General features: G+C 38.6%; 7 protein-coding genes across 7 annotated transcripts in view; 4 read left to right on the top strand and 3 right to left on the bottom strand.

The window, feature by feature from the left end:
- The first annotated feature begins 4262 nt into the window (after positions 1–4262).
- LOC103506835 (meiotic recombination protein DMC1/LIM15 homolog) lies at positions 4263–10345 on the top strand. Its single transcript, XM_017443035.2, has 6 exons — positions 4263–4521; positions 5753–5905; positions 7886–8115; positions 8764–8980; positions 9393–9502; positions 10225–10345. Exons 1-6 carry the CDS (start codon positions 4393–4395, stop codon positions 10292–10294), a joined length of 909 nt encoding a protein of 302 aa, XP_017298524.2. The 5' UTR covers positions 4263–4392; the 3' UTR covers positions 10295–10345.
- Positions 10346–14982: 4637 nt separating this feature from the next.
- Positions 14983–21163, top strand: LOC103506818. Its single transcript, XM_008471231.3, has 3 exons — positions 14983–15364; positions 19411–20467; positions 20674–21163. Exons 2-3 carry the CDS (start codon positions 19412–19414, stop codon positions 20842–20844), a joined length of 1227 nt encoding a protein of 408 aa, XP_008469453.1. The 5' UTR covers positions 14983–15364; position 19411; the 3' UTR covers positions 20845–21163.
- A 1010-nt stretch (positions 21164–22173) lies between these two features.
- Positions 22174–32111, bottom strand: LOC103506834 (protein deltex). Its single transcript, XM_026821793.1, has 9 exons — positions 31873–32111; positions 31210–31461; positions 30694–30842; positions 29714–29996; positions 29234–29311; positions 24671–25062; positions 23379–23442; positions 22276–22470; positions 22174–22190 (listed from the first exon to the last, which is right to left on the bottom strand). Exons 2-9 carry the CDS (start codon positions 31406–31408, stop codon positions 22174–22176), a joined length of 1377 nt encoding a protein of 458 aa, XP_026677594.1. The 5' UTR covers positions 31409–31461; positions 31873–32111.
- A 9989-nt stretch (positions 32112–42100) lies between these two features.
- On the top strand, positions 42101–49950 carry LOC103506815. The gene is made up of 9 exons (XM_026821792.1): positions 42101–42117; positions 43032–43128; positions 43383–43476; positions 43533–43646; positions 46642–46835; positions 47301–47770; positions 47885–48948; positions 49099–49382; positions 49454–49950. Exons 1-9 carry the CDS (start codon positions 42101–42103, stop codon positions 49526–49528), a joined length of 2409 nt encoding a protein of 802 aa, XP_026677593.1. The 3' UTR covers positions 49529–49950.
- Positions 49951–51446: 1496 nt separating this feature from the next.
- On the bottom strand, positions 51447–57188 carry LOC103506833 (choline transporter-like protein 1). Its single transcript, XM_026821791.1, has 3 exons — positions 57046–57188; positions 52377–52592; positions 51447–51476 (listed from the first exon to the last, which is right to left on the bottom strand). The coding sequence occupies exons 1-3, from the start codon at positions 57154–57156 to the stop codon at positions 51447–51449; spliced, it is 357 nt and encodes a 118-aa protein (XP_026677592.1). The 5' UTR covers positions 57157–57188.
- On the bottom strand, positions 54073–55314 carry LOC103506813 (choline transporter-like protein 3). Its single transcript, XM_008471222.2, has 3 exons — positions 55172–55314; positions 54714–54862; positions 54073–54330 (listed from the first exon to the last, which is right to left on the bottom strand). The coding sequence occupies exons 1-3, from the start codon at positions 55310–55312 to the stop codon at positions 54102–54104; spliced, it is 519 nt and encodes a 172-aa protein (XP_008469444.1). The 5' UTR covers positions 55313–55314; the 3' UTR covers positions 54073–54101.
- A 498-nt stretch (positions 57189–57686) lies between the features above and the next one.
- Positions 57687–64677, top strand: part of LOC103506832 (choline transporter-like protein 1) — an 8162-nt gene continuing 1171 nt past the window's right edge. Inside the window, exons 1-14 of the mRNA XM_026821790.1 lie at positions 57687–57716; positions 58212–58313; positions 59049–59112; positions 59549–59764; positions 60341–60571; positions 60973–61226; positions 61840–62021; positions 62066–62134; positions 62179–62247; positions 62292–62360; positions 62405–62473; positions 62877–63079; positions 63560–63792; positions 64410–64677. The exon at positions 64410–64677 is cut by the window's right edge and continues 1171 nt beyond it. Coding sequence (XP_026677591.1) covers positions 57687–57716; positions 58212–58313; positions 59049–59112; positions 59549–59764; positions 60341–60571; positions 60973–61226; positions 61840–62021; positions 62066–62134; positions 62179–62247; positions 62292–62360; positions 62405–62473; positions 62877–63079; positions 63560–63792; positions 64410–64562 — 1944 coding nt within the window. The 3' untranslated portion in view covers positions 64563–64677. The remainder of the gene's footprint in view (positions 57717–58211; positions 58314–59048; positions 59113–59548; positions 59765–60340; positions 60572–60972; positions 61227–61839; positions 62022–62065; positions 62135–62178; positions 62248–62291; positions 62361–62404; positions 62474–62876; positions 63080–63559; positions 63793–64409) is intronic.

Genomic DNA, 64677 nt, shown 5'->3' with positions numbered 1-64677 from the left:
ATGGGAGGCGTGCTGTGACGAGGACCTTTCTTTTCTTCTGTGAAAAACAAAAATTATGGGTTTTCTTTAAATGAAATACCTAAATACTAGCTACCTCGGTGGTGTAGTGGTCAAGAAGCTCACCTAATAAACAGGAGGGCGTGGGTTCAATCCCAGCCGAGGTATGGAAGTTTATCCTCAATATAATTTGAGAAATTGACCACATAATAGTAGTAACCTACTGTTGAAATAAAGGGAGTTTTCAGTAATATGCGAGCAGTATAAATAAGCACTATTACACTAGCTTCTTGTCCTATGTTTCGCTATGGAGAAAAACACTTTCGGGAATCGAACCCGGTAGATTTGTAGAAGCTTAACCCATCCTTTAGGTCTGTTTGCTCCGACACCTAAGCCTTGAAGTGGGCTTTTTCTGTATCGAGTTCCGGTATCTTGGAATGCATTACTGTGACTTGAGTCTGAATAACATTGAAAGTTTCTTTACACGTCTCAACTGAACATTAAGTAAAGCTCCAAGAGCCTAGGCAAGGGTTAACTCACCTCCTGTTGAGAGAAGGGAGCTCAATTTTTTGGGCATAATTTTCGGCTGCTTGGTTGGGGGTTCAGGAGGCCTTTTGAACTGAGGATCCTCTGGTGGCCTTTTAGGTGGAGGAGGTGCTAAGATTTGTGTACTTGGGAACCCGAGGGGCCCTGGTTCTACTCGCTTATACTGAGCATCTTCTATTGGTTGAGAAGTAGGGGGGTAGAAATTGTAGTATGAAGGCATGTGGCTGGGAGAAGACAAGAACTGAAATCGAGAGCGAGAGATTTGATTGAATTCTAAATCTAATTTGAATCACTTGTATCAGTAGTTTTTGGAGTTAATTGTAGGTAACATTATTCAGCTTCTGCAATTACTTGTTCACTTTGCTGCAGCTTTATATATCGACATAATAGTGGCCTTTTTAAATTCCAGAAAAATAGCACATGGCCAAACGTCTCACAGGACCTCATTATTAGCTTAAAATCTGTTGTAAAGTCTGAACGTTTAGAAATTGGTAATAAGACTAATAAGCAATAATAATATAAGTTTAGTCTAGAAATAAGTTTAATTACCTGTGAACTGGAATGGTTCTAAGAGCTTTACTTCAAACACTCACATACAATAACTGTTGTGTTCTACTCATACAATACATATGTTCAATTGTTCATACACTCATTGATTAAAAAAAAAAAAAAAAAATCTATAACCTACCTACTTTTGATTTTCTAATGATGAATTACAATAGAAACTAATACCTATGTGAATTTTGCCTACCCAATTTAGATACACAGAAGAAGATTTCAGAAGACTCTTCAGGTAATAATAATAATTGGTCAAGATAGAAATAACCAAGTTCTTCATTCTGTAGGTATGTTGTAATTTAAGTACCTATACAAAATTGAGAAAAAAGGGGTGGGAGGGAGGGAGAGAGAAACTACCTTCAAACAGTCTTTTGTTCTCTTTCTTCAGTCTCAGAAATAAGACTGTCACATCTTTCACATCCTCATCCACTGCTTGAGACCAGTATTGTATTATTTGCTCTCTTAAATCATGGGTAGATGATGTGGGGTTCTCTGTTGATAGGCCTGAGCTGGGATTGTCCTCCATGTATTCTTCCATCAAATGAGAATACTCATCTGTAAAATGGCAAAGATTTTAAATATAGTTTTAAATTACAACATATAACCAGTGCCCTAAATCACCAAAGTATGGAAAAGTATTTACAATTCCATATTTCAATATGATTCGTCCAAATTCAAAATTCTGCTTTTCCATTGGCTATTACACTTGTAAGATACTTTTCCATACTTTGGTGATTTAGGGCACTGGATGGTGGCAACATATATATTGTCTTTTGAAACCAGAAGGGGTACCTATATATTAAAAAATATATTCAGCACTGTACATTCAATATTATATTCTAATGGGGAAGTTACGCTGAAGAGGGATTTCCTGTCAAAATTTAAGTTCTTTGAAGGAATTTCAGGGTTCATGTAGCTTAAAACTCAAACCAAAGTACTCAAATTAACTCAATTTCCAAAAACCAAAGTTTAGCACTCACAGATTGAAAAAAAAAAGATAGCTTAAAACTCAAACCAAAGTACTCAAATTAACTCAATTTCCAAAAACCAAAGTTTAGCACTCACAGATTGAAAAAAAAAAGATAAAAATAAAAATGACTTACCATCTGATGAGGTATCCATGATTTGAGATCTTCACAAGAAATAAAATAAAAAAGGTAGGTAATAAAAAAAAATATTATTTTTTTTTTTTTAATTAAGAGGTTTGACAGAGGGAACTGTATAACTTCTATGGTCTTATCGTCCCGAAATCGAAGAGAGAAGGAAGACAGGATAGGAGAAAGCCAGCCGTTCCGAGAACGAACATTATCCCATCAGGATAAAATCCGCCCCGGGCGGGAATCGAACCCGCGGCCTAGCGCTTACAAGGCAGACGCACTACCAACTAAGCTAACTAGGCTGGCATAAAAAAAAAAAAATGAATAAAAAGTATTAATATCAATGACGATTCAAATTCGAACTCAAAACTCAAATCTCAAATGATAAGATTGATAGATGAATAAAAAGTATTAATATCAATGACGATTCAAATTCGAACTCAAAACTCAAATCTCAAATGATAAGATTGATAGGATTTGTTCCAGCAATGGAGAAACTTGATAGTGATGCCATTTTGCAAATCTTATTGGATGGTAACACCTCAGACTTTGATCCTGCCGAGCCTGAGGGGGAACTTGATTTGTATGAGGATTTCTACTGCAGGGACGTACCACAAAGGATATTTTGCTCTTTTTGTATTGAAAAAAAAACTACTCTTTAGAGTACCTTGTCAAAAATGAAGGGACCACGATTTTTTCCTCTTTATCCAGTTTTGCTCTTTATCCGAGTCTTCTTTATCCAGGTTTGACTGTATTCCCAATTAATTAATTAGTGATCTCAATGTTTAGTAAAATAACTACAGAAAGGGTTCCTCTAGGCCTCTAGGGTGTTCCAGAAGCTGTGACCCTTATTTTATTTTTTATGTGATTATTTTTTTGTTATAAATGTTAAGTACCTACATTAATACAAACATTTTACAATAAAATTATCATGTTTTCATTTTCAATAATTTTCATGTAGTGTAGGAAGAACTTTGTAGTCATAAACGCCCGATGTCCACAGGCGAGGACATTTTTCAAGGGCTTATTACTAGGTGAAGGACATAAAATTTAGTAAGGCAAATTCTCTCAGACACTTTCAAAACATGTCTATTTTCTGGAAATATGTGAGTTTTTTTAAAATGAACACCAAAAATTGTCGGGTTTTTACTACTACAGAGGCTATGTCCACGGGTGTGGACATCGGGCGTTTGAGACTACAAGCAGTAATTTTTTCTCGGGCTTCTACGACTACATTGAATATGTCCACACGTGTGGACATCGGGCGTCAGGAGGATAAGGTGTTTCATGCATCAAAAGAAAGTCAAAATCAGACTTTCAGTGTACACCCAGGTGTAACTCAAATAATCAATCTGTTTGATCTATCCAGTACAAAAAGCACTGTGGTGGGGATAAAAAAAGAGACCACAGTGGAATATTTTGGATTAGGAAAAATTTCCATTTCACATAAATAAAATACCCCTTTTCTTAGCATGAATCATGGTACCAACATGCAGACCCAGGAACTGTACTAATGAAATCAAGCAAACTGGACATGGCAGTGGATAAATAAAGGACATCTGTCTTGAGATAGAACGTACAATAAGTTCCTAAAACAAGAAAATCTACCGAGTACAGCAGCAGTGGAAACAAGTGTTTCCAATGCTGCTGTTTTGCAAGTGCAAGCAAAGACTGCCAAGGAGTACATCTATTGAACTTACCATTGTGGTATAATTTTAAACGCTCAAGAACAACAAAAAACTCTGAAGATGTGTTGAAATACACACAATAAAATGAAAATGAAGAGTTTCTTTTTGTAGCAAAAGATTCAAAACTTTGAAAACTTTTCAAAATCAAAATCCGGATTTCAATTTTCAAAGTACCTACACAAAACGCACGTGAGACGTTTGTTTTTGTTTACATTTGGAGTTTCATTTCCACGATTCCCCCTACCCTTCAGAATGAGCGTGTTTTTTCACGTGATCGATCGGTGATCGTACAAAAAAAATACGCTTATCCAAAGAGGTAGGAATGGATATCGTGTTTATTTCTCTTTGGGTAACCGTTGAGATATTTGTGCCGAGTCCCGCGAATTTAAAATTTTCCTTCAACGTATCCTGGCAACGTGTAGGTACCTAGTTGAATGTTGTACCTTCTTCACTTATTTTATAATTATTTTCTTTACCAAAACCAATAAAACAGTAAGAAGAATACAATGTCGCAGATCATGATGCAGAAAAAGATGTCCCAAATAGTGGATGAAAATAACAATAACTTATCCCAGATGTCCTTGGTTCAGCAGCAACCATCACAAGTGAGGGTAAACTCACAGCAATCAATTCAGGTCAGAATTTTCTTGTTTTAAAAAATCATAGCCGGCCTCGATAGCTTGAAATGTAGCTCTTTGGGTAAACTCACAGCAATCAATTCAGGTCAGAATTTTCTTGTTTTAAAAAATCATAGCCGGCCTCGATAGCTTGAAATGTAGCTCTTTGCACCAACAGAAGGGTCAGACAGACCATGATATACGTCTAGGGGTCCAAATAATACCTGAAACTACATTTAAAAATAATAATAATAGTGCTTATTTATACTGCTCGCATAGGACTGATAAGTCCCTTTACTCCAGCAGTAGGCTACTACTATTATTGTGGTTAGCTCTTTGTAAGCCGCTAGATCTTTGATTCCCGCCTGAGTCAAACTCTATCCTAAACAGATAAGTAGGGTTTTGGTTTTCGGCTGGATTTTTCCTTTCCTATCAGTCTCCAATCTCCTCGATTTCGGGACAATGTGACCTCCGTTGTCACAGTTTCCTTCTATCGCACATCATCGAGAAAGGAGGAGAAGATTTCTTTTTTTTTTCTAAGAGGTTTCCAAGAGGAAACTGTGACTGCTAAGGTCCTATCGTCTTGAAAGCGAAGAGAGAAGACAGCCGTTCAGGACAGGCGAGAGCCCAGTCGCTTCCAGAACGAGCCTTATCTGTTTAAAATTAAATCCGCCCGGGGCGATAATCGAACCCGCGACTTTGCGCTTACAAGGCAGACCGCTTTTAGAAACGAAGTTGTAGTTGTTTTGGCAGGAACGCGAACGCAGCCCAGGTCACTGGTTATATTTTTCTCCTGTGGTTGAAGGCGGTCAAACGTACCTACAGGGAATTTCAGGGGATTTTAATTGAACCATGATTTAGGATTTAGGGTCACATAGGTACCGAAGCTTTTGGCGAAGAGAAACCTTTGTTACTAATTTTTCAAATCCAATTTTCCTGCCAGCCTAGTTAGAGGGATCGATTCCCGCCCGGGTCGGATTGGATAATGTTCGTTCTCGGAACGGCTGGCTTTCTCCTATCCTGTCTTCCTTCTCTCTTCGATTTCGGGACGATAAGAGACCTTAGCAGTTACAGTTCCCTTTGTCAAACCTCTTAAAAAAAGTCTAATTTTTCTGGACTACCTATACATACATGATGGAAGTTAAAGTCTAGTTTTCCTGGACTATACATACAGGATGGAAGTAAAAGACTAATTTTCCTGGACTATACAGGGTGGAAGTAAAAGTCCAATATTCTCCTGTGGTTACAGGGTCGTGCATCGTCTCAGCAATCAGTTCATCAGGCGCGTAGTTCGTCACAACAGTCGACAGGAAGTGTAAGGACAGCAGCAGTGGAGGAGGAAGATGAAGAGGATGGGGAGGAGTTCTTCCAGGATGTGGACATCTTGCAGAACTATAATATTGTAAGTCACCGTATTGGTCACCATGCTCGCCTTGCACGCGGGAGACCCGGGCTCGATCCCCGGCGGGGTCAAAAATTTGTATAATGAAATCGCCACTAATATGTGCAATGAGCACTTACAACAATATGAGCGAGAGACCAGACCTCCTCTGATCTCTCGCTCAAGACTGTAACGCCAAAACAACTGTCAAGTGTTGCCCTATGACAAACCCTTATTTCATATCCCCAATATACCGAACATTAACACCCTTATGAAATCGTCACTAATATGTGCAATGAGCACTTACAACAATATGAGCGAGAGACCAGACCTCCTGTGATCTCTCGCTCAAGACTGTAACGCCAAAACAACTGTCAAGTGTTGCCCTACTTGAAAAGTAATTTTTAAGTGGTGTGTAGACGGTGGCATTAAAATAATAATAATAATAATAATAATAATAATAATAATAATAATAATAATAATAATAATAATAATAATAATAATAATAATAATAATAATAATAATGGAAATGATTGATGTGCGAATCCAGGTCAGGTCGGAAATTTTCTAACCCAACGTTCTTGGATAGACATGGATGTAAAAGACTGTGCCTTGAAGTAATTATTTTAATTTATTTAATTTAATTTAATTTAATTTATTGTTTATTATGCGGTTTTAAAACATTAGGCACAATTTACAAATGTAGTATGATACAAAGTGAACAAAAAATACAATAACCTATCTAAACTAGTTTATAATAAATTCTATGATAATCTATCTTAGGGGAAAAAGTTGATCTAACATTTTTGAGAATTGTACAAAGGGGACATGAAGATCAAGGCGACTGTAGTACTGATTATAAAGATTTTTAGCTTTGAAAACGGGGGATAGATCAGCAAAGGTTGAAATAGGTGTACTGAAGTAAGTTGTTGTATTAGAATTTCTAGTACGAAGCGTCGGAACTCGGTAGGATATGCAATTAGTAAGCTCAATGCAATCTATTTTATTGTTTAGAATTTTAAATAGGAATTGTAGGATGGAGATGTTAAGCCTGGAAGATACTGGTAATATACATAATTGCTCTCTTAGGTCTTTGTACGAAATAGCTTCCGGATAGGTCGGGTAAAACCCGTTCACCCTATGGAAAAGACGTCTACAAAATAGTGCTTGTACAGATTCAAGTTTAGATATTTTATAGTTAGTACTAGGCATCCAAACAACAGAAGCATACAGTAGTTTGGATAGGACAAGAGAAGTGAAGAGGAGAAGGAAAGGATTAGGATCATCTATTGGACGAAGAGTTCTCATGATGAAACCAAGGATTTTAAGACAGGATTGAACAGTGTTGTCAATATGTGTGTTGAAACATAGGTTACGGGAAAAGGTAACACCCAAGTCCTTTTTAAGACATACATTCTTGATAGGTATGTTGTTGATATAGTATGATGTAGGTAGTAAGGTCTGTCTCCTACTAAATTGTACGTATTCACATTTCTCAGCAGAAAAAGAAAGATTATTTTGTTCCAGCCAAATTTGAACTCTATCAAGATCTTCTTGAAGCAGTTTTGCATCTGATAAATTTGATATAGATTTATAGAGTTTTAAATCGTCTGCATAGAGTTGAAATGAGGAATGTTTAATTGCTTTAGTTATATCATCAATCATGACAAGAAAAAAGAGGTTTCCCAGCAAGCTACCTTGGCGGTATTTTGACCCGCTTTTGGACAGATTCGCCGTTTTTTTGGCGGTTTTCAGCTATAGCATCAAAACGGTTAGAGGATATTTGTCAAATTAGGGTAAAAGAAACACTCAAAATAAGCATCCATTCAATAGGATAAGGAAGTCGTGTGATGTTCACACCAGAATTTTTTTTAAGAGAGAGAGAGAGAGAGAGAGAGAGAGAGAGAGAGAGAGAGAGAGAGAGAGAGAGAGAGAGAGAGAGAGAGAGAGGACTAGGTTGTAGGTACCACTTCTATAGTTTCTCCCCTCCCCCCTCTCTAGAACGTGGCAGACATCAAGAAGCTGAAGAGTGTGGGTCTATGTACAATCAAAGGTGTTCAGATGACCACCCGACGCAAGATGTCCCAGATCAAGGGCTTCTCGGAGGCCAAGGTGGATAAAATCAAGGAGGCCTGCATGAAAATATGCGACAACTCATTCCTGACGGCGGCCCAGGTGGTGGAGAAGAGGAAACAAGTGTTTAAGATTACCACGGGGAGTACAGAGCTCGAGTAAGATGAATAAAATTAGCCTCCTTTGTTTGTTTGTTTTTTTTTCTATCTTTTTTTACTTCTATTATTTTTTTCAATGGGTTAAGACTTAAGGTGTTAAGGAGGAACTGGTTCGCGTGAGATTGGGACTACGAGGGGTTAATTTTTATTGCATTTTTAATTTTATTTTTTAAGAGGCTTGATAGAGGGAACTGTAACTGCTAGGGTCTTATTGTCCCGAAAGCAAAGAGAGAAGGAAGACAGGATAGGAGAAAGCCAGCCGTTCCGACAACGAACATTATCCCATCAGGATAAAATCCGCCCCGGGCGGGAATCGAACCCGCGACCTAGCGCTTACAAGACAGACGCACTACCCATCAAGCTAACTAGACTGGACTTTTTTATCCTAAACATTCATAGCGATGGCAAGCAGGGCTGTATTTAGGGGGGAACTGAGGGGGCCCCTCGAGCTCAATTTTTCTCCTTCAGAAATTTTGGCGCATCGACCCCGGTACATCACTGAACTCTCCCCACGACAAAATCCTGGATACGGCCCTGATTGCATGGATTAGGTGTAGGGGCGAACAGCCCTAAAGGATGGGTTAAGCTACTAGGAATCTACGAATGCATGGATCGATTAGTAACTTCCTATTTGTTTTATTCCTCCAGTAAAATTCTCGGCGGGGGTATCGAGTCAATGGCCATCACGGAAGCGTTTGGCGAGTTTCGTACCGGCAAGACACAGCTGTCCCATACTCTATCTATCACGGCGCAGTTACCTGATGAGACACGAGGCTATACGGGAGGCAAGGTCATCTATGTAGACTCCGAGAACACCTTGTATCCTTTATTAAACATCATCGCCATCGCCAGCCTAGTTACCTTGGTTGGTTCGCGCCTTCCTATGTAAGCGCTAGGTCGCGGGTTCGATTCCCACCCGGGGCGGATTTTATCCTGATGGGATAATGTTCGTTCTCGGAACGGCTGGCTTTCAGATTCGATGGATTCAAGTACGTAGGTATCCGGATTCGATGGATTCAAGTACGTAGGTATCCGGATTCGATGGATTCAAGTACGTAGGTATCTGGATTCCATGGATTCTGAAATCCATTCTCGCAAGTTGTGCGTTCACAAATCTTTATAAATGAATAGCTATATTTGTGTATGTTTGTATCTTTGTAGTTTTTTTTTTTAGGAGCTTTCATATTACCAGAGAAGATCTTATTGTATTTTTTCCCCTCAATGTAAATAAACCAAATAAATCCAAATGAATATTTTGTGTTATGTTTGTATGTCAGGCAGATCCCAAGAAGCCAGTAGGCGGTAACATCATGGCTCATGCGTCTACCACGAGAATATCTCTGCGTAAAGGTCGAGGTGAAACCCGGATTGCCAAAATCTATGACAGGTAAACGGGATTGCCAAAATCTACGACAGGTAAAGTTGTATTTTCCTTTCAGAATGTCCCCTCTCATGAAGCTCCGTGTTTCCCAGAGTCGATTTTTTCGGCTCGGTATTTGGAATACTGTGTGCACTCGGCCAATTAGCCACTTTTAGCTTAAAAAAAGGGGGAAAGAGAGAAAGAGAGAGAGAGAGAGAGAGAGAGAGAGAGAGAGAGAGAGAGAGAGAGAGAGAGAGATGTTTGATAGAGGGAGCTGTAACTGTTAAAATCTCATTGTCTCGAAATGGAAGAGAGAAGGAAGACAGTGTGGGAGAAAGCCAGCCGTTCCGAGAACGAACATTATCCTTTCAGGATAAAATCCGTCCCGGACGGGAATCGAACCGGCGCCCTAGCGCTTACAAGGCAGACGCGCTACCAACTAAGCTAACTAGGCTGGTCTTTTAGCTTCATTACAAATGATTCAGCCAGTCTAGTTTGCTTGGAGGGTAGCGCTCCTTCCTTTTAAGGTATACATTTTACTAGATAAGGGATATCCTAAATAACGTTCGTTCTTGGAACGGCTGGCTTTCTTCTATCTTGTCCTCTTTTCGCTTTTGGAACGATATGACCTCAGTAGCTACATTTTGCTCTATCAAACCTCTGAAAAAAAAAAAAATCTTGAAAAACCTTTAAAAAAATAAAAACAAATAATAAAATTAATTTTATCCAATTGGATTTTCCATTTCCAGCCCTGACATGCCAGAAGCAGAGGCAATGTTCGCAATCACCAATGGAGGAATAGCAGATGCCAAGGACTAAATTTAATCACCCACGCTAGAGTTAGCCGGTTAGCCCGTATGTTTGCATTGTAGAAGGAGGTCTCTGATTCTCTGGTTCCGATCCAAAGGTCTCTGGCTCGATCTCCAACATCGACAAAAATTTACACTCGTTTTTTTTTTTTTTTTTTTTTTTTTTTTTTTTTTTAAAAACCCTCCCCACAAGGTTTAACCCTACCTCATATACCTCATGAGATTTTATCCTCATATACCTACAGAGGTAGGATGTGTCTGTTTTTGGAAAGACAAACTTTCCAGTTGTGTGGTCTCATTCACACAAAAATCCAGCTTTATTTCATTACACTGTAACAAACGCTAGAGGTCAAGAGAGCCATGGACCATAAAACAGAAAATAGAAAAGTCAACAGGACAATAAATTTATTACAAATCTTGTCAAAAAGGCAAAAAAAAAGGGAGGGAGAGATAGTGAGAGAAAGGGAAGGAGAGAGATAGCAGATAGTGAGAGAAAGCGAGGGAGAGAGAGAAAGTTAGGACAGAGATTGTGAGAGAAAGAGAGAGAAGGAAGAGAAGGGAGACCGAGAGAGGGAGGGAGGGAGAAAGAGAAAGAAAAAGGACAGAGGGAGAGAGAGATTTTTCATTAGGAACACATATTTTTTATGTTGTTTACTCTTTTTGTCTCCAAAGTTTCCTCTCAATTTAATGCTACCCTGTTTTCTACCTCCCAATCTATAGGGTGACCCATCAACTTGAACTTAAAACTTAAAATCAACTAGACCTCAAAAGCCTAATAATATTGCTTAATTATAATGGTCGCATAGGACTGGAAAGTCCCTTTACTTCAGCAATAGGCTACCACTATTATTGTGGTCAAAATTTCAAATCGTATTGAGGATAAATTCCATACCTCAAGTGGAATTGAACCCACGCTCTTACGCCCTCCGCCCTTAGCATCTTGACCACTACACCACCGAGGCACCAAGACTGCCTAGTTCATTTCATTAATGAAACAGAGAGAGCGGACGATTTAGGAAGGCCATAAAAGCATAAAACTCATTTAGTGGGAAATGCCGGAATGGAGGGTATGGGGGTGAAGCATTAGTGTCATAAATCATTAAATGGATGGGTGACCGACAGGCTGTCGCTATGGCCTTTGGTCAAATATACACCGTGTTTAAACATCGGGATATGAAAACAACTTTGCCATCAGTTTATGAACTTTTTTTATTTATGTATGTGTTAGGACCACAATATTACAGCTAACGAAAAAGTTACTCTAGAGTCTAGATTTCAAAAAGTTTAGGGACACTACATTTTTCAGTTCAGCAGGATAAACAAGGTATATTCTATTCCTATTATAATACAAAACAACAAGGATATAATATTGGGAAAAAGGGGGATTGAGAGGGAAAGAGAAAAGAGCGTTAGGTAGCTTACAAAAAGGTGAGGTGTATAGGTAGATCAGGGATAAGGCTAATAGAGATGTGTTGGAATTAAAATAATTTTCCAATACATACAAGGAAACAAGGATAATTGGGAAAAAGGGATCGGGAGGGAAAAAAGTATTTTTCTCCTCTCTCCCTTTTATTTCCTATAGGAAGGAAAGTAATGTAATCGGGTCAAATTTTCGATGGTCAGTTTTTAGTGCCAAAACACGTTTTGAGGTCCCTAGAGCCTAAATCCAAAGTTTCAGCCATTGGTCCGTGTGTCTGTCTGTCTGTGTGTAAACCAAATATCTCGAGAACGGTAAGAGCTAGAGACTTGAAATTTGGTATGTATCTTTCAAATGTGACAAAGATGCGACACGAACGTTTGGTTAAAATAGGTGCTGCGGTTGGCGGTATTTTGACCGCTTTTGGACAGATTTCGACCGCTTTTTCAGCTATACTGACTAAACGGTTAGAGATATTGTAAATGTTACAACAGAACACCCAAATAAGCACCATTCAATAGGATAAGGAAAGTCGTGTGATGTTCACACCAGATTTTTAAATTACATTAACCTACAGGGACACTCGGAAAAAATCGGATGATACTGATGAAGTCATGAATCATGAAACTCACTTCGCTTTTGAATAATAAAAGAGTTGTAGAATCAATAATATCAATATGGTGATTTATTTATGCTAAAGCTGAGAGCTTCTTCACAATTTTGTGGATATCACAGCATGACTACTACTATTTCTGACATATGTATCTATAATTTTTCTTTTTACTCTGGTAATGCCGCCACTGGTCGCTACTCGATTAAAGTAGCTACTCACTCAATTGTCCTCACGCTCACGAGGTTGAGTGCCCCCCGATATCCAAGCACAGAGCCGAAAAAATTTCGACCCCACCGGGAATCGAACCCGGGACCTCCGGAGTGTAAGCCCACTCGGCCACGGAGGTTGCCGTGGTTGCCCAATAATATCGATTTAGTAGCGAAGAAAAAAAAGAAAAAAAAGAGGAGGAGAAGAAGAAGAAGAAGAAGAAGAAGAAGAAGAAGAAGAAGAAGAAGAAGAAGAAGAAGAAGAAGAAGAAGAAGAAGCAAGAAGAAGAAGAAGAAGAAGAAGAAGAAGAAGAAGAAGAAGAAGAAGAAGAAGAAGAAGAAGAAGAAGAAGAAGAAGTACTCACGAAGTTACGAAGTACAGTCCACGTCAACTGGGAAGTCCGATGGAAGCGCATGGAGGGGAACCGCAACTTCTCAACTGTAAGTCGGACAGTTCTAAAAGTTTCACCATTCGATTCGGCGTGAAAAATCCCATGGGATCAACTATTCACATGCTTACTTGTTAATCAACGAGCTATAATTTTTTGACGAGTGCGCACCCAAAGGTCATCGGACTTCCCAGTTGAAGTGGACTGTACCTAGAAGGAAAATAAAATTATCCTCTCGTCCTTTCAGTCTGGTTAAAAGTTGGATCTCGTTTCACGGCGGGAAAGGCGTGTATTTTTTATCAGCTTATTTGATCCCGGACCATAACGTTTAGAAGAGGTTATGCCCGGACCAAAGGATTGAAGAGTCTGCGATTCCAGGAACAAAGAAGAAATAATGCGACAGGATGTAGGAACTGCACTTTTCTCTCTCTCTCTCTCTTTTTTAGATGTACAGTACTGTGCATCTAAAACTTTACAGTACTGTATACGTGTAATGCTAGCCACTCAAGCTCAGACAGTCTGACAGATCTCTGTCAGGCCGTCGGAAAAAGCTTCAGACCCAGGTCTGACAGAACTGATGCTATCAGACCTGCATCTGAGAGTCTGAAGCTTTTTCCGCCCCACACGTTTTGCTTTGGATTGAGTGAGTAGCTTTAAACTGCTAATTAATGGGTCGCGGTCTAAAACTGTACTGTATACGTGTAATGCTAGCCACTCAAGCTCAGACAGTCTGACAGATCTCTGTCAGGCTGTCGGAAAAAGCTTCAGACCCAGGTCTGACAGAACTGATGCTATCAGACCATCTGAGAGTCTGAAGCTTTTTCCGCCCCACACGTTTTGCTTTGGATTGAGTGAGTAGCTTTAAACTGCTAATTAATGGGTCGCGGTTGCCAGCCTAGTTAGCTTGGTTGGTAAAAGGCGTCTGCCTTGTAAGCGCTAGGCCGCGGGTTCGATTCCTGGACGGAAAATGTTCGTTCTCGGAACGGCTGGTTTTCTCCTATCAATTTCGGAAGGATAAGAACTTAGCAGTTACAGTTCCCTCTGTCAAAACTCTTTTAGTTTAATAGACTGTAGAGTATAGACCAACTGTTGGCATAATGGAACAACTTGTTCTAAGCTGACAGTCTAAATAAAGCACTAGGTACTTATTATACAAATCAAAATCAATCAAATCCAATCATGGTATCTTTGTGGTAAAGCAGGGAGCTTTCTCACAACTTTGTGGGTATCACAGTATTACAATCATCATATTTATTATCGCTCGACTTTTCGACTCATACAAATCAAAATCAATCAAATCAAATCATGGTATTTTTGTGGTAAAGCAGGGAGCTTTCTCACAACTTTGTGGGTATCACAGTATTACAATCATCATATTTATTATCGCTCGACTTTTCGACTTGTAATGCCGCCACTGGTCGCTACTCGATTAAAGTAGCTGCTCGATTGTTCTCACGAGGCTGAGTGCACCCCGAACTCCAAGCACAGAGCCGAAAAAAACCTCGGCTCCGCCGAGAATCGAACCCGGACCTCCTGCGTGCAAGTCTAGTGTGACTACTTATTATACTCACTACTTATTATACTTATACCTGATCAGGTGTACCTGTCAGGTCTACCTGATAGGTGTATCTGTCAGGTCTACCTGGTACTGGTAATGATGCTTCATCTTTAATGCCTCGTTCTGCGGTGACAGGGAGAGGGAGGAAAAACTAAAAAGAAACAACGCTTCTTCTTCTGCTTATCGAGGTTTTGAGGAAACAAATTCAGAAAAAATCAAATGATGCTTGCTTCATCTTTAATACTTTAATGCCTCGTTCTGCGGTAACAGGGAGAGGGAGGAAAAACTAAAAAGAAACAACGCTTCTTCTTCTGCTTATCGAGGTTTTGAGGAAACAAATTCAGAAAAAATCAAAATCAAAGCCAGAGCCAGCGCCCAGCCGCCCAGCCAGCGCCAGCGCCAGCCAGTCGGTTGTCGGTAGTGAAAGTGAACACACACGTGTTTATTTTTATTTTTCAGTTTTCTTCATTGCTTCATTCTTCTTATCTTTCTTCTTTAGTTTTTAGACTTTTTAGTTTTAGTTCTTTAATTCAGCTTTCACTCTTTCAGTTGAAGATTGAAGAGTTGAACTGAAGTCTGAAGTTCTGAATTTAAAATCAGTTTTAAACTTTTAACCAGTATTATTCCATTATTTTTACTTATTAAGTTTTCTGACTTTTCTGTAAGGACAAAGAGCTAGAAGTGCAAGTCCAAAGTTGACAAAGTGTCCCCCGGTTTTTATTATTATTATTTTTTGTTTGAATTCTGCTAAGTTGTGTGAGCTGTGTAATTTTTGCTGTTTTGTGTTAGTTTCCCAAATATCCTCATTCTAAAAGTGGTTCAATCAAAGGGCCTGGAACTAAATTTGGGCGAAATAGCGTGATTATATCTGGAATTTTGGACTACGCAAACCTTCAGGTAAGTGTTCAAAAGCCAGCCTAGTAACCTAGTTTACTAGTTAGCAAGTTAGCTTGGAGCGCAGTGCGTGTAGGGCTGTAGGGTTTCCAGACGTCCGGGACGTCCGGGTTTTTACATGTTTGTCCGGCGTCCGGGGGATTTTTGAAAATTTGGGAAATGTCCGGGTTTTTGATGAGGTTCATAAATCACAGTATTTATTGAATAATTTATTAATTTGTCTCTTTTATTCAGTGAATTCAGTTCAGAAGAAGTAAATAGGTACCTCTACTTCATGTTTTACCTAGAAATGCCTACAATTTATACATAGCTATGTTAAGCTACGCCGAGGAAGGCCAATAAATGGATGGGTGACTTGAACATTATATTGGGAATAAAGGGAGAACGGGCTCTAGTCTTGATTTTAAATCATTACATAAAAGTAAAATCAAAAAATCAAATCAAGAATAATAATAAACTGAATAAATATTAAACAAATTAGGTAGGTACATAGGTACTGATTTTCTCTAATCACTACGGGCTAAAAAATTCCCGGAGGGACGGACCCTGCTTGTTTTATTTAGTATATTTACTGTTATTTCTCATTTCCGTTCATTTTTTTTAGGCGGGCCTTCGCGGGCCGCAAAAATGAGCTCGCGGGCCGCATGTTGGACAAGCCTGTACTAAGAGAATTGATCTTTTGATAGGTCTAGGAATTATTTCTCTACGACTTACGAGTTCCGGAGATAGCGATGGTGAAAAAGCGTCAAACTTTCAATTGCAATTTTCCTAAAGTTGGTGTTTTCAACATAACACCATATAATTCTGAGGGTACGATATATAATAGTTCGGGACGTGTAGACACCAAAATTAATGAAATTTTGAATATTTAATTGTTCTTATCATTGTGTGGTGATTGTTGTTTTGGAACGCGTGAAATATTTTAAAATTTCAATGTGAAATATAACCAATATTTACTCTTAAATTTCAAGATAATGATCAATCCCGAAAATCCCGATAGTCCCGGCATTCGGCATTGGAAACACTCAACACTCATCTTAAAATAAATAAAAAAATCCGCCCCCGGGCGGGTATCGAACCCGCGGCCTAGCGCTTACGAGGCACACGCACTTAGGGTCTCCAGATCAAATTTTTAAAAAGTAGGACATTTGGTTCCAAAAACCCGGACATTCCATCAAAAACCCGGACATTTCCCAAATTTCAAAATGTATAGTTTGCACCAGTGCCCAGGGTGCAGAGAACACTGCATTTGCCTTACTTAAGTTACACACGATCGTTCTTCTTCACATTCCGATGAAAGCAAACATTTTTACTGATTTTGTTGATGTTTCATGAATACGAATGTCCATAATGTAAAGACAATCATTAGTCATGTAAAATACACATGACGAATTGTCAACCTATTATGAAATTGTAGGCATTTCTAGGTAAAACATGAAGTAGGGGTACCTATTTACTTCTTCTGAACTGAATTCACTGAATAAAAGAGACAAATTAATAAATTATTCAATAAATACTGTGATTTATGAATCTCATCAGTCGGTTTTATTCCTCATTTCAGCTGAGTTAGAGTAATTTTCATCAAGAATTATTATTATAATACGTGATTAATCTTTACTGTGTCAGCAGAAAAGAAAAACTAGTCAGGAGTCAGGCGATTATATCGTCAGGAGAAACGTTTACGAGTGGGTGTGATAGGTACCGATTGCAGTGGGTGTGTTAATATGTATGTACCTACCGACTGCCAACTTTTTTTTCTTTTTTTTTTTACTAAATCCCTTGTATTTTTTACTGCCGTTTTCATCTTGTAGCAATGAAACAACTGCTATAGTAGACGCATGTGGTCTGTGTCGTAGCATGCCCATCCCGTAGAATGTCTGTATGTCCCTTATCAGATGGGCGATAAGAGACACGATATTTCCCATTTCGCTGTTGGATCAATACGAAAACACCAGAAAAGTAACCCGTTGAACTCTGTAGGTAGGTATTTGCAAAAAAAAAAAAAAAAAAAAAAAAAAAAAAAAAAAAAGGGAAAAATTTTCCCAAAAAAAGGGTTTGCACCACCATTTTCGTGTTCCTGGTAAAAAGACCTTTAATTTGATATATAGGTCGACCAGGTTTGGATAAGTCCCTTCTACGGGGACAGACCGACAGACTGACAGACCGACAGAGTGACAGACACCGAAGCGAATACAATAGTCCGTCCCTTATACCTTTTTATTACTACCTATTGTAATAATAAAGGAAGGACAGACTAAAAAACAATGCATGAGAATTTTCAAATTTCTAAAAATTATCCCAGTTTACCTTACAAATTTCATAGTTTTCATAATAAAATAAAATTATATTATAATTACATTACACCAGGCCATCCCCCCCCCGTGAGTTGAGTTTTTGCGGCCCCCGCCAGCGCCAACTCTCTACCTTGGTCCTTGGTCTCTTGCGGCCCTCGGGTGCCCTAAGGTTGGACAACCCTGTCTTAGTAAGATAAGGTAATAAAACGAAAATCAAGTTTTTCGACATATTATAGGTAGGTACCCATTAGTCTCATTACAAATGATCAAACTACCATTGTTCAAGACCTTTGCTAGCAGACACGTGAATGGCGTGAGTATCTGATAATTCATTTTAAAACAAGCTGGGTCCGTCCCTCCGGGAATTTTTCAGGCCGTAGTTTATTCGATCGTGGTTAAAGAATACCTATGTACCTACCTAATTCGTTTAATATTCAGTTTATTATCATTCTTGATTTGATTTTTTGATTTTACTTTCATGTAATGATTTAAAATCAAGACTACTTAGAGCCCGTTCTCCCTTTATTCCCAATATAATGATTAATCCATTTATTGGCCTTTCTCGGCGTAGCTCAACACAGGTGACGCTAAAACCGGTCTTAAATTATCGACTGAAGTGTTATCTAAAACTTTCTCGCTTTGAGTTCATAGGTCGTCGCGACAAATTTCGAGATCAGAGCTCATTTGTGTGAGAAAATGTGAAAAAATTCCCCCCAAAACTTTTTTTGGTTTTTTGACTTTATGGTTTTCTGGACAAAATTTGCACCACCATTTTCGTGATCCTGGTAAAAAGACCTTTAATTTGATATATAGGTCGACCAGGTTTGGATAACTCCTTCTATGGGGACAGACAGACCGACAGACAGACGACACCGAAGCAAATACAATAGTCCGTCCACTATACCTTTTCTTATTATTAGTAATAATAAAGGAAGGATGGACTAAAAACAGGTTGGATCTCTGAGGTTGGATTCGGAATGGATTTAAGTTTAAGACGTTAGACTTAAAAATCCTATCAAAATCAAGCCCCTAGATGTAAGCTTGTGTGCTAACTGGGAATTTTTGTCAATGGTGGGACTGGAACCCGGGACCTTTTGCATGGCAAGCAAGCGCGTTACCATTAGGCTATCCATAATCTTATTAAGTTATTACGAGTACAATAGGTACGGTTCGTTCTTGGAACGTTACCACTGGGCTATCCTAATCAGATAAGGTTCGTTCTCCGAACGGCTGACTTTTTCCTATCCTGTCTTCCTTCTCGAAACTGTAACACCTTGGCAGTTACAGTTCCCTCTATCAAACCTTTTTTAAAGTTGAAAGTAAAAAACGAACACGAGCATTCGTTAAGTGATTCACAGTTAAAATTCGACGTACAACAAACTTTGAATGTTGCATGTTGCATTACACGTTGCGTTGCAAAAGTATGTACCTACCTGACAATAGAGGGAACTGTAGGTAACTGCTAAGGCCTTATCGTCCCAAATTCCTAGAGAATTAGGACAGGATAGGGGAAAGCCACCGGTTCCGAGACCGAACATTATACAGTCCTTCCCGGACGGGAATCGAACCTGCGACCTAATGCCGGGTCCACACTTTTGCAACGCAACGTTTCATGCAACATGCATCGTATGTTGCACTGCACGTCCAATTTTATCCGTATTCAATGTTTACGAACATGTTCGGAGGAGAAGGAGGAGGAAGAGGTAGAAAAAATGCTTCTTTACAATGCCTAATTTATTCTGTTCCAGGTTCCAGGATGGCTAGAAAGACAATCAACTCAGAAATGATTCAGAACATGCTGAACAATCATCGTTACAGTGACTTGACATTCTCAGTGAACGAAAGTATTTATTATGCTAACCGTTATGTTGTGGCAGGCGCAAGTGATGTGTTTGAAGCACTTGTCAATGGCCATTTCCAAGAGTCCTCTGCAAAACAGATCGTCATCAAAGATATTGTCTATGATAAAAGCTTCTACAACATACTTGCCTATGTGTATAGCCATGAACTTGACTTTAGAATCATTCCAGAAACTGTGCTGTGTGAAATGTTGCGTTTGGCACAAATGTACAACTTATCCCCTCTGTATGATGTCCTCAAAACTGATCTAAACAAATTGGAATACTATCACACAGGCAGTGCTGTGGAACTGATCAACACAGCCAAGAATCACAACATGGAAGATCTGTACGAGAGAATGACAACGTTCATCTTTCAAAATGCCAAATACATTCTAGAACATGAGACATTTGTCAATATTCAATACGACATCTTACTAGACCTCCTCAAATCTTCATCATTTCATGACAAAGAAATAAACATATTCAAAGGCGTTTTGAAGTGGATAAACAACAATCAGGTCCTTGCAATGAGTGATTTGGCAAAGAAGGATGCGCTAATCCTTGACCTTCTGAAGCAGGTCCGCTATTCACAAATCTCATTGGGGGATTACGTTTGTTATAAAGAGGAATCCAACAGTCTTATCAAGTTGTTCTCCAAATATAAAAAGATCGTTCATGACAAAAAGTCAGAAATATCTGTTGAACCACGTGTAAAACCAACAGAGTACTTGGGTATTCTTGTCCACTTCACTGCCAAGAAAGTGGGTGAAGAATGGGATAAGTGTTATTTTTCACCTCTCTATGAAGTGAAAAACTTGCAATTTAGGTTGATAATCAAACTAGACCCCACCAAAATATCTGACAGTTCATATGTGAGTATTATGCTTGATTGCAAACCGGTTCATAAATGTGAATACTGGGAGTGTGTTGTTGAATATAGTTTCAAACTGAACTCCACGAATTGTTTAAAGGTTTCAGATACTCCATCTAGCTACAACAATACATTTTCTATCTCAGAACCACAGCATGGGTCCACAAACCATGTTACTGTCAAAAGGTTTTTTGACTATTGCGTTGACGAAGATGATAATAGTTTTGAGGTTCAATTGACCATCGAACCTGAAGATCCTAAGTTCACATAGTTTGCTTTGCCTTGTGAGTCTCTATAATACTAAAGGTTTCAGATACTCCATCTAGCTACAACAATACATTTTCTATCTCAGAACCACAGTATGGGTCCACAAACCATGTTACTGTCAAAAGGTTTTTTGACTATTGCGTTGACGAAGTTGATAATAGTTTTGAGGTTCAATTGACCATCGAACCTGAAGATCCTAAGTTCACATAGTTTGCTTTGCCTTGTGAGTCTCTATAATACCTATTTGGTAACTAATTGTTGCAACAAGAAAACTTGCTTCAACAGGTATTATAGCCATTAGTCTTTTTTTCCCTTTACTTTTGTTTTTAATACATTTGTGTTCACTTAAATTCCAATATAAGCTTAAGGTTGATCTCCATATTTTGTCTGTTAAAAGACCACATTTTTTTTGTTTTACCTAACGTAAAAAAGGTTCATATTTTAATGATGGGTGCCATTTGATTTTGTGACATACCATTTTAAAATTTTATTATTTTTCGTTCATATTTCGGTTCTTATCATGCAAGCATTAATGATTATCACTTGTGATCTTTATTTAGTTTTTTTTTTCATCTTTTTTTGCCATGTCATTTAGGTACTTAAAAAGTTTCTGAATTGATTCAGGCAAAAGTTCTTGTTAAAATCAAGCCATCTTTTTTTGCCATGTCATTTAGGTACTTAAAAAGTTTCTGAATTGATTCAGGCAAAAGTTCTTGTTAAAATCAAGCCATGGTTGGCTATAAATTTTATATAATGTTTAGTTAGTTTTTTTGTTATAATTATTACTTGCCAATACATAGTAACTCGATCTTTTTTGATGTTAATTTTGTTTTCTTCGTGATTTCAAATTTTGTTTTATTATTTTTGGTTCTATTCTATTTGATGGTCATTTTCATTATTATTTTTAAGACTTTACTTAAATTTCGTTTACTTTTTTTGTGTTAATTTTCCTTTCAAGATTTCAAATTTTGTTTCGTCTCTTTGATGTTGATTTTAGTTTTACGATTTTAAAATTTGCTCCTTCAATACAAAATAAACAAGTTAATTTTCTATTCTCAAGTTGAAATTTGTATATGAGTTATTTGTACCCACTAATTGAAATTGGGACGCCGTCAACATTATCCCATCAGAATAAAATCCGCCCCAGGCGGGAATCGAACCCGCGGCCTAGCGTTTACAAGGCAGACGCGCTACCAACCAAGCTAACTAGGCTGGCTGAATATTACATATAGTTGAGAGTTCATTGCAACGGTTAGAACATTAAGGGCACAGTATACAGAGTTTAAACTCCGTTTAAGTTTCTATCTTGGTTTAAGCAATCTGATTGGCTATTGGGTTTATAGATTCCCCCCCCCCCTGAAAGCCGTAAAAATCAACCAAAGAAATTGCTTACTCGTTGCTGTATTGAAAGTCCAGAAGAGGTTAGGTGGTAGAACAGCCGCGGTAGACAATAAAAGTACACGTACGGGGCTTTCAACACAGAAACGAGTGTCCATGATAAAGTAAATCTATTTAAAAAAGAAATCATTCAAGTGTACTTCAATATTCAATACGCCCTTGAGTTCCAAACCAAAGATACATGGGCTCTGCCCGTTGATTTGTTAAAATCTAAAAAAAAAAACAAAAACAAAAATCTAATACATACCGCAGTGTTTGATTGTCGCGTTAGTAGAGAGTTGAGACAGTCTAGGTGTAATTTATGCTGACAATAGATCAGAGCCACTACTAGGCCATGCGAGTGAATAAAGTTCTCTAGACATATAGGGCAGGCACCGTCTGTACAGTTCTTAACAATGGCCACGTACTTTGATATTGTCTCACTTGCTGGATCCACTCCTGAGAGAAAAAATAAAAATAAAGTGAAAACGAATCAATAGAAAAAAAATCAATAAGATCGCGTTTTACGAAGTCGGATTTGGCTTCAATTCTGGATTAAACTGGGTTTTAAGTATAGCTCAATCCTAGATTGATCTCAATTCTGATTTAGTAAACTTCGTTCTAAGGTCTTCCCGAAGGTGACAAGAGAAGGATGAACCTTATCTGTTCAGGGTAAATTCCGATGGCTTTCTCCTATCCTATCTTCCACTCGCCTATTCCAGGACAATAAGACCTTGGCAGTTACAGTTCCCTCTACTGTCGGGTCTACACTTTTGCAGCACAACGTGTAACAGTTCCCTCCATCAACTCAAGTACCAAGAGAAGCTGTTTTTTTCTAAAATTCATTTCGTTAGAGTGCAGGGTGGTGGCTTGGTTAAGTAGCACACTTATACGTGTCAAGAACGTTCCGTCTGGGTTGTTTCATGAAAGCAGGTTTCCAAGCTTCCCGTAACATCCTAGTTGGGACGGACCGGAGGTAGGAACGTATTCAGTACGTATGATTATATGTCAATAATTGTTGTTGTTGTTGTTGTTGTTTTAACGGCTTTAGCTTTCGCCGAATGGCAATAGCAAAATAAAGAAAAGGTATCTTTTTGTATCTGCTATACACCGGGGTTATGGTCTCTAGCTCTCTAGCCATGTTAAATTGGCTGGCTCGTCCTGAACCGCAGTCAACCATTGTGAGGACTTGTGCTTGGTCTTTAAAAGCAGAGAGAACCCTTTGAAGAACTGCCAGCTAGCTAGGCTGGATCTCCTCCCTGTTTATAGTCCCACAGCCAGACGCTAGTCTGCTCTTTATTTAACATCCCCTAGCCAGACAAGTACCTATATAATAATGAGTAAGTTATATGAACTTAGTAACTTACCTATGATAGATCCTTTGTGGTCAAACGGATCATCAGAGCTTGTGGAACAGTCCAGTAGATCATTCTGTAATTAATATAATACTTAAGTATTATGAACTTGAATAATAATACATTTGATGGTACATCTCAAGAAAAATAAATAAATAAATAAATAAATAAAATAGACAGGACATTCTATTAAAGAAAGTGGAAAAAAAGAAAATTGCTTTTTTTTACAAAACATTTGTCTTAATTCCATATTTTTCCCCTCCCTCATTTCTTTCTTTGTTATTGTCATTATGTTCTGTCTTATTAAAAAATAAAGTTAATTATAATTTTGATTTTTTTTTACGGATAACAAAACACAAAGGTATGTCCACACTACAATCACCTGGGGTCGCGTGGATTGGAACACATCACATGCCTTCAGGTAGGTACACTCCATTTGTGTAGGTTTTAATTTGCCCTGAGGATCAATTTAATTTGAAGAAACCAATAATTGGTTACTGATGAAAATTTGTTACGAAACAATAATTTGAAAAATAACCATTACCTATGACAATTTTGAATGGTTTTGAACCCATAATCTATCTAGGTATAGAATAGAATAGAATAGAATAGAATAGAATAGAATAGAATAGAATAGAATAGAATAGAATAGAATAGAATAGAATAGAATAGAATAGAATAGAATAGAATAGAATAGAATAGAATAGAATAGAATAGAATAGAATAGAATAGAATAGAATAGAATAGAATAGAATAGAATAGAATAGAATAGAATAGAATAGAATAGAATAGAATAGAATAGAATAGAATAGAATAGAATAGAATAGAATAGAATAGAATAGAATAGAATAGAATAGAATAGAATAGAATAGAATAGAATAGAATAGAATAGAATAGAATAGAATAGAATAGAATAGAATAGAATAGAATAGAATAGAATAGAATAGAATATAGGTACCTTGTTTATCCTGCCAGAATGAGACTGAAAAGTCCCTTTACTCCCGCAGTCTAAACAAGGTCTTATATATTTCATAGGTATAGTTTAAACATATGTAAATAAAAAACCTTGTTTAAATAGGTATTAAAAATAGGTACCTGAGATGAAGTCTTTTTTTTTATTTTATAGGTAAGGGTTATGGTGAAAAAGAAGAATAAAAAAAAAAAAAAAAAAATCCCAAGCTTGAGGAGGATACTTATAGAGCCCTGGACTTTCAGTTTGACTGGAATAAATATTAGTTACTTACTGTGGAATGCCGACCCTGTATAGGTAGGAAAAGGCTAGGAAGAAGAAGAAGAAGACTTACCGTGGAACTATTGAGGTGACTATCATGACTGAGATACGTGGACACAGTGTCTATACTGGGTCGCCTCGTTTTCTTGCTCCTTACATCCGAGTTACTCGTGGTACTCGCCTGCGAGTTACTAATTATACTGTGTGTACTGCTCACAATGCTGTGTGTACTGCTGTTCAGACTTGAGTTACTATTTCTTATGCTACTATCAATATGTGTTGACCTATTGCTGCTCCTCCCATTGGTTGACTGGGGATGTCGATTACTGGTACCGTGACGATTACTTGTACCGTGTTTACAAGTGTTTGGGCAAGCTTGGCCGGAGCTATTTCTACAAGTGTTTGTACATGGATGGCTTGCGCCGTTCCTACAGGTGTTGGTGTTAGTATTGCTAGACTGGGAAGGGGCTTCCCGTAACACCCTAGTTGGGACGGACTGGAGGTAGGAACGTATTCAGTACGTATGATAATATGTCAATAATTGTTGTTGTTGTTGTTTTTGTTGTATCAGCTTTAGCTTTCGCCGAATGGCAATAGCAAAATAAAGAAAAGGTATCTTTTTGTATCTGCTATACACCGGGGTTATGGTCTCTAGCTCTCTAGCCATGTTAAATTGGCTGGCTCGTCCTGAACCGCAGTCAACCATTGTGAGGACTTGTGCTTGGTCTTTAAAAGCAGAGAGAACCCTTTGAAGAACTGCCAGCTAGCTAGGCTGGATCTCCTCCCTGTTTATAGTCCCACAGCCAGACGCTAGTCTGCTCTTTATTTAACATCCCCTAGCCAGACAAGTACCTATATAATAATGAGTAAGTTATATGAACTTAGTAACTTACCTATGATAGATCCTTTGTGGTCAAACGGATCATCAGAGCTTGTGGAACAGTCCAGTAGATCATTCTGTAATTAATATAATACTTAAGTATTATGAACTTGAATAATAATACATTTGATGGTACATCTCAAGAAAAATAAATAAATAAATAAATAAATAAAATAGACAGGACATTCTATTAAAGAAAGTGGAAAAAAAGAAAATTGCTTTTTTTTACAAAACATTTGTCTTAATTCCATATTTTTCCCCTCCCTCATTTCTTTCTTTGTTATTGTCATTATGTTCTGTCTTATTAAAAAATAAAGTTAATTATAATTTTGATTTTTTTTTACGGATAACAAAACACAAAGGTATGTCCACACTACAATCACCTGGGGTCGCGTGGATTGGAACACATCACATGCCTTCAGGTAGGTACACTCCATTTGTGTAGGTTTTAATTTGCCCTGAGGATCAATTTAATTTGAAGAAACCAATAATTGGTTACTGATGAAAATTTGTTACGAAACAATAATTTGAAAAATAACCATTACCTATGACAATTTTGAATGGTTTTGAACCCATAATCTATCTAGGTATAGAATAGAATAGAATAGAATAGAATAGAATAGAATAGAATAGAATAGAATATAGGTACCTTGTTTATCCTGCCAGAATGAGACTGAAAAGTCCCTTTACTCCCGCAGTCTAAACAAGGTCTTATATATTTCATAGGTACATCCTGTCCTCGTCCACTATAGCTGAATTCCATTATGTGACTTTTTTTAGATTCAACATGGCTGGACAGGCTGGACCAAAGAGATTCTGCTTTGGGCGTCCACACTTGCTGCCACAGGACACTTACGTATTTTTAATTGTTATCTGAGAGAGGACCTCCAAGTGAAAGTTTGCTTATTTATGAAAAAATTCCATGAATTAAATAGCTTGTCTCTCATGTTAGGGTAGATGCTTTAATACACGGGTTACTGTGGGTAATCACAAAGGAATATGCTTTGGCAGCCAGGGTGTTCAAGATGAAAATTCATACCTCTCTGGGTCAGCCATGTATCTAAAAAAGTCACATAATGAAATACGACTTATGTGCGGACACAGATTCCAGGAGCCAGGGTTCTACTACAAATGTCTCTCTAGTTCTGTATCGTCTACTCCATGGCGTGATAGTTCCTGTATGCAGTTATCCAGGAACCAGGAAATACAATAGTCCGTCCACTATACCTTTTCTTATTATTAGTAATAATAAAGGAAGGATGGACTAAAAACAGGTTGGATCTCTGAGGTTGGATTCGGAATGGATTTAAGTTTAAGACGTTAGACTTAAAAATCCTATCAAAATCAAGCCCCTAGATGTAAGCTTGTGTGCTAACTGGGAATTTTTGTCAATGGTGGGACTGGAACCCGGGACCTTTTGCATGGCAAGCAAGCGCGTTACCATTAGGCTATCCATAATCTTATTAAGTTATTACGAGTACAATAGGTACGGTTCGTTCTTGGAACGTTACCACTGGGCTATCCTAATCAGATAAGGTTCGTTCTCCGAACGGCTGACTTTTTCCTATCCTGTCTTCCTTCTCGAAACTGTAACACCTTGGCAGTTACAGTTCCCTCTATCAAACCTTTTTTAAAGTTGAAAGTAAAAAACGAACACGAGCATTCGTTAAGTGATTCACAGTTAAAATTCGACGTACAACAAACTTTGAATGTTGCATGTTGCATTACACGTTGCGTTGCAAAAGTATGTACCTACCTGACAATAGAGGGAACTGTAGGTAACTGCTAAGGCCTTATCGTCCCAAATTCCTAGAGAATTAGGACAGGATAGGGGAAAGCCACCGGTTCCGAGACCGAACATTATACAGTCCTTCCCGGACGGGAATCGAACCTGCGACCTAATGCCGGGTCCACACTTTTGCAACGCAACGTTTCATGCAACATGCATCGTATGTTGCACTGCACGTCCAATTTTATCCGTATTCAATGTTTACGAACATGTTCGGAGGAGAAGGAGGAGGAAGAGGTAGAAAAAATGCTTCTTTACAATGCCTAATTTATTCTGTTCCAGGATGGCTAGAAAGACAATCAACTCAGAAATGATTCAGAACATGCTGAACAATCATCGTTACAGTGACTTGACATTCTCAGTGAACGAAAGTATTTATTATGCTAACCGTTATGTTGTGGCAGGTGCAAGTGATGTGTTTGAAGCACTTGTCAATGGCCATTTCCAAGAGTCCTCTGCAAAACAGATCGTCATCAAAGATATTGTCTATGATACCCATGGAGAGAGGTGCGGTGATGAATATCGTTCCAAGTCACCACATCTTCGCGGCCTGTAGTAACGGAGCGACCAATGGTGAATATGAGACGCCGCTTGAACGCTACGCCTAACAGTCGTAACACACGGCGACCTGCGAGTAGAAACAGAGAAGAGAGTTATAAGTTATAATAAACTGCTATAAGCTATTATGATAAATAGAACTAAGAAAGAAGGGAAGAAGAAGAAAGGACGAGAGAATCAAAGAAGAAAGGAAGGAATTAATAAAAAAAGGAGGGGGGAGACACTAAGAAATGAACAAAAAATTAAAGAAAGAATAGAATGGAATACCTTGTTTATACTGCTAGCATAGGACTGAGAAGTCCCTTTTCTCTCACAGTCTGAATAAGGTCTTGTATATTTGATTGGTAATAATAAAGGTAATAATTTGATTGGTAATAATATTGGTAATAAAAAAAAACCTAACAGTTTAAAAAAAAATGATAATAATAAACTGAACATCAAAAATCCTTCACCTATCATCAAGGAAAGTCCTGAACGAATGAGAAGAAATTTAGATAGGTACATATTCATGTAGAAAGTTATTTTCCACAGGTAATATTAATAAAGTGATTATCTAATATATAAAAATGAATATTTGTGTGTGTGTGTGTTCGAACTTATGCCTGGCCAAACCGCTCATCCGATTGCTATGAAACTTTGTCAACTTATTGCTTGCACTCCCGTGAAGGTTATAGGCTATTTTCGGGTTCGGTTTTGTTAAGCTACGCCGAGCAAGACCACTAAATGGATGAGTAAAATGAGGTTTGAAGAGTAAAAATTAAAGTTCCATAAGAAATACATAGGAAGCAGAGACTGCGGGAGAGAAATGTTCCGCTCTCGACCAACATTTTGAGTTTCGTTTATGTTTTTAGTTTGACAACTATGCAGATAATAGTTCGCTCCGGAATTCAGCTAGTGCAATATCTTATATTATAAGAACAATAATAAATAAGACCTGTTTAAATTGAAAAAAAAAAAAAAAAAGTTTGTAGTACTTACCTTTGTCTGTATCAGGTAGATAGCACACCCGGGGGAAGCCCACAGCGTAGTAGGGTTTGCCAGGGTTGGGATGTTCGTATGTCTGAATGCCGGATGATATCTGGTAGGTAATCTGTATGGTGCGTGTGTTAGGGAAGCCGGGTAGGGATACGCCGCGGACTATGGACCACTCCATAGTGCCAGGGGGTTGGTTACCCGTACGCTCGCCATATATCTTCATACACAGGGGACATTGGATGTACAGGTCCTGTGGATATGCAGAACAGACATATTACATATTTTCTTTTTTTTTCTATTGAAAAAATGGCCTAATGGTCAAAGATCCCGACATTTGCAACATAGGTACATACCCAATTATTATTATTATTATTATTATTATTATTATTATTATTATTATTATTATTATTATTATTTATTGCTAGACTGGGAAGGGTGTTGGGATGTGGTACATTGTTGACTATGGTGGCTCGGGGCGCTACTGTTACTGTTAGTGCTGTGGTGACTGTGACCTGTAATGAGAGAGAATAGTTTAAACATATGTAAATAAAAAACACGTTTCTATGCAGAAGTTCTCAAGTTTAGACTTTTTTTTTTTTAATCCCCATCACTGATTCCAGCATCTGCATCATTTTCCCCCACATTAGACTGCACTCAGCATCTATTTCCCCTCTCTTAAGCAAGATATTGAAGATGTCACTCAGAAGCATCTTGGGTTTATATATCATATCTTGATGTCGGAACTGTTTGAAGTTTTATTAGAACAGCAAAGAAAAATTGAATTGTTCACCTTTAACAGACACTTTTTCTTCGAAGTTTCACCTTCAGATTGGGACTTTACTCAACTTTTTCCGTACGAATTCATAATTTTTACCCAAATGCATTTAATTTCGAGGAAAATCTACCAAACTTACCATGAAATATATTCCTCAATGTCCTCGTAATATTACTCGAGGTTGTGTGTTTACATTTCTTGCCGGGTGTTGTCATGGTAACAGCTCCCTGGGACGCACTCATTTGACCTTGAATCTCTGCCATCTGATTGGTGGATAGCTTGATGAGAGGATAGGGCGCTTGTTGTGTGCGTCGTATGTTGCGTACATTACCGGTTGTGTTTCTCACTTGTGTTAGATTGCAGAAGTTGAGGATATACGGGAAGCCGAGGTGAGTCTTGCTGATATCAATGGTTTGATCACCCTGGAAATTGAACAACAATGTGAGTTTATTTATTTACATTTATAAACTGTTTCCCTTTACTATCTATTTACAAGTCAGCATCCTAACAATCAAAAAAGGAAAATGAACAGAGTTCCAAGTTAAAAAGAATACAGCAGATCCCTACCTGCCACAAGCCAAAACTTCAAGCACCCAGCCTACCACCACCTGGACTACCTGCCACTGCTCCCCCTTGCAACAAAACAAGATGTCAAGCCATACAAACACCAAGATACCTTAAAAGCTTAAAACCTAAAGTGCCAAAAACAAACTAATTTAAATTAAAACTAAAACATTAAGCAAATAGACAAGCATAAACTCTGAACCTTTATTTGAGCAAAAAAATCAAGTAATTAAATAGCTCGTTAAACGTATCAACAAGTTAAAAAGAAAAGTCAAATGTCTAGACCCAGTTGGTCAGTTTAAGATCAAAGTTAATAGGTACACACTTAAGAGCCTTTGAACTGTCAATTCTTCAGCATTAGGTGAGTGTGAGTATCTTCACCACTAGATCACCTGTCTTCTGGGGATCCTTACCAACATCCAGTAAGTACATTTGGTACCTATAGAAAATTTCTTCAACACCAAAAGTGTTGATATCCTGAGTATCATGAGCATGTTGCCCTCTGGAAAGAGATTGGACAAAGTTTTATTTTCATTTCATTTTATTCAAACTTACTTTAGCCCAGGAATATTCAATGAGACATTGTGCCTGCATATCGTACGCATGCCATTCACCATGTACATCTCCCTCCCACTCCCACCGAGCTCCCTTCCCTGCCGGTGAATCAGGTGGGTAAAATGAACGCCGCACATTTGTAATTGCACCTGAAATAAAAGAACAAAAAAAGTTATTGTAAAATGTGGGATAGCCAAGTATTGTTCTTTCAGTCTTTGTTCCAGTTTTCACCAAGAAAGTTAAATCAAGTTTAAGTAAATAAGTGCAGTCAAACTGGTTTGATTGGGACCCTACTGAATGGGAAACCTGGATAAATAGTGAGAAAAATTGTTGGTCCCTTGGATTCCCACTGAGATAGGTTCAACTGTATTTACATATATTGTTTGGATGGAGTTCCACCACCTAGGTTACACCCTACTCCCCAACCTATTCAATCCTCTTGGTCTTTAGGGTCAAAATAAAAATGCCAGAAATTGACCCATTGAAATTAAATATTTATTTTTTTCATTTCTTTACCATCTATTTCAGAGCACTGCTGAAGTGTGTGTAAGTTGATGAAATAGTTCTGCAGATTAGGATCAGCGTCACTGAGAATCACACTCGTTAGGTTTTTAGAATGAGCTCGCTCAATCAACTGAGTGACTTCGGGAGTGAATGGTCTCCACCTGCGATTACGATTTAGCCATTCCCATACTACCACAGCATGGTTGGACATTTTTGGGTAATATGTTGAAACTGGCTAGTTGTACTGAGGGATTGGAGGCTTATCTGAAGTGTAAAGAGGAAACACAAAATTAGGTAAGTACCTAAGTAAATACTGATATTACAATTATTGTTATTTCCCAAAAATTGATGTTTTGAACATATTACCATATAATTCTGAGGTTGTGATATGTTTCAACATGAATGTAAAGACTCAGCCATTATTCTTTTCAAAGAAAGCTACTTGCTTATTTTTTCATTTTTTTCCTGCCACAATCATACCTCGAGTCACTTTTTGATATGTTGAGCATAAGAGCAAAGTTCAGTGAGAAAAGCTTCATAGTTCTGTTGCTTTACCAACATTTAGAACATGAATACATATAAAACATTGCAAACCTAAGGAACCTCTTTTAAGGATGGCCAAATCCTACATCTGATTTTGATAGGAATTTTGAGAGTCATTTTGATTTTACTTACGTTAGCTCTGGGATCCAAATATTACATTATTTTAGAAATGCTTCCCTCTTCCTGATAATAGATGTCCACAGAAAAGCTCGAACCTGTTTTATTGGATAAAGGTGGTATGATTCACTCAAAATTAGTGGTAATAAAAGTTCAAGTAAAAAACACTTGTTGAGTTTGCTTTACTGATTGCAAAATGGATTTTCAGTTTTCACCCTTTTTGTTTACACTTCTGAACTTTGGAAGAACCATTTTGAATTTTTAAATTTACAGTGTTGCCAAAAACTCCTCTAATGTTGTCCTGTCAAATGTCGTCTTGCCAAATGAGCCGCAGCCGGACTTTTCAAAGCTTCCTATTGGTTGATCAGTGGTGATTTTTTTTTAAACATGTGAAAAAAAAATCGACTTGGTGCGTACGGTAATGCTGTGATACGTACGGTGTTTCATGTACGGGTACGGAAATGTACGGTGTTTCATGTACGGGTACGGAAATGCAGAATGCAGCCATCAGCATCAGCCATAAAACTTCTAGAAGTTTCATCATCCAAATTTTTCTCTTTTTTTCCAATTTCCATTCTTCGTTCAAATTTTGATCTGTCACCTCTAGATTCGAGATTTTTGATTGTGTCGCCTTTCATTTTGTTATCTAAATCCTGATAATCTGCATTTTACATACCTAGTGCTTTTATTTGTGTAATTTTTAAAATACGGACTCAAAACTGAACAAAAAGTGTTTTGTATGTGCCTATCCCTTATCTTGCATCGATCGAACACTTTTTGATTTTTCATCTTTTGTGTACGTGTCTACTTTTATCCCCTGTGTTCTCGCGAAAAATCTCAGTTCTCACCGTGAAACTGCCGTAGAATTTCTAAAATGAAAGTTTTGTTAATTTACAAGCGAGAACCATGTTTTCCGAGGTAAAAGCTCGTGAGTGTGATTCTTTAGATTAGATTGTAGAGGTGTGAACGCCCCTCAACTTTCCAAGATGCAAATCTGTGAGGAGAGCTCGTCATCATCCGGTATGGATCTCATAGATGATATTAAAATCGAAGAAGTCTCAGTAGACGACGAAGGAGAATATTCGGATAGTGTTTTTGACGACAGTTCTTTCATGACAGAAGCCCAGCGGAGGATGATATTCACACAGATCTACATCCCAAAGGATGGTGGAATGCACAGCATTCTTGCATCATCGGGAGAGGTGAACCACAAGAACAGACCCGGGAGGAAGCAGAAGCTCGAGCATCTGACTTACGAGGAGAAGTTGATGAGAAAGTAAGTGAACCTCTTGTATCTCATACTTGATGTCTGTCTTAAGCCTTTGGTGAAAGTGAAGTACTTAGTACCACCCATATTCTTCTTATTCTTTCACTTTGCCATTTTTCCAATTTCATTCGGGGTCAGCATTTCCTTCTTTTAGTCGTCTCAACCTCCACAATCCTCTATTCACTGCTTCCTATCTTCTCCATCCCCCCTCTCTCAAATCCTCTTGCACCTTATCTTTCCACCTTAATTTTGATCTTCCTCTCTTTCTCTTTCCTCCCACATCCAGTATCTCCACCCTCTTTTCCAGTGACCCCTTTCTCTCTATCTCCCTGATTCTCGTTCCTGATGCTTACTAAGATGTCTTGTTACATTAAAAGTTTAGGTAGAATCTTGTTGCATCATCTCAAGTAAGTAAAGGAATTAAGTGAACCTTTCTTGAATAATTGCATTGCATCATAATGTTTTTGGCTGAGTTAGAAATGATAACATATTTCATCAGAAAGTATTACTTTAGGTGTATTGTTGCACTAAAAAAACACATTATAAAGCTACCTAAGTCATGTACCTACATTGCCTGACTTTCATATCTCATATCTCACACCAAATTTGCTTATTAGAGATTTTTACTTAGCTGAGCAATTCATAGTGTCATAGAGAAAGAGAGAGAGTTTGTGTTACGTTGAACTCATGAACTGTTAATCCCCTTGAACTAGATTAGTCATAGAGTTACAATGATTGTGAGCATGAGGTTACAATGATTGTGAGCATGAGGTTTCATGTTTGAGGTGAAGTGAAAGTTGTTCAGTACTACTTACTTAAATAGGTTCTGGAAGTACAGTTCACTGTACTGTAATCATTAGACTAAAAGGTCACCTGCATTATCAGGAAGTCCTAAAAGAGATGAAAGACATTCAGATGTTCTGTAGGTATTATTAACAAGTAGATATTTTGGTCAGATTTTTTTTTTTTGTCTTGACTGAGATTGAAACCCAGCACCTTTGGAATCATAGATGGTGCTGGTACTTAACTCTCAAGTAAGTAACTTTTTGTCTTGACTGAGATTGAAACCCAGCACCTTTGGAATCATAGATGGTGCTGGTACTTAACTCTCAAGTAAGTAACTTGGGTCAAGAGTTGCAAGTCAGATGTGGGCTACAACAATAGGTAGCACAGTAAGTAGGTAATGGTTCAGAATTATTGACAATGAAATAATGCTTTAAATTTATCACCTCTTAAAAGGGAGAATACTGACTTTCTATCAGCTCATAGAAAGGAGATTACTCCCTTCCATTACCTTACAGAGGAGAGATAACTTGTTGTCAGTACTCGACCATTATCTAACTGCAATACTAGGTATACTACTAGAACTAGATGGAGTACTTAGTGTAAATCTTGTACCTACTGTACAGAAGATAGATCTTTTCTTTATTCTACCATCACCATTTGGCTACAGCTGAAGCCGCTACAACAACATAGTTATTAGATACTGGTGTTGTACTATTGTCTAACAATGATGAATGTTACATCAGCAATGAAGTCATGCTTGAGTTTGCATATCCTCTAGCTAGAATATTTTAATGTTAGGAACCGTGACACTGTGTGGGGGCAGATTCAGAAATATAATATTGTTGCATTGACAACACAGTAAGTAGAAGTTTGATAGGTAATTGATAGAGGGAAGTGTAATAAAGGATGTCTTATCATTCCTGTATCAAAGAGAGGAGTACATGATAAGAGGAAGCCAGCCATTCTGAAGACAAACCTTAGGTATAGCTGTTTATGATAAAGTTTGCTTCCGGAGGGGATCGAACCCGCTACCTAGCACTTACAAGGCAGGCGCGCTACCCTCGAAGAATATAATCAGGCTGGCTGATGATTAAATTTATTGTGTGTTATACATTTCTAGCTGATTTCGTCCGAATCATACCAACCGTTTGAGAGTTATGTTAGTAAAACAACAAATTACAAACTTACAGACAAACTAAAGAAAGAAATCGCCATCCTAGTTACCTTGGAATGGAAGGTAGTGTGTCTGCCTTGTAAGCGCTAGGCCGCGGGTTCGAATCCCGCCCGGGGCGGATTTTATCTTAAACAGATAAGGTTCGTTCTTGGAACGGCTGGCTTTCTCCTATCCGGTCTCCATTATCTATTTCCTATCGGAACGATAAGATCGCAACAGTTACCACTATAAAAAAAAGTTGTTAAAACTTAAGAAATTCGTTCAAATATGTAGTTAATATAGGTATAGGGACTATAGGGTATCAGAATGAAAATATACTCGAGGCATATTCAGTGAGTGAGGTAAGGAGTCAATGACACTTCGGTTCTACCATTCTTGAGTACAAGGTACTCCGAACTAACCTAAACCACTGGGTGAAGCTATCGCTTGAGGCGTTATTCGGTACCTACTATCAGCCATGCGTCTTGAACCTCTGTGTAGAGGTCAACATCTGTATTTTTTTCTGAGTATTAAAACTAAGATACACACGCTAAGTACGAATTTTCTTAAGATTAGATTAGGGTCCTTATTTTTACTTGGTTTTTAAAAGATGAGTGTACCAGCCTAGTTAGTGCTAGGCCGCGGGTTCGATTCCCGCCCGGGGCGGATTTTATCCTGATGGGATAATGTTCGTTGTTCGTTCTCGGAACGGCTGGCTTTCTCCTATCCTGTCTTCCTTCTCTCTTCGATTTGGGGACGATAAGACCATAGCAGTTACAGGAAAACAAAATAAACAACTGAAAAAAAAAAAAAAAAAATTGAAAAAAAAAAAAAAAAAAAAAAAAAAAAAAAAAATATTGAAAAATTCTAACTCAGGGGCGGGATTAATGCCCTGAACATTCTCTTCCAATGTTCGTTGTTCGTTCTCGGAACGGCTGGCTTTCTCCTATCCTGTCTTCCTTCTCTCTTTGATTTGGGGACGATAAGACCTTAGCAGTTACAGTTCCCTCTGTCAAACCTCTTAAAAAAAAAAAATAAAAATAAAAGATGAGTGTTTTCACCACCGTATTTATTTCGTAGCAATGAAACAACTGCTACATTAGAATCTCGTGGTATGTGTAGTAGCATGTCCTGACGTAATTCATAACACCAGAGTAATAAGTATATTTCCACAAGAGCACAGTTGCTGCTGTTGTGGAGCAGCAGCGGTTTTGATGCAGTAGTGAGTCACTGATGAATGATACTCTGGTGAAGTCCCAGGTAAGTACCTGGTTAGGATAAAATACGCTTCGGGCGGAGAGCCGAACCCGCGACCTAGCGCTTACAAGGCAGACGCGCTACCCGGAAAAGCAGGCTGTTTTAGGTTTGAATATTTACATGTTTCCACGCCTTAATATTATCTCGTAGAAATTTCGCAAAACAATTGGCTGGGTTTATTGCATTATCTTATCTCTTCTCTCTACTTATATCTGAGTTCCTATAGGTCACTCGCGAAAATAACAAACAACCTCGTTATCGGTACCTATTCACAAGTCCTTATTTATTGTGGAATTAGCTGGAATTCCCCACGATTTTAATTTAGGACTTTTCAGCCTAGGTTTTTTTTTCTTTTTTTTTTCAAGTTTGATAGAGGAATTGCTAAGGTCTTGGGGCGAATCTCATCCTAAATAAACAGAGGATTTGTTCTCGGAACGACTGTCTTTCTCTTGTCTTTCTTCTCTCTTGGTAGTTAAGCTCTGTCCACACATAGGCCGTCGACGAGGTGTTGAGGTGAATCTAAGTTGTCCAGGCTCGAGGCAGTGTACGGTTTTAGCCGACATCGATCGACAGCGTCGACTAAGTGTGGACACGGCTGTACACATACACAAGTCCCATGTGTGGACTGTACGACTATGTGTGGACTGTACACAAGACACGGCTGTACACAAGTCCCATGTGTGGACTGTACACAAGACACGGCTGTACACAAGTCCCATGTGTGGACTGTACGACTATGTGTGGACTGTACACAAGACACCTGTACACAAGTCCCATGTGTGGACTGTACACAAGACACAGCTGTACACAAGTCCCATGTGTGGACTGTACGACTATGTGTGGACTGTACACAAGACACGGCTGTACACAAGTCCCATGTGTGGACTGTACGACTATGTGTGGACTGTACACAAGACACGGCTGTACACAATTCCCAGTATGCTAACTGCTAACACAGAAAGGGAAGTAATGTATTTAATCCTCCCTATTTTATTTATTTATTTCATAACCATATTTTACAATGTAGGAAATTAGGGGGTAGGTATAAACTTAAACTTATGAAAGTTGAGCAGTATTGAGATAATAAAGGAGTGTTGGGTCTGCCCTGCCATAGCAACATATTGCATATTCAATGATTGACTGGGCTAAGGCAAAGTAAAATTGTTTTAGGAGTTTTAGATTTAAAAATGTTCTGAGTGTTCTGAAAAGATGTGAGTACCTACGGAGTCTCTTAACCATGCCTATGATATGAGTGTCCCATCTTAGATGAGTGTCTATCTCAACACCCAAGTACCTACATGTTGAACTCACTTCAATGTGAGCGCAATCACATTGGGTATCTGGTAGGTTAGGCATTGGAATGTTAATAATGTTTAGGTTTGGGTTGCAGCTATGTTCATGGATCTTGAGCGAGGTAAAGTTAGGGTAATTACGAGTATCCATACAAAAAGGGACAATTTTAGTTTTGTCCATGTTCAGGAACAAATTGTGGTTCGCAAACCAAAATTTGATCCTGACCATATCACTCTGTATTTTCTGGAACACTTCGTCCCAGCTTTCGCCCACTACCCTCAAAGCTGTGTCGTCAGCAAATGAAATCAATTGACCCTGCAGGGGAAGATTATTAAGGTTACTGACATAGATGTTATACAAGATAGGTGATAATACCGTACCGTGCGGGACCCTATAGGGTACACAATCAATTTCATTGCTGACCACTTCGGAATTTATCAAACTCCCTATATCTCTGGCCGTTCTCTGATTGTTACTTTTATCTGTTAATGGTTTATTCGGTATTTTAAGTTTAACTTTCTGAGTGCGCCCAGAGAGGTATGTGCGGAACAAATTCAATGGTTTTCCTGTTACACCTATGTCTTCTAGTATTTGTATAAGTTTTCTATGATCTACGGTGTCAAAACTTTTGCTGAGGTCCATGAACACAGCTGCCGCCTTTTCTCCAGCATCAAGAGCAGCGTAGATCCCCTCCACCAGTTCAATGATAGCGTCATTAGTTGACACTCCTTTTCTGAACCCAAATTGGGTTTTATTGAGGATGTCATTTTCCTCTAAGAATTTGACAAGTCTAGATTTCAAACATCTTTCAAATATTTTGGAAACACAGGGCAATAGGGAAATAGGTCTATAATTTATTATTTTATCTTTAGAACCCTTTTTGTAAATTGGTGTAATCATCGTCTTTTTAAATATTGATGGAAATGTACCTTCTTTAATACAAGAGTTAAATACATAAGTTAGGGGTTTTAAAATGTGATGCTTGATGTCTTTTAAAGTTTTTGTTTTTATTCCATCAAATCCTGGGGCTGAGTTCCCTTTCATTTTTTTAATAATTTCGTCTATTTCTTTACAAGTTATAGGTTTTAAGAAAAAGTTAGACTTAGGTTCTATTCTGGGATAGGAAATGTTTAAATTTGGTTGATTGGTTTGGTTTGGTGGGGGACGGGATCCTGATCTTGATGCATTGATACCTACAAGAGAATAATAAGAATTAAATTGATTTGCGATCTCTTTCGCATGGTTTCTAATATCAAGAATTGAACCGTCATCTGTTACTATTTTGTTTGGGCCTTGGGTCTTGGGACCTTTGTAGCAAGTTACTTCATTTGCAATGGACCAGATTTTTTTCTTATCATTACCAGCACTTTTTATTTCGTTTTTAAAATATTCTCTTTTCTGTTTTGATATTATTGTGTTTAGTTTGTTACGGTATTTTCTGTAGAATTCAATCAATCTTGAATTCATTGGTTGTTTTGTGCACTGGAGATGTATTTTATCTCGTTTTTTAATGGAATTTATAATTCCCTTTGTGATCCAGGGCGATCTCTTTCTTTCCTGTTTAACCAGCCTAGTGGTAGTATTATCTTTTATCTTTTGCTGAAGTTTATTTATTAGGATAGTTGCTGACAATTCGGGACTGCTCTCTTGATACACTTCCGACCAATTCTCAGTTTCCAAGCTTTTCTCAAGGCTCACTAGATTCAGTTTGTTGATTTCTATGTACTCCCTAGTTTTGGTTTGTTGGATATTTTGCTGATTCTCTATTTTAAAAACAGTGCTGTAATGATCAGATATTGAAGTTTGCGCTATAAATGTTTTGTATTGATCGCTATGTGTAGGTCCCACAAACACATGGTCCAAACAGGAAGATGGTCCGGTGTGGTTTACTCGAGTAGGTTTGTTAAGCAAGGAAATGAATCCAAACTCAGTGAGTAAGTTCGTGTATTCATTAACTTTCTTACATTTAGGTTCAAGGAGGTTAATATTTATATCACCTATTATGATGTTTACACTGCTTCTGTCTCTTCCGTCATCACCTAGTGTTCCTAGTAGAGGGCTTATTTCTGTTAAGTAGGTTTGGATTTTTCCACTTGGAGATCGATAGAAACAGAAGCAGGTATACTTTTTACCCAATTTATGAAATATTAATTTTTGACAGTTGGCGTCTGAAAGTTTTATCTCTTCAATAGAATGATTGATTTCTTTTTTGATCAGAGTCACTATGCCGTCTGTACGACGTATGTTAAATTTGGTTCCATATATTTCATACCCTGCAAAATTTAAGGATTGAAGGTTTATGTTTTCGTTCAGATGCGCTTCGGTCAAGAAAATACAGTCAAAATCCGGTAGTACCTCGAACAAAGCTGTTAACTGACTATGTTTACTAATTATTCCTCTCACGTTCATATGGAAGACTCTCAGATCGCTTGGCCCTTTTAAGAACTCATTACATTCATCTATGTTACCTACGTGAACCTCCTCATCAGGATGTACAAGGTCAAAGTTAGGATTGTTACTATCCAGTACTGTCAGAAAACCTTGTAATTATATCTTTTAATGCGTTTACTTTATAATATTTAATAGGTAGGTTGCTAAAATATATTATGTGTCTGTACAACCTGATGAAGGGATCGTGTGGCTTTAGACCGGGAGGATTAAAGAGGTACATAAGAGAGCAATGAATCAAATATTCTAAGTTGAGAACTACATACATAGTTAAAAGTAGCACAATGGTTAGGTAGGTGAGACAATTCAATACATAGTAATAATAGCTAAGGTAATTTGTTTGGTAGAGAGATTTTAACAGATTAAGCCTAAGAGAAGTTACAGTATAATATGTGTATAGGTATAAGAGATAATATTGATAATGTAGAAATGTTGAAGTCGTGAAAATATCATGATTGTTGTAAACTGGAAAAGTGAATAGGTAGGTTTTAATGATAAAAACAGATACATAATTCATGTAATGATGACATGAGATTTTGATGGTTTCTATTTCATTTGGTGATGTGGTTGTTTCCTCTTTTTGTTTGAATGAAGGTAGTAATGTTTTCTTCGAGGATTTTTTCTTCTTTATGAACTGAAAGAAGACTGGAATTTGGTTTGATATTCCGCTAGTTCCTGACGAGAGTTGATCTTTTGAACGTGTCTGGCATTTTCGTTTTGCTTCATGAGGATAAACGCATCTTTGACCCAAACGAACTTGAAGTGGATTGCCTTTGCGACGTCCTTTGCTTCTTTCAAAAGTAACTTCCTCTTGACAGTGATATGCTCATTCAGGAACACTGGGACATCTGCAAGTTTATCATCGATCGATTTTGCTGACAAGGTGGCTCTTTGATTGGGAACATTTTTGTTTTTGAGATAATTCTTATAGTGTTGCAGCCACTTGTTTCGCAGGTATCTCGATGCTAGATGCGCAATGATTGGGCGTTTTCCATGTTCTTGAGTACTTCTCGTGTCCACCCGATGAGCGACCTGGACATCTCCTTCAGAGAATGACTGAATACCAATCTCTTTTCCGATATTGTAAATAATTTTGACCACATCTTCATTTTTGGTTTCAGGTACTCCCCTTATTTCCAGATTGCAAATTCTTGATCTATTCTCAAGAAAGTCTATTTGGTCTTCGTTCTTGTTCTTAATTTCCTCTATGCTTCGTTTCAGCATTTTGTTTTCTGCCTCAAGTTCTTTTTTCATTTCGTCCATACTCTTCTTCATATTTTCGTTTTCTTTCTCCAGTTTTTCCTGCTTTGCTTCGAGAGATTCAAGAACAGTCTTCACATCCTTGATACTTTCAAGCACTTCTTTCATCTGGTCTGTGTTCTTCTGGATGTTCGATTCGCAGCTTGCAAGTGTAGCTTTGATTTCCTTTGAGAACTTTTCAAACATCTGTTTCAGTTCGGGGGCTTCACTTTGGGAAGGAATCGTGAAGGTTTCGTTCTTCTTTGCTTTGCAATCAAGACATTTCCAAGTATCTTTCTTGATTTTGCTCATTTTTCTAAAGTTAGCCTCTGTGGTTCCGACGCAAAGGTAATGCGCGTTCATAGCACACAGGCAACAGGTCAACGTATCCTCCGCAAGAACGTCCTCACTGCATTTTCCGCACTTCATTGCCATTTTTGATAATCTTGTTTGCCAACAGGTCAACGTATCCTCCGCAAGAACGTCCTCACTGCATTTTCCGCACTTCATTGCCATTTTTGATAATCTTGTTTGCAAAAAAAAAGGGAGTAAGCGTTGTGCACGCGTTTGACTATAGTTCCCTGTATAGCGACAATAATAAAGTTGATTGAAAGATCACTGCACAGCACAATTACTCGATTAATTATTTAATGAAGAAAGTTTATTAAAATTGGTAAAATATAGAAAAGAGTTAAAGCTATGCAAAGTTTATAGCGAAAAGAATGAAATATTTTTTCCTATTTAATGAATATTTTTATTTAATTTTTGGTGAAAATAAGTAAAAACAAAAACAAAGAGATATGCCTCCTAGTAATAAGTAATATCACGACTGAATATTTCTCTGTTTAATTTCTCTATTATTTCTCTCTCTATCCTCTGTCTAACATGATATCCCGTGTTATCTCTAATATTCTAAGTTATCTTTTTTTTAAGAGGTTTGACAGAGGGAACTGTAACTTCTATGGTCTTATCGTCCCGAAATCGAAGAGAGAAGGAAGATAGGAGAAAGCCAGCCGTTCGCGATTATGTTCGCGGATTTGGCGATTATGTTCGCGGATTTCGCGATTATGTTCGCGGATTTCGCGATTACGTTCACGGATTTGGCGATTATGTTCGCGGATTTCGCGATTATGTTCGCTTTTTTCCTATTTAATGAATATTTTTATTTAATTTTTGGTGAAAATAAGTAAAAACAAAAACAAAGAGATATGCCTCCTAGTAATAAGCACAATCACGACTGAATATTTCTCTGTTTAATTTCTCTATTATTTCTCTCTCTATCCTCTGTCTAACATGATATCCCGTGTTATCTCTAATATTCTAAGTTATGTTTAATTTCTCTATTATTTCTCTCTCTATCCTCTGTCTAACATGATATCCCGTGTTATCTCTAATATTCTAAGTTATCTTTTTTTTTAAGAGGTTTGACAGAGGGAACTGTAACTTCTATGGTCTTATCGTCCCGAAATCGAAGAGAGAAGGAAGATAGGAGAAAGCCAGCCGTCCCGAGGACGAACATTATCCCATCAGGATAAAATCCGCCCCGGGCGGGAATCGAACCCGCGGACTAGCGCTTACAAGGCAGACGCACTACCAACTAAGCTAACTAGGCTGGCATTTCTCTGTTTAATTTCTCTATTATTTCTCTCTCCTATCCTCTGTCTAACATGATATCCCGTGTTATCTTTAATATCATAAGTTATCTTTAATGCCCTATGTTGTGTGTTGCAGAAAGTTGAAGAACAGAGAGGCGGCCCAAACGTCTCGGGACCGGAAGAAAGCCCGCATGACAGAATTAGAACTACAGGTCCGATATTTACAGGAACAGGTGAGTGACAGTCTCAACAGTTGTTGCGTTGTTGAAGACGTTTCTATTGCTTACCATGGTTTGTTTATTTTCTCTTGGTTAGGGTACGAGGGTCGGTCGAGTGGACGCCAACTTACTTAGTCCACTACGTACCTGCATTGTTAAGGTAGAAACACACTACCGTCACCGTGACGTGACGTGACGTGACGGTAGTGTGGCTGTTCTGAACGAAATTAATCTCACCTCATTGAATTCTCACTTTTCCCTTTCCTCAGAATGAACGCTTGCGTTGTGAGAAGGAAGACGTGTGCAAGGAGAACGAACGTCTCAAACAGAAACTGACCCATCCCGCCACCCACCAGGCTCCCGGTAGCGTAACCCCGACGACACAGGTCGAGGCACAGCGAGTCGCCCCTAAAATCGAGCGAGAATCAGCAGAATTCTTGGAATTGTCTCCGCAGCAGACAGCCGGCCCGATGCAAAAGGTGACTCGTCTAGCCTTCCCCTGTCCCTCCACGGAGTCCAGTCTGTCGCAAGAGGTGAGAACAAATCAAATAATTTTAATTGGACTAAGCATAAATGCTCGTTACAAATGTCGTTCCCCGCTCAATACACTACGCTAAATTTTATGACTTGACTTAGACTCGAACCACCAACCTTCAGTTGGTGAACCACCAACCTTCAGTTGTTGACATTTGCGGACACGGAAAGTAAGTACCCCTGCACCACTGAGGTTTGTGAGTGAGACCAAATAGGTTTTTAATATGACCTATTTTTTACATTCATAATTATAATAATCTGAAGAATGGTACACACTGTCCAGTGCTCATCTATCCGGGAACAAACACTGTTAATAAGGATAGAAAAGGATGGTGGCAGAGATTGCCTTAGGGAATAATCACGCCCTATTGTAATTTTCTTAATTTGCAATAAAGAGTTATTATTATTATTTTCATTATAGTTGTGTTTGAAAGTTTAAATAGGGTACAACCGTAATTGACCATTTTCTTATTTTTTTTTTTATATTGTTTAAGAGGTTTGATAGAGGGAACTGTAATAACGGAGGTCTTATCGTTCGGAAATCTAAGAGAGAAAGAAGACAGGATAGGAGAAGTCCAGCCGGACGGGAATCGAACCCGCGACTTAGCGCTCACAAGGCAGACGCCCTCCTAGCTAAATACTTTAGGTTTAGCTCTGAAACTGTTAATAATTGTTGTATTTTATTTAACATCTAACCGTAAACCGAACTTTAGAGAGTGGGGGTAAAAATCTCGTAGTGGGGATATCAGCTGATTAAAAAAAAAAAAATCAGCTGTTCGCATTAACCGAGAAAAAAATGGCGACTCTATCGTTATCCGCAGTCGAGAGCTTGGTTTAGTATGGCAAGAGGGGAAACGTAAATCTAAAAGTGGGAACGGCTGGCTTTCTCCTATCCTGTCTTCCTTCTCTCTTCGATTTCGGGACGATAAAACCTTAGCAGTTGCAGTTCCCTCTGCTGCTGCTGCTGTAGCAAAATACATTTTGCGCTTTCATGTTGCTAGATTTTCGGTCCAGCATTTCAGCAAAAAGTTTAAAAAGATAGGTAGGTACGTACGAAAAACACAAAAACCCGCGAGGGTGCATGCCTTTGTTCCGGGTAAAAATCGGGAAATCCGTATTTTTCACCATTTTGCTAGTTTGTACCGTATATGCCGAAAAAAAAGTTGGCAATCCTAATTTCAGCACCTCTTGTTGATTTATTCGGACATGCCCTCTGTAGGAAATATTTCAAGTTGGTGGTTCAAATCCAAATCATAAAATTAAGCCAGGCGTTTAACCCAATCGGGGAAAAACATTTCTACTCAAAACTTTTTTAAAAAATCAACCTAGTGTGATGGTCTTGGATAATTGAATACCAACTGATCACCCTGTATGCAAGCGTAAAGTCTCATTCTTCAACTTGTACAGTGCCTTTATACGAACATAACTATAAATCTAACTTGGGATAATTGATTTTTAATTGTTTTACAAATATTTCTTCCCTATTTCAAAGTCAAATAGCAGAAAAAATGAGGAACTAGCCAGCCAGTCACTTATCAGGTAGACGTGATAGGTGAACCTTTTCAGCCGTACCTGTCAGGTCTATCTGATAGGGTGGGGCTGAATGAAATGAAAAACGTTCATTATTTTTATCTTCTCAGGTCCATAGTCAATAGATCAGTTGCGCTTACTTGGGTGAGGTTTCAAAGTCAAATCTGTCAAATAGCAGAAAAAAATGAGGAACTAGCCAGCTTATCAGGTATCAGGTACACGTGATAGGTGAACCTTTTCAGCCGTACCTGTCAGGTCTATCTGATAGTGTGGGGCTGACCTCAGAATCGACCTTTCGACCTTTTATCCCATAAATACATCAGTTCCTAGTTGGGAGACACATCATATCGTGTGTGAGCTAGACTTGAGTTTCGATATTCACAGAACATTGAACTTGAATATATTGATGAGTACTTTGGTAGTAGGATTGGTCCAATCCACACTCAATACTTGATCCAGGTTGATATCCCAGTGAGCAGACATAACGCTGGTTAAACCATAACCCATGTTCCGAGTGAGAGCCACTTTCACTGGAAAACGGAGAAAAAAAACAGGGTTTATATACGCGACCTGGAAAACCTGGAAAAGTCATGGAATCTGAAAATCGGCCAATTGTTTTACAATGATGAGTACTTTGGTAGTAGGATTAGTCCAATCCACACTCAATACTTGATCCAGGTTGATATCCCAGTGAGCAGACATAACGCTGGTCAAGCCATAACCCATGTTCCGAGTGAGAGCCACTTTCACTGGAAAACGGAGAAAGAAAACAGGGTTTATATACGCGATCTGGAAAAGCGGGAAAAGTCATGGAATCTGAAAATCGGCCAAAAAAACATGGAAATACACTCACCCACATACTTGTTGACGAATTTCTTGGACAGTAGCAGTTCATAGGTTGAGCTGAGTATTTCTTCTAGCTGTATATGCTTGGTCCTATCATCATACACAGAGTCCCCCGTTATATCTTGTATCAGATTCACAATTTCACCACGCAACTCTTCTAGATTAAACTCTGGAATCTGAGATATCAAACGGAGATGTATGGTATAAAAACAAGAGGGTACTTGGTCAGAAGTCAAGTCGTTGGAAAATTGCTACAAAAAGTAACAGCACAAATGAGCAGTGGCCAGTGTTATTACAGGGTTAGGTTAAACACAAAAAGGAGTATATTCTTTTCCATTGTCGTGGCTTCAATAATTACCAAAACAAGCAGCCAGTATGGTTAGCTTGGAGGGTAGCGCGCCTGCCTTATAAGCGCTAGGTTGGGCGAACTTAACTGACGTTCTTGGAACGGCTGGCTTTGCTCTATCAAACTTCTTAAAAAAAAAGTGGTTAACGCCCCTCACGTCATAAACACACTTCCATGTGAGGGGAGGTAGTGACCTTGAATAAACCGGGCTGCGGTTAGCGGTCAGATGTTAAATAAAATACAACAAATAATTTAATTTGTTGTTTCCTCAGACTCTGGTGTTGGTAAGCACTGTGGCCACGCTCCTACTGACTGTAGTACTGACACGTACCAGCACAATGCATGGAGTCAGGATGAAGAGTGGGATTGGCTCCTTGATCTTGAAGCGGGAACATCTCCAGTCAGCGTTCAACAGCTTGAGCACTTCACAGCGAGTCTACTTGAGTCAACTCCTCCTCATAATAGCGTAAGTAAAGGCTCTCAGCTTCACCACAAAAAAATTGTATTTTAGATTAAATCTATAAATACTATCCCCTCAAAAATTAACATACAAGAACCCCCGCCAAGTCCCCCTCCCCCCAAAAAAAATAATAAACAAAACTGACATCCCATTTAAAGTTTTAAATCCATGGCACGCCGCCAATGCAGTGAAGTAGAACTGATATTAGAGGAAAGAGGAGTGCAATAAGGGGAAAGGTACTACGTGAAGGAGGGGCACACAAATTATGAAGTGAATAAAAGGCAGGGTACAAAATTGATTTCTTGTCTTTTTAGGTGTGGGATGCTAGTTATATTTTTCTGAACCGTAGACAGACTCGACAACATAGATTTACCTCGTCGATCGACGGCGTCGACTCTGTGGGATACGACGAATAAAAATGGTACATGATGATTGTTCTAATATCTATTACCTTCTCTATTAATTTCACAGGAAGGAGCTGAATCAAGTACCCCCGTGGTGGAGCACGGAGCACCAAGCCTGGCATCCCATCCGCTTCCTTCACTCCAACGTGCCCCTCTTTCTCCGTCACCTGCCCCCACTGGTTCCTACCCCCCCACCTGCCAAACCCCTGCCATCTCTGGCAACCCTGGTGGACGCCACAATGAAGAGGGTGCCGGTCCCGTGCTGAGAAAGTCACGTCCGACAACACTGTACAAGAGGATCGTTCCCAAGAGCGTGGGATCGTGTGAACTCGGCCTTAATCGTGTGTCCCCGGCCTATACCGTGCGACAATATCCGGACCGTGTCCGGCCAGTGTTACCACAGAGCTACCTGAATATCGGACCTCCTGGGTCTATTGTGAGTGTGGGGTCTAGCCTGCATATCGGCCCTTGTCTCAATATTAGTCCTAACCTGAATACTATTCCCTCTAACTTGAATCTATCTCCTAAGAGCATCAGTTCTAAACTGAAAACATCGCCTACCGGTAGTCACCTGGTCGGCCCTTGTCTCAATATTAGTCCTAACCTGAATACTATTCCCTCTAACTTGAATCTATCTCCTAAGAGCATCAGTTCTAAACTGAACACATCGCCTAACGGTAACCACCACAGTCAGAGACCACAGAACGCCTCCAGAATACAGAAGTACGTCCAATCCAACGCTCTCCTTGTACCAACTACCAAGACGCGACCTGGTGGCAAGAAACTGTACTCCCCTGCCGCACTACCTAGTGTCGATCACGACTATTTCAAAGTAGAAGAGACGCGGGAGTCAACGTGTTACGAGGAAACTTGTGTTAAGCAACGCGAAGAGGACGTTCAGGGTGGCCTGGAATCTGAGATCAGCATAGAGGATGCGGTGGAAGAAGTGGTGACGTCTGATGGCGAGTGTGGGTCACCCTGTAATATGGGTACCTCTAGTGATATGATGAGTACACCCTGTAGTATACCGAGTGTTACCCATCTATCCGATATAGTAGACGAAATGACGGATTTGTTGACAGGGTGTGGTCGGAGCATTTCCAGTGATCAGTTTAACTGTACCAGTCGAAATAATAGAAACCAAAGCGATTGTAATGAAAATAATGGTAATCCATCTAATTATACCGCCTCAGGGAATGGTATGAACCAAGGTATCTCTACCTCTAATGGTACAAACCAAGATACTATCCCTAGCCAAGTTAATGGTGCAAACCAAAATACTATCCCCACCCAAGGGAACAGCCATGCTAAAAGGCCCAGCGGACGTAGACCCTCCAAACCCAGCAAGAGTAGACGAAGGCAAGACATGATCACCGCCATTGTAGATGATATTCAGAGTTTTGAAACGCGACACTCACCGATGGGCAACGGAAAACCGGATCTGGATGCGTTGAGTGAAAAATCGCACGGAAACGCGGCGTTGTTTAACGCGAAACCCTTCAACGGTGCAGACACCTTGTTCAGCGGTGTGCAATCAAACTCGTCTCTGTCTAATTCTTCTCTGTTAGCTTCCTCATTGTCCTCACTCTATCAACCTGATCTTGTTCCTTGTCCATTTGATATTGAGTTACCCGATGATTTAGCTTTGGACGGTGATTTAACGTTGGATAGCGGTATGTCCACACTGGAAACTAACATGACGTCCCTGAACAGGGGTATGTCCATACTTGAAAGCAATTTGACGCTAGGGAATGATTTGACAGCGTTGGAAAACGGTATGTCCACACTAGACAGCAATTTGACGCTAGAGAATGATTTAACAACTATGTCCACACTGGAAACTAACATGACGTCCCTGAACAGGGGTATGTCCATACTTGAAAGCAATTTGACGCTAGGGAATGATTTGACAACGTTGGAAAACGGTATGTCCTCACTAGACAGCAATTTGACGCTAGAGAATGATTTAACAAGATTGGAAAGCGGTATGTCCAGACTAGACAGCAATATGACGTTGGACAGCGCTGTGTCCACACTGATACAAGATGATGGCCTCGTCGGATCGAGCAAGACGTCGATATGCTCGGAAGACCGAGGTTATGAAAGTGTGGACTCACCGCTTAGTGATAGTTCTATAGGGGATTTGCCAATGGCCTCGTCGGATCGAGCAAGACGTCGATATGCTCGGAAGACCGAGGTTATGAAAGTGTGGACTCACCGCTTAGTGATAGTTCTATGGGGGATTTCATTATGAACGATTCGTTTCTGTTTCCTGACCTCAGTCTTGAACTGTGAAAGCTAAGAGGCGACCAATCTCAGTGGTGTAGTGGTTGGCACGGTGGGCTTTTGAAGCTGGAGGTTGGTGGTTCGATTCCAAGTCAAGTCAGAAAAATTATCGTAGTGTATCAAGCGGGGAGAAACTCGGATGTAAATCTCTTTAAGAGAGTGTTTTCTGCTTAAAAAAAGGAGTTTGTTTTGGGATTTGAACCCTCAACCTACCGAATGCCAGACTTTAAGTTTCTGTGGTCCGTCTATTACTTTGTTTTTTTCGAAACTAAAGCGCAATCACTGAACACATTAACCTGTGAAAAGAAACTGATTTCATATTCCTAAAGATTTTGCTTTTATTTTTGGTTTTACATAGGTGCGTGAAAGAGAATACCCTATGGATTTCATTTTGTTGTACTTTCCTTTCGGAATTTCCCCTCTTCTGAAGCGCTATCATGCCTAAAGAGAGGAAGCGAGCTTCAGAAGAGGGGAAATACGACATTTCATGGAATACTGGGAGGTATTTGATTTCAATGTACATGTCTAGATTTTATTTATACGTTTTCTTTTTCTTTCATATTTCTATTTTATTTTATAGGTAAAATTTATTTAATTTATTTACATTCTTATGTTAACAAAAACAAAGTATTAAAAATATAAATTATTAAGTGTGAAATGAAAAAACTTTTATTATTTTTATCTTCTAATACCTAGGTCCATAGTCAATAGTTCAGTTGCGCTTACTTGGGTGAGGTTTCAAAGTAGGGTTGCCAACCGTACGTTATTTCCCCGGAACAATCGTATTTTTGTCAAAAATCAAATGTTCCGCCGGAACACACCTTTGTTCCGGTTTTTTTCCAAATCTATGGAAAATACGGGAACTGACTAATAAACAGAAAAAATTACAAAAAAAAGTTTAAGAAGATAGGTAGGTACGTACGAAAAACACAAAAACCCGCGAGACTAGGTATTTTTTCAGCCTTTTAGCATGTGATTTTTAGTAACACGGATTCAAAAACGGATTATTTGTAATTTAGTACCTATCCTTGGGTAAAGCAGTTTTACCCAAGGATAGGTACAAGGATGTTTTTATTTCGAATTACTTCTTGGTAGGTATTTGTTCTTCTTTTTTTTTATTTGATGCAAAATTTAACGTCTGTTTTTGGGGCGGGGGGGGGGGGGGGATGCATGCCTTTGTTCCGGGTAAAAATCGGGAAATCCGTATTTTTCACCATTTTGCTAGTTTGTACCGTATATGCCGAAAAAAAAGTTGGCAACCCTATTTCAAAGTCAAATAGCAGAAAAAATGAGGAACTAGCCAGCCAGTCACTTATCAGGTAGACGTGATAGGTGAACCTTTTCAGCTGTACCTGTCAGGTCTATCTGATAGGGTGGGGCTGACATTTTTCAATGTATACGGTGTGCTAGTCGGTGTTGGTATTGCCCTGTTGAAGAAATATCCCTCTTAGTCACCATTCTCAACTGTGGAAGTTGCTTGCGATTTCACAGAGGTAAGAAGTTACTAGTTAACACATTGTTTAGTATATAGTAAATAAATTTTATCAAACTTGCCTACTTCTTACCTATTTATTATTTCTTTTAGATTCACTTGTTGCTTGTTGATCATTAGTTCATTAGTAGGTACATTGTTGTTTAGGAAACCTATCTGTTTGAAGGACAGAGTACGAGAGGGTTTCACACCAAAATTTATTTTTTTATCCAAATTTCTTTTTAATTCATAGAATATCACCAAACAGCATAAACCCCTTTCCATCTCCATGAACAACTGTGCACTATGTACTCTTCAACTCCATTTGTAGTACCTACCTACCTAGAATAAGTATTGTAGTCCATTGAAAAATTGCTACAAAAAGGAGCCTTCCCAAATGGGCAGTGACTAGTGTTATTACAGGGTTAGGTTAAACACAAAAAGGAGCTTTCTTTTTCACTGTTGTGGCTTCTGCATAATTTCCCCCTGTGGAAAAAGAAATAAATTTGAATTTACAAATTTCAAAAAATACAAAAATGTCAAAACTTCAGAGCACATAAATGGCAAATTGCTAAACTGATCATGGAAGCCAAAGCCTTACTTCTAGCGTTATTCATTGCATTTTACATTACATACAGTGGCATAGAGTTTTCATTTTTCAATGTATACGGTGTGCTAGTCTGTCGCTATAGCTGAAAACCGCCAAAAAACGGTCGAAATCTGTCCAAAAGCGATCAAAATACCGCCAAGCGCAGCAACCATCTCAACCGAACGTTTTGTGTTGCATCCTTGTCACATTTGTAAACTACAAACCAAATTTCAAGTCTCTACAAGCGGTAAAATGCCGCCAACCGTTGCACCGGTCTTAGCCAAATGTTTCGTGTCGCATCCTTGTCACATTTGACAGCTACATACCAAATTTCAAGTCTCTAGCTCTAGCTCTTACCGTTCTCGAGATATTTATTTCACCGGACATAGAGCACAACTATATTTTATTTAGCTGACACCAGAAGAAACTAAAACTAAGCATGATATACTGCATCAAACCACATAGAGTATAGGTCTCCAATATAATTTCCCGTTATATCTTGTATCAGATTCACAATTTCACCACGCAACTCTTCTAGATTAAACTCTGGAATCTGAGATATCAAACGGAGATTTCTTTTTTTTCCAATATCATTTTTCAATCTTTTCAATTTGATTTTAATGTAACAATTCTGTTTGAGTAGTATACTGTGTCATCTGGCAACCCAGATTTTGGACAGCTCATCAATAAATCGTTATTGATTGTTTCTTCATATATATAAAAAAATAATAGGACAAGGAAAGTCGTGTAATGTTCACACCAAATTTTCTTCCTACTCTCCAGAGAGATATACTTACAATCTGCACGATAGCAATGATGAGAGATCCAAGCGACACGGAACCCAGATGATAGGAGAACAAATTGGAAATGGCCGTACTGATAGGAGAAGATAGTCTGTCCTTATCCCGAGTGAAGAACCAGGTAGCTACAGCACCAGCTATCACCATATGTTGACATCCAATACAGAACTGAACCAGCCAGAACCATATGAATAGATCATATACACGAGCAAACTGAAAACACAAGACAATATAATGCATACAGCACCAGCCATCACCATATGTTGACACCCAATACAGAACTGAACCAGCCAGAACCATATGAATAGATCATATACACGAGCAAACTGAAAACACAAGACAATATAATGAACCATATGAATAGATCATATACACGAGCAAACTGAAAACACAAGACAATATAATGCATACAGCACCAGCCTTGTAAAAGTTAGGGTAAAAGAACACTCAAATAAGCATCATTCAATAGGATAAGAAAAGTCGTGTGATGTTCACACCAGATTTTTTTTAGGATGTGGTTTCCCATCATTTAGGTAATACCTACACATATTTTATGTAGAGGGACGAACATAATTAGGTACCCAGGGTTATGTACTAAGTATTTAAGTAATTCCCTTTGAAAAGAAAAGTTCAACGCACCACGCTACTTCAAAAAAGTTCTCAAAAATTAATAGGAGCTTACTTCACTAAGAAAAATAATTACATCATAAAAGAAGTATAAAACCTTAAAAAAATACATTAGAAAACCAAGAGTATTTTTTAGGGGGTAGGACATTACTTGGGACATTCTCCCTAGTAAAAAAAGACTTCAGTAAAAAATAAATAGTAATAATAATGAAAAAAGATCCTATTTTTGGAATCGGAAAATGAACTTTTCAAAGATGGAGGGATATCATCGGAAGAAAAGACGTACTGAAGTTATATTGATACAAGAAATAACTACTTATATGTACCTACAGAAATTTTTGGAAGTTCTTTTGTACTTCAAGGTTTAATTCAATATATCGATGGAAATCTAACAAATACGCAAATACGTCGTCCAGAGAATGTCTGACCTAAAGTCCACTATACAATTTGATATCATCTCAAGTAAAAAACAAAGAATTAACATATAGACCACAATTGCAGGAGTGGAAACGATAATTACCTATTACACAAAGGAAAAATAAACAATCGATTTTTTTGCATCACAAATCGAGCATTCGTTTCATGATTTATAGATAATCGATTTATTTCGGGTCACAAGTCGATTAATAGTATTTGGTTCTTGATTATTTGTAAATCGATTTTTTGCGTCCTAAATCGATTAATACTAACTTGGGTTCTTGATTCTTCGAAAATCGATTCTCCCCGTTGGAAAATCCATCTCAGGGGCGTATGGTGAGTTTGGTCAGGGAGGTTGTTCGGATTCACGGGCTAGCTGCTCCGTCCCCGACGCGGAGTTCCCGTTTAGAATCCTCTACGAATTCCATCAGACCGGCACTCATAAAGTAAGGTTTGGCTTCTCCATCGTTCAGCTCACAGTCCTCGCAGAAACACAGGAAAATGGTGTCGATCACCATCTGAAATGGAAAAAAATCAGTTACTTTTCGTACAAACGTAGAAAAATAAAGTTGAAGAAATATTCAAATAATAAATATGGAGCCTTGTTCTGTTTCTTCTCTAACATCTTCAAACCATCTTAAATCTCGTGCACGGTAATTACTTCTAATCTCTAATCTTTTACCCGTCCATTGCTCTCCCAAAACCCTGCCCTAGATCATCACTTGCCTGGAAATATTCCTGTACTCCGGTACGATTGAAGAAGCTGTCCAGTTTATCTTCGAACTCCTTCGGTAAACATCGGTTGAGGAATCGGGTGTAATTGGGTTCTGCATCGCAAGACTCAACACAGCGACGCTGCCCTGCCTTGGGAGATGTTAGACCTTCCGGTGTTGTTATTAGGAGAAACCTGGAAAAGATAAGATCAAAATCAGTTAACAGAATATCATTTTTGGGTCTGAATTTCAGTATGAATCATTAGTGGGATCTATTTGATTTGAAGCACAAATCACCAATTAAAAGAATTTCTCAGTTTTGATACTCTCCCCCTATTGGCGGAAGAACAGCGCAAAATGAACATTTGAACAGTCCACAACTCCAGCCCTGGCTGTCGGATCGAGCTAAAACTTATATCAAATTTACGGCCTTTGATATGATGTATAACAATTAGGGGTTTCAAGACTTTTCGAACACTCTGTATAGCATCGGAAGCAATAAACAAGCGTCTACAATTATTTTGTGAACTCTGGGGATTCGAACCCAGAACCTTCTGCATGGCAGCTTCTTACTCACTTCTTGTTCGAAACATCTTCCTTGCCTTTGCAAAACTTGGGATTATCCTCAGGGGCATTCTTAACACCACATATGTTGCCACAGTTATCATATCCATTGAATAGACGAGCAGTGTCTCCATTCTTTATGCAGTACGCGGTGAGTCCTGCCTGTCGAGTAGAATATCACATACAGTAGATATGAAATACAAGTTAGGTAAATAATACGGTTAGAATGTTAAATAAATCAAATCCAAATCATGATTTATTTGTGGTATAGCAGAGCTTCTTCACAACTTTTGTGGGTATCACAGCATTACATTACGGGGATCAAAAAAAAATCAAATCCAAATCATGATTTATTTGTGGTATAGCAGAGCTTCTTCACAACTTTTGTGGGTATCACAGCATTACATTACGGGGATCGATCCCCTTTTCCTTTTCTTTAAATACAGGGTGTGAAAACCCCCGGTTACTTACCAATAGTCCGAGACACAGTATGAGGAGAAGAAGGAAAGGTCTATCAGTGCAGGACCTACTCTTGACGGACCCGGTAAAGTTCGAGTCCACCTTGTCCCGATATTCCGGAGTGACCGGGTCTGAACTGAAACAACCCCCCATGGCGAACCAAAACCCCCGGTTACTTACCAATAGTCCGAGACACAGTATGAGGAGAAGAAGGAAAGGTCTATCAGTGCAGGACCTACTCTTGACGGAGCCGGTAAAGTTCGAGTCCACCTTATCCCGATATTCCGGAGTGACCGGGTCTGAACTGAAACAACCCCCCATGGCGAATAGCCACTGGTCAGTTGATAATATGAGGTGTTGCTCTCACAGGATAGTGTCCACTAGATCTCTTCCACTGATGAATTAGCCTCTATCTGAAACACAAGTAAATCATTAGAAAATAACATTAATAACACAACAAATAACAAGTAAATAACATTCATGCCTAATGAGGTTATTATTATTTTTCATCGATGATGGGCGTCGAACCCAGGACCTTATATTGTAAAAGTTAGGGTAAAAGAACACTCAAATAAGCATCATTCAACAGGATAAGGAAAGTCGTGTGATGTTCACACCAGATTTTTCTTTTTTCCTCCCAGCTTAACTTATCAATATTGAATCATGTTGGCAGGTAATGTTCATGTAAGTACCTATCAAGAGAGGCATTAAATGGCTAGGTAGAACTATTAATATAAGCTATTACATACTCAAGTAGTTAGATATGCATTCAAGGTACCAATATAATTTGAGAATTTGACCACAATAATAGTAGTAGCCTACTGCTGGATTAAAGGGACTTTTCAGTCCTATGCGAGCAGTATAAATAAGCACTATTATTATATCATTATTATTACTATTCTGCACGGCAAGCAACCACGCGTTACCACTGGGCTAACCGTGTTCCCAAACTTTGAAAATGGAGATTTTTTGGGGTGTAGTTTGCAAACAGGAAAAATTGTATTTGTTGAAGAATATTGACAAGAGAGTGTACTTTGGGGGTAGAAAATAATATACATCTCCATCTCCAGTCTAGTTAGCTTGGGAGGGTAGCGCGTTTGCCTTGTAAGCGCTAAGTTCGTTTCTTGCCCGGGGTGTATTTTATCCTAAACAGATCAGATTCGTTTTCGGACCGACTGGCTTTCTTGTATCTTGTCTTCCTCCTCTCTCTCTGGACCTTAAGACCTTAGCAGTTAAGAGTTCCCTCTGTCAAATCTAAAAAAAAAAAAAAATCTTTGGTAACAGAACAGGATAAATTATGTATAGCCATACTGACATGACGTGTTAGAAAGTGAAATGACCTTTGTTTGAGTGAGAGAAGCACGCTAAAGGTTTTCGACTTTTCCTTGGTCCACTTTTCACATTTTGTGTGTCCCAGTTTTTGTCGAAAAGTACACCCAATACAGAACTGAACCAGCCAGAACCATATGAATAGATCATATACACGAGCAAACTGAAAACACAAGACAATATAATGCATACTGCATACAGCACCAGCCATCACCATATGTTGACACCCAATACAGAACTGAACCAGCCAGAACCATATGAATAGATCATATAATACATACAGCACCAGCTATGATAACTGTTTTTAACTTTTTTGGAATGGCAAAATGGAAAATCCAATATGATTTTTGGCTTTTCAAGATTTCAAGATATCTTTTCATCGTTTTGACCTTAGAATTGGATTCCCCCCCCCCTCAATATTCTACATCGAAATCGACCATCCCTTTTTTTTACTTTAACCCAAATGCATTTGTTTCATTCACTTATGATTATGAATGAACCACTTTATTAAAAGGAAAATGATGTAAACCACTACATCCAGATGTGATAAACTTTACCTTCATAGCAAAGTCCTTCTTGTAGTACAGATTCTGGTTAGGGCCCTCCGCCAGGAATCCTCCTCCCTGAATGAGGAGACCCAAATACACGCAGCCCGCAAACACCAGCATGAGTGCAAGGAATGTGACTAGGGGTTGTATCAGGAGTAAATCCGCCCCGGGCGGGAATCGAACCCGCGGCCTAGCGCTTACAAGGCAGACGCACTACCAACTAAGCTAACTAGGCTGGCTGAGACTAGTTTTGGACGGAGAAGTAGCAGGTTGTTTGAAAGGCAAGCTCCACGTATTCATTATTAATTAATTAATTAATTAAATATGTTCAAAATCATAAGAGTTGAGTTATTTCCCAAAAACTATTGTTGATCTATTGTTTTGTATTTAATCTATTATATTTAATTCTCCAATAAATAAAATAAATAAATACCATAAATAAAATAAATACCATTCCCAAATTCCTGTTTATTTCTTCGTTTAAAACTTTTTCCCCTCGTGAGACGTTAATTCTTGACAGGCTATCTACCAAAATAGCTACCCGTCACACTAGTAACGAAAGCAAAGAGAGAAGGAAGACAGGATAGGAGACCGAAAGGTGTTCCGAGAACGAACCTTATCAATTCATCACCATTATTTTGCTGACCCACATGTTGTCCACCAAAAGTTCGGACAACTCTGTAAATTATATTTACTACACGCACAGGTCAATATCTACAGGTATACCTATTGATGAGTAGGGTTCTCGACAGGCTATCTACCAAAATAGCTACCCGTCACACTAGTAACGAAAGCAAAGAGAGAAGGAAGACAGGATAGGAGACCGAAAGCTGTTCTGAGAACAAGCATTATCAATTTATCAGCATTATTTTGCTGACCCACATAATGTTGTCCACCAAAAGTTCGGACAACTCTGTGAATTATATTTACTACACGCATAGGTCAATATCTACAGGTATATATTGATGAGTAGGTTGTAGGTCAAGGAGTCATGCAATCGTAAAGAAAAGAAACAATATTTTGGCAAAGAAGTGTAGATTGTAGAGAATACAGTTGATAGAGGTAGGTTATAACTCATTATAGGATAGGAGGTTCGATGACAATTTTATTATTTATTTATTAGTGTTTCTCAGGCTACTAGACGGACATTGGAAGAGAGGGAGGCGAGGAGATAGGAACCCAATTACACCCGATTCCTCAACCGATGTTTACCGAAGGAGTTCGAAGATAAACTGGACAGCTTCTTCAATCGTACCGGAGTACAGGAATATTTCCAGGCAAGTGATGATCTAGGGCAGGGTTTTGGGAGAGCAATGGACGGGTAAAAGATTAGAGATTAGAAGTAATTACCGTGCACGAGATTTAAGATGGTTTGAAGATTGATAAGGTTGGTAACGAACGCATTGATTCCGATGGTGACTCAATGGCAATGGCGACTGATTGGGGTTTTCTTCTCCCCCGTTCTTCTTGGTGTAGGCGGGAGGGGAAACGATCAGCTGATGCGCGCGGCGCGAAGATAAGGTGCGTTTACACGATCGCGATACGCACGTGTTTGCACGGTTTCGGATAAAAGGAGTGGATAGTAAACCGAGGTTGTGGTCACCCTAACACAGGGGTTTCCAACCACTCAGCCTCTCAAGAACAACCTAGTATTGACTAGCCATGGAGATAAATGCACATGGCGAAATTTTCGACCCAGAATGAAATCAAGAGGGTTCGAAACAAACATGTATATGAATGAATAGAAGCGTCCTTCCTGATTATATATTTATTAAATAAGATTATATAAGATTATTATTAAGATTATTTATTCCTGATTACTCAATAAGATTTATAGAATGAAATTGAAACTAGATAAATATTATAAATGAACTCCCCATCCGTGGCACAAGCTCTGCTTATACGGATGGGTATACCATTTATAAAAAAAATGTATGTTCTGAGTTTTTTATCGATCAAAAATAAATGGAAACTTGTTAAATTAAAATTAATTAATATTTGTATGATTTCAGGAAGCGGTTGAAGACGTGAACCTGGTGAAAGGTGAAATGATCAAACTCGTATTATTTGCTACAGGTGAGTTCTTATCGAGATAAAGAAGCTAGAAATTCAAGGTCTGTGCTGTAAGAACGTGAAAACTGTTGGAAGGAGAATAAGAACATAATGAAGTGAAGAAATTGTTTCGTTTCGCCATAACTACAGAACAACTTGTCCGGTTTTGATGATATTTGGATTTAAAGAACTTGGAAATAAAGAGGAAAAAAGGTTGTCTTGATTATTAATTTACTGTATTTAAACGTCCCTTTAAGCGATTAGGGGAGGTAAAGGACTTTCCAATCTCGTCCGAGCAGTAGAAATGAGGTATATTCTTTTATACTTCAAATTTTACCCTGTAGTTGAATGTTTTTTACATTGTAGGCAGTCAAATAACCCGACATTTGCAAACAACAACATGATTCAAATTTCTTGATATCCCATCTTGATTCTAATTCATGATCATTTCATCCCCCAGTATTCGCTCTCATCCTGGTCTTTCTCCTGCGCTTCGTGGCTGGTCTGATCGTATGGACAGTACTGATCGGTGCCACTCTCGCTTCCATTGGCCTCACTGTATTCCTATGGTTCACCTGGTACCAGAAGACCAAGATCAAGGAGCGCACCCAGATCATAGAGCGAGAAATCAACACGTACTTCATATACGCTATTGTGGCCACTTTGGTCGCCTTGGGTGAGTGGGGTCTAATGATTTTGAGCGTGGACTCGCAACCGGGAGACGCTGGGTTCGAATCCCAGCCAGGCGGGTGAACTACATACCAAATTTCAAGTCTCTAGCTTATACCGTTCCCGAGGTATTGTTAAATTACACCGAAAACCGTTCGAATCTCAGCCAGGCGGCTTTTTTTCCGGCGTCTTTTTACCCGTGATTCGAGATTTTACGGGGATGGTTTGTTCGATTCCCAGAGCTGAAAAAAAATCATCTCATCAAAGTACTACATTTTTAAAGATCTTTGATATGATGTATTACAATCATCTTTTTTCTATTTAAGATTTTGTTGGCCCCCTGGGACCGACCCTGGCTCTGGTAGGAATGTGACAACTACTTATGGGATTGCAAAAGATAGCACACTAACCTAAATTTCAGATTCTCATCTCTAGAAGACTAGAAATTCAAAAATATTCAGGGGTCTTTTCGAACACAGTACAGACACATTGTTTATACTACGGGAGTAAAAGTCCTTTTAAGGCTCATTCTGGCGGGGTAAACAAGGTATATTCTAACTTCTATGTTCTCCTCCCCCCTCAGTTGTTCTGGTGATAGTCCTCGTGATGCGCAAGAGAGTCAAACTGGTCGTTCGTCTATTTACCGAGGCAGGGAAAGCTATCCAAGACATGCCTCTGCTCCTGATACAACCGCTAGTCACATTCCTTGCACTCATGCTGGTGTTTGCGGGCTGCGTGTATTTGGGTCTCCTCATTCAGGGAGGAGGATTTCTGGCGGAGGGCCCTAACCAGAATCTCTTCGAATCCCAGCCAGGCGGCTTTTTTTCCGGCGTCTTTTTACCCGTGATTCGAGATTTTACGGGGATGGTTTGTTCGATTCCCAGAGTTGAAAAAAAAATCATCTCATCAAAGTACTACATTTTTAAAGATTTTTGATATGATGTATTACAATCATATTTTTTCTATTTAAGATTTTGTTGGCCCCCTGGGACCGACCCTGGCTCTGGTAGGAATGTGACGACTACTTATGGGATTGCAAAAGATAGCACACAACCTAAATTTCAGATTGTCATCTCTAGAAGACTAGAAATTCAAAAATATTCAGGGGTCTTTTCGAACACAGTACAGAAACATTGTTTGTAGTACGGGAGTAAAAGTACTTTTAAGGCTCATTCTGGCAGGGTAAACAAGGTATATTCTAACTTCTATGTTCTCCTCCCCCCTCAGTTGTTCTGGTGATAGTCCTCGTGATGCGCAAGAGAGTCAAACTGGTCGTTCGTCTATTTACCGAGGCAGGGAAAGCTATCCAAGACATGCCTCTGCTCCTGATACAACCGCTAGTCACATTCCTTGCACTCATGCTGGTGTTTGCGGGCTGCGTGTATTTGGGTCTCCTCATTCAGGGAGGAGGATTTCTGGCGGAGGGCCCTAACCAGAATCTCTACTACAAGAAGGACTTTGCTATGAAGGTAAAGTTTATCACATCTGGATGTAGTGGTTTACATCATTTTCCTTTTAATAAAGTGGTTCATTCATAATCATAAGTGAATGAAACAAATGCATTTGGGTTAAAGTAAAAAAAAGGGATGGTCGATTTCGATGTAGAATATTGAGGGGGGGGGGAATCCAATTCTAAGGTCAAAACGATGAAAAGATATCTTGAAATCTTGAAAAGCCAAAAATCATATTGGATTTTCCATTTTGCCATTCCAAAAAAGTTAAAAACAGTTATCATAGCTGGTGCTGTATGTATTATATGATCTATTCATATGGTTCTGGCTGGTTCAGTTCTGTATTGGGTGTCAACATATGGTGATGGCTGGTGCTGTATGCATTATATTGTCTTGTGTTTTCAGTTTGCTCGTGTATATGATCTATTCATATGGTTCTGGCTGGTTCAGTTCTGTATTGGGTGTCAACATATGGTGATGGCTGGTGCTGTATGCATTATATTGTCTTGTGTTTTCAGTTTGCTCGTGTATATGATCTATTCATATGGTTCTGGCTGGTTCAGTTCTGTATTGGGTGTCAACATATGGTGATGGCTGGTGCTGTATGCATTATATTGTCTTGTGTTTTCAGTTTGCTCGTGTATATGATCTATTCATATGGTTCTGGCTGGTTCAGTTCTGTATTGGGTGTCAACATATGGTGATAGCTGGTGCTGTTTGCATTATATTGTCTTGTGTTTTCAGTTTGCTCGTGTATATGATCTATTCATATGGTTCTGGCTGGTTCAGTTCTGTATTGGGTGTCAACATATGGTGATAGCTGGTGCTGTTTGCATTATATTGTCTTGTGTTTTCAGTTTGCTCGTGTATATGATCTATTCATATGGTTCTGGCTGGTTCAGTTCTGTATTGGGTGTCAACATATGGTGATAGCTGGTGCTGTTTGCATTATATTGTCTTGTGTTTTCAGTTTGCTCGTGTATATGATCTATTCATATGGTTCTGGCTGGTTCAGTTCTGTATTGGGTGTCAACATATGGTGATAGCTGGTGCTGTATGCATTATATTGTCTTGTGTTTTCAGTTTGCTCGTGTATATGATCTATTCATATGGTTCTGGCTGGTTCAGTTCTGTATTGGGTGTCAACATATGGTGATGGCTGGTGCTGTATGCATTATATTGTCTTGTGTTTTCAGTTTGCTCGTGTATATGATCTATTCATATGGTTCTGGCTGGTTCAGTTCTGTATTGGGTGTCAACATATGGTGATGGCTGGTGCTGTATGCATTATATTGTCTTGTGTTTTCAGTTTGCTCGTGTATATGATCTATTCATATGGTTCTTTATTATTTTTAAATAAGTTTCCATTTATATTTGATCGACAAAAAACTCAGAACATACATTTTTCGTATAAATGGTATACCCACCTGTATAAGCAGAGCTTGTGCCATGGATGGGGAAAAAGTCTGTAAAATTGGTTGAATTAGCTCTAACTGCCAAAATGCGGTCAAAGTACTGCTTTATATTACAGTAGTTTCCTTCCTATATTAGTATAGGATAAGAAGAGTAAGATAGTACGAAAAAAGAGATTTTTATGTAAAATGTTGGATCCGAAGACAGTAACAAAGAATATTCGATACTCTCGGTATTTTTAACATAATGCCTCCTTTCTTACAACTTTCTGTATTATTTTCAGATCCGTGTCATTCTCACCTCTCTCAAGTCTGCCATGAAAGACTCCAAGCATGATTGGGTTAGATCTGCCTATGAAGGTTTACAGTGTTGTTTTGCCTGTCTGGAGAGTATATTGAAATATATCACGCGGAACGCATACATTGAAGTGGCCATGTTTGGTACCAGCTTCTGTCGAGGTGAGACAAAACGGCAGGGACTCTCTTCTTTTCTTTGTCTTTTCCCGTGTTCAGATGTGGTCGGTCGGCGTTTTTCGTCAGCCTCTCAATCAGCTTTAGGGTGATTGTTTTGGGTTCACTTTTGGATTTGGCTAAAAAGAAAAAATGCTAGTGGATGCCCTTCGCACTGAAAATTTGCTACTTCTCTAGCAAGGGGAATTTCAAGCTGGTATCCTCCCTGTCCCCTAGCCAGACTAAGCTGGTCTACTTCTTTTTTTTTTATTTATTTTTTTTTTTAAATTTAAACAGATCTTGATATTTTTCCTTAAAATGTAATTTTATTACCTATCAAATATACAAGACCTTGTTTAGGCTGCGAGAGTAAAGGGACTTTTCAGTCCTATGCTGGTAGTATAAATTCTATTTTACTTCCTGTTTAAGAACACTTGTTTAAATTGTATTTTTATGTTTTTCTTATATCTCTATTTATTTCATTGGCAGGTGGTCAGCAAGCATTCAAGCTGCTCACCTCTAACGCACTCCGTGTAGCCGCTATCAATTCAGTGGGAGATTTCGTATTACAGCTAGGCAAAGTCCTGGTAGTGGCGTGTACGGTGTTCCTAGGATTCTATCTGATAGATCCTATCCCCGGAGTACAACATCTGGGTGTCCCCCTCACTATAGTGGGCCTCGTGTCCTACTTCATTGCACACTGCTTCTTCTCTGTATACGAGGTGAGCTTTTTTACTTTGTATTTCTAAAATATAGCGAACCATAGGTAAGTACTAGTATTTTCTTTTTTTTTTTTTTTTTTTTTTTTAAAAAAAAAAAAATTTTTTTTTCTCTTTTTTTTTTTTTTTTTTTTTTTTTTTTTTTTTTTTTTTTTTAGGGCTTAACATCTCTGAATAACTGCTAAGGTCTTCAGCGATTAACCTGCCTTGTGGTGTAGTGGTCAAGACGTTCGCCTAGTAAACAGGAGAGCGTGGGTTCGATCCCAGCCGAGGCATGGAGTTTTATCCTCAGTTATTTGAGAATTTGACCACATAATAATGGAACTCCAAGGGTTAGGTGGTAGAGAACGCCTCCGGCGTTAACCTCACCTAATAGTGGTTCTCTTCCATTCAAGAGTCTATTATTATTTAATAAGTACCTAATCTCGTAGGTACCTATGTTCAGTTTATTTATTATTACTTTATTACTTACTGTCATTATTGCTCAATTCTCTCAAGTGTTTTAAGTTACCCCTATAGATCTCCCTATTATTTGAATCCTTTTCCACTTTTCTTTATTTTTTGCTTCCTTTGTTCAATAGTTTGACTGACATACTATTTTGCCTGTCTGTTGTTTTCAGATGGTGATCGACACCATTTTCCTGTGTTTCTGCGAGGACTGTGAGCTGAACGATGGAGAAGCCAAACCTTACTTTATGAGTGCCGGTCTGATGGAATTCGTAGAGGATTCTAAACGGGAACTCCGCGTCGGGGACGGAGCAGCTAGCCCGTGAATCCGAACAACCTCCCTGACCAAACTCACCATACGCCCCTGAGATGGATTTTCCAACGGGGAGAATCGATTTTCGAAGAATCAAGAACCCAAGTTAGTATTAATCGATTTAGGAC

The sequence above is a fragment of the Diaphorina citri genome, unplaced genomic scaffold (genome assembly GCF_000475195.1).
Source record: "Diaphorina citri unplaced genomic scaffold, Diaci psyllid genome assembly version 1.1 scaffold264, whole genome shotgun sequence".
NCBI lineage: Eukaryota > Metazoa > Arthropoda > Insecta > Hemiptera > Psyllidae > Diaphorina > Diaphorina citri.
This window is presented reverse-complemented; position numbering and strand designations above follow the sequence as displayed.

What these genes read in the sequence shown, in the direction of transcription:
- LOC103506835 (XM_017443035.2), top strand. Translation starts at nt 4,393, where the DNA reads ATGTCGCAGATCATGATGCAGAAAAAGATGTCCCAAATAGTGGATGAA. An exon ending in ACTCACAGCAATCAATTCAG is followed by an intron (nt 4,522 to 5,752) that starts GTCAGAATTTTC and finishes CTGTGGTTACAG; the next exon opens with GGTCGTGCATCGTCTCAGCA. An exon ending in ACGGGGAGTACAGAGCTCGA is followed by an intron (nt 8,116 to 8,763) that starts GTAAGATGAATA and finishes TTATTCCTCCAG; the next exon opens with TAAAATTCTCGGCGGGGGTA.
- LOC103506813 (XM_008471222.2), bottom strand. Translation starts at nt 55,312, where the DNA reads ATGGGGGGTTGTTTCAGTTCAGACCCGGTCACTCCGGAATATCGGGAC. An exon ending in TACTGTGTCTCGGACTATTG is followed by an intron (nt 54,863 to 55,171) that starts GTAAGTAACCGG and finishes TCTACTCGACAG; the next exon opens with GCAGGACTCACCGCGTACTG. An exon ending in GAAGATGTTTCGAACAAGAA is followed by an intron (nt 54,331 to 54,713) that starts GTGAGTAAGAAG and finishes TATCTTTTCCAG; the next exon opens with GTTTCTCCTAATAACAACAC.
- LOC103506818 (XM_008471231.3), top strand. Translation starts at nt 19,412, where the DNA reads ATGGCTAGAAAGACAATCAACTCAGAAATGATTCAGAACATGCTGAAC. An exon ending in ACTCCACGAATTGTTTAAAG is followed by an intron (nt 20,468 to 20,673) that starts GTTTCAGATACT and finishes ATAATACTAAAG; the next exon opens with GTTTCAGATACTCCATCTAG.
- LOC103506815 (XM_026821792.1), top strand. An exon ending in CAACTCCTCCTCATAATAGC is followed by an intron (nt 46,836 to 47,300) that starts GTAAGTAAAGGC and finishes TTAATTTCACAG; the next exon opens with GAAGGAGCTGAATCAAGTAC. An exon ending in CTATCTCCTAAGAGCATCAG is followed by an intron (nt 47,771 to 47,884) that starts TTCTAAACTGAA and finishes TAAGAGCATCAG; the next exon opens with TTCTAAACTGAACACATCGC.
- LOC103506833 (XM_026821791.1), bottom strand. Translation starts at nt 57,156, where the DNA reads ATGCTGGTGTTTGCGGGCTGCGTGTATTTGGGTCTCCTCATTCAGGGA. An exon ending in AGAAGGACTTTGCTATGAAG is followed by an intron (nt 52,593 to 57,045) that starts GTAAAGTTTATC and finishes TTGTGTTTTCAG; the next exon opens with TTTGCTCGTGTATATGATCT. An exon ending in TCATTGCTATCGTGCAGATT is followed by an intron (nt 51,477 to 52,376) that starts GTAAGTATATCT and finishes CTTTTTCCACAG; the next exon opens with GGGGAAATTATGCAGAAGCC.
- LOC103506834 (XM_026821793.1), bottom strand. Translation starts at nt 31,408, where the DNA reads ATGTCCAACCATGCTGTGGTAGTATGGGAATGGCTAAATCGTAATCGC. An exon ending in ATTGAGGAATATATTTCATG is followed by an intron (nt 29,312 to 29,713) that starts GTAAGTTTGGTA and finishes CTCTCATTACAG; the next exon opens with GTCACAGTCACCACAGCACT. An exon ending in GTCACCTCAATAGTTCCACG is followed by an intron (nt 23,443 to 24,670) that starts GTAAGTCTTCTT and finishes TATTAATTACAG; the next exon opens with AATGATCTACTGGACTGTTC.